This window comes from Panicum virgatum, chromosome 6K, assembly GCF_016808335.1.
Source record: "Panicum virgatum strain AP13 chromosome 6K, P.virgatum_v5, whole genome shotgun sequence".
NCBI classification, from domain to species: Eukaryota; Viridiplantae; Streptophyta; class Magnoliopsida; order Poales; family Poaceae; genus Panicum; species Panicum virgatum.
Window position 1 is genome coordinate 16659618 of NC_053141.1, and position 72089 is coordinate 16731706.

Here is a 72089-nt window from a genome sequence, read left to right on the forward strand (position 1 = left end):
CTTTGTGCGGGGTATGCTTGTTCGATCCGAGAACCGGTGGTTGTATCGGGACGTTACCCGACAGACCAAGAATTGTTCTGTTTGAAGTGCATTTGAGCTGGTGTTGCCTTTATGGTGATGGCCTGCGCACTTGAGCCGGGATAATTCAGGTGGTTCTGCCACACCAGCAACGGCACTCTACTCTGATTTGTACCTCTACAAGAGTTAGGAAGATAGTCGGGGGATGTGCCGGGCTTGTCGGCGCTCTTCTCCGCTTGTGCCTCGACGGATGCTTATTCGGTTGTAAGTGTTCGAGACTTTCTTTGCTTATTTAGAATTTGAGTTTAGATCGCAAGTTATCATATCTGCCTTATATTAGATGATGTGTATGCTAGCGAGTAGCATTTGACTCTAGAGTAGGGCCCGGATAGAAAAGGATAACCCTGTACGCCTCTAGAGTTAGTAGGGAAAGGCGTAGACGTGGTGTCTAGGCTAGACTATACCACTTAGTTGTCTAATAGTCCCACAGTTTGTAGAGGTAGCCGGCAGGTGGTGACAGCCCTGTTCGAGCCTTCTCGTAATCCTCCACGTTCGGTATTAGATAGAGCATTATATTGGAGCTATCGGCTTGTATAAGCCGGTCGATACCTTTAGCTCGAAGTATAACGACGACGTGATCTCTTCTTCTAAACATAGATTCTAGATCTTAGAATGTCCTCTCTTTCCTATCCTCCTACACCAGTGTGTGTGTCCTTGGACAGTCTGAACCCGTAGGTAGTGTACTCACATTCCCTAGTGGATACGATACCCTGGAATACTCTTGGGTGAAAGCTATAGCGGTATCCGTGCGCTTGCGGATTTATTCGTGACGTTACAAAATACCAACAGAAGCCGACCTACACGAGACGCTGATAGCGGCATCACAGTCGTAGGTCAGTGTCCTCCGGGGCTGGCTTCACACCACGACCGAGGAGCTCTACGCCCTGCTGCAGCGGTATCGGAAGGCATGGGAGGGTACCGACCTTGGCAGCTCCGACTTCCCGGCCCAGGCCATCGCCGACGGATCGAGCCAGTACAAGCCCCATCTGGCCGCCTTGGCGAAATAGCTGGATGAGCTGGGCGGCCACCTCTAGGAGGCTGTCGTGGCAATGTCCTGGGACCTGGCTACAGACATCGTGGAGCATGTCCAGGTGAGCCTAAGGAGTCCACACCCAAATTTGTCATTGGAGGTGGTGCTCGAGGGTATCGTCGTGGGTGATGAGGAGATGGCCCGGGAATAGGTTCGGGGCCTGGCTGCGGACGTGGTGGCCATGTTTGTCCCCGCCGCCGAGGATGTCCCCTCGGCCGATGGAGGAGGTGAGCCGGCGGGCTCCGACCCGCCCGTGGAGAAGGAGCCAGACGCCTCTTCGAACGCCGACTAGTAGGGCCGTGTTGGCTCCTCTTTCTTTTTTTGTTGCTTTTGGAATGTGGCGCCTGTGCATGCCATGTAATGAACTCACGGGGAAGGCCTAGCCTCTCCCCATTTTCTTGCTTAACTTGATCGCCTTCGATTGCTATCTTTGTGCTACGCTCAGTGCCGCTCTTGCTTCCCCTTACGTGTGGGCAATCTTGCCAGAGCGCTATAGCATGCGTCAGCGATGAGTCGGACGACACACCAACACTACGGCAGAACCTGGTCAGGTACCCTTGGTGGCTTGGTGCCCATGCCCCACCCCTTTCCCTATTGGTACGGTCACATGTGGGGCGGGGGTTGCCTCTGCGTCCGCCACGTCCTTTTGCCAAAACTGGGCTAAGCAGGGGTGGAGCCAGGAGATCCGGGACTTGGTTTGAACGGCGGATGCTTTGATGGTCCATGAGTTTTGGTGAATTGTGATCTGCAGGCACCCACAGTTGAAATACGAAAGAAAACACAAGTGAACACAAGGAAAATGCACAGAAGATCCTAACATGTGTCTCACTTACAAGAAGGGCCCACAAATCTGAGCAAACGGTCGCGCCAAACCACGAGCACCCAAAGGATAAGACAATGGCCCACCTGTTAGCTACCTAGAGCAAGGCACACCTAGGGGAGTGCTGCCTGGGGTCGGCCGAACCTGGACATCCTCCCGTCCAGGTGCACTTCGAGGAGGAGTATCCCCTAAGCAATCTTCAAGCCGTGGCTAAGGTTTCCATAGAGAATGAGAGAATATTTCTAGCATCTCCACTCTCCTAAGGAACCTCCAACACTATATATGGAGGCCTCCCCCCCTCATTATCCAAAGAAAAAAACACAAGACACACTACATTTGGAGGAGAAGATGTAGAGGAGCTTTCCCAATTGTATCATTAGGATAGGGAGTGTGTGAGGAGGAAGTGTGGAGGAGAGCCGGACTTGTCGACCTCTCTCCGACCTTGTACCTCGATGGACACAATCCATTTGAGTAAGTATCTGGGTTCATCTATTGGTAAGCTCTTGGCTAAGTTATCCTTTCGTTGTTATTCGTTTATGGGTTCATCATCCGTTCTTGTAGCGGATACTCTAGTAGAGGACCCCTGATAAACACGGGATAACCCTGATTGACACTAAAGTAGTAGTCGACGGCATAGGTGTGGTGTCTAGGCCCTAGATTACCTTTATTTGCTGCGAGCTCCACGGATAAACTGGGGTAGACCACACGAGGTGACAGCCCCGTTGGTCCGCTATGAAGCTACTTCGTGGTTAGTGAAGTCCCCGACGTTCGGGTTCGGAGTAGAGTAATAGCCGGAGGTCCCTGATAGTACTAGGGTCAAACCGGCGCCCGAAGTAAATGAATAGTAGCCAAAGTTTACTTTACCCTGATCCTTATCTTTAGAAAAACCACACTACCCAAGGCCATCCTACCTCTTGTTCTTCAAGGGTAAACTAGTTAGAAGATTGTTACACCTCCATTCCTTAAGAAAATACGATACCCTGAATACTCTCCAGGTGAAGTGCTACAATAGTATCTTCCGTGCGCTTGCGGATCTTATCTGTGAATGTTAAGAAATACAAACAAGCATTTCTAGCGCCGTTGCCGGGGAATGGTTGCTGTATCTTTCTTTGAACCTAGTTTGCCCTTGTGTGTTAAAAAGAAAAATCATACCTTTTGTTTTTTCTTACCTCTACCTTCTACCCCGCTACCCAGTTCAACCTCATATCCTTTTGTTTTTCTTTATCTCTACCTTTGTCCCTGCTATCCAAGAAAGGTTATCCTCGTACATACCTTTCAACCTTTCAGGGTGAGTCTTTAGAGCCATCCTTTCTAGAATCTTCTTCCGGCTACAAGATTCAGCCCTCACTATAGCTCTAGTTCTGAAAAAATTCCTTCTCAGGGTTAAGTTACGAGAACCCAACCATCACCTCAAGAGGAGGAATCGCTAGGCATAGCATAAGCTTGATGACATTGGGCCTACAGCTTGATGCCCTCTCTGAAGACTCATTTTTGCTTAAGGATCCGACTGAAGGGAAGAAAATCTTGGATCTTATCCAAGAAACTACTCCCCTCATCGACCTACATAACGATGTCCCGTTAGGAGGAGAGCGCATTGAGCAACCGAGACTATTGTCTGCAGGATTCGAGCTTTCGTCTCGATTATATCTAAATTCTGTTGAGGGTACCTCTCCTGAACAGCAGGAATCTTGGGGAAAGAGCGTTTCATGCAAATACTACCACCTAGATTCCCTTACGGTGATTTCTTCTTAAACTTTCCTCGAGACCATGTCTCAAGGGAGGTTAAGGAAGGAGTGGTTGAAATAAGAGGGTCATTCTTTATGACTTGTCTGTTTCAATTACAATTTCATGGAAGATGCACTGTATGAAAGCCCATCATGTTCCCATGTCAAGGTACCATCCGAGGTATTTTCACCAAGGAATATGTCTGGACAATTGACCACCGTATCATAGTCCATAGGACTCATCCTGTTGGTCAAGGGATCATAGAGGCCAAGCCGATCAAATCAAGTGAAACAAACTTACATTCGTGTTCTCGATTATCGATCGATGCCAATCTAATCAAGTGATTTGAGACTCACATCTTATCCCTTGATTTTGATTGATGCCTAATAGAAGTTACAATCAAACTTCGTATCATTTGTACTTCTATTGGAAGCTTAGAATGGATTGCTTTGCCACCACATTCATCTTTGATGAAATGTGAGGCTTTCCACCTAACGAGGGGATGAGTTGAAAGAAACTCATTTTCCCCGTGATTCGAACTTAGAATTGTTTCTATGGCACATAGAGTTACACATCCTCTTTCATTATAGGGCCATGAACGTACTTGAGTTCGTCTATCTGGGGTTCCCTCTTTGAATTTCGAGGATGATTCTCTTCAAAAATTCAGAAAATACCTCGAATTATCCTTGCCAAAAGAACCCACCAGTTCCAGAAATCCCTCTTGACCCTATCAAAGAGCGCTTTCTAAAGAAAACCTTGAGGAAATTAACGACCATCTTGCACAACGAAAGGTCAAAAGAGGTTGAGTTTTTCTAAAGAAATGGACAACCTTGAGGAAGATATCAAAGAGATGGGTAAGTCCTCAAGCTAAGTTCGTGCTAGAGGTAAAACAAGGCGCGGAACATACTTCAACAAAAATTGCGCAACGTACAAAGGAGGCAAATATCACCTTTCAAGGTACATCGCGAGTATATTGTCAAAATACCCCTTTGCTATATTCATGCGATTTTATCTTAGCCTAGTTTACATTATGCTGAAAAGATAAAAAAAATTGGTGAACAATAAATAAAAAAACTTTTCGAAAAAAAGAATCTCTCTCAAAAAAATAAAAAGATGGCAAACATTTTGGGGTCTGTGCTTTTTGAATCCTTGAATTGGTTTCTCCTTAAAAAGCATGGATGTGAACAACTAATCTCAAGGCAATAATAAAATCCTTCCAAAACTCTTTTATGCTTTCTTCGAGTATTTGTTGTCCACTAACCTCTCGCAGGGAATAAAGAGAAACAATCAAGAAGCAGCGTAATGTTGATGGACCTCCAGTCAGAAATAGAACCGTCAACTCCTGCATCGTTTCACAACTTTTGATCACCAAACATAGCTATAGGTCTTAACTCTAACGAATTCCATAAGTTTTGGTGAATCTTGATTTGCAGGCACCCATACATGAAACAAGAAGAAAACGAACACAAGACGCAATACAAGTACACATAAAATCGCACCCTGCGTCACACTTACAAGAAGGGCCCATTTGTTATAACAAACCGACGTACAAAGCCCGGGCACACATGCACCTGAGAAGAGGACCCACCTGTCAGTCACCCAGGCAAAGGCGGTGGCGAGAGGCGGTGCTAGGGGGTCGGCCGAACCAGGACTGAATCCAGTCCAGGTGCCCCTTGGCAGGTGATTCTACCTTATCCTCTCCAACGCAGTTATCCATGTTTCGACATGGAGAGATGGCGGGAACCGACCCTTCAAGCTATAAAAGAAGCTCCACTCACCCCTCTCAAAACAACTAAGGAGATACACAACACACTTTGGAGAAGAAGGAGTAGAGGGACTTACACTTGTATCATTAGAATAGGGAGTGTGCGAGGAGAAGGAGGAGAGAAGAGCTGGGCTTGTCGGTCTCTCTTCATCTTTGTACCTCAACGGATACGATTCGTTTGAGTAAGTATCCGGAGTTCGTCTACTGGTGAGTTCTTGGTTAAATTATTCTTAAGTTATCATTCATTTACGAGTTCATCGTCCATTCTTGTAGCAGATACTCTGGCAGAGGGCCCCTGATAAAGACAGGTAACCCTGTGCAACGCTAGGGTAGTAGTTGAAAGCATAAACGTGGTGTTTAGCCCTTAGATTACCTTTGTTTGCCTTGTGCTCCATAGAATTGCGGGGTAGTCGTGGGAGGTGACAGCCCCGTTGGTCCGCCACTAAGCTGCTTCGTGGTTAGTGTAGTCCCCCCTGTCTGAGTACGGCGTAGAGCTAATAGTTGGAGGTCCCTAACAGTACCTGGGTCAGACCGGTGCCCGAAGTGAGCGAGTGATAGTCTAAGTTTATCTTGCTTTGACCCTTACCTTTAGATAAACCACACTACCCAAAAGCTCTCCTACCTCTTGTTCTTCAAGGGTACACTAGTTAGAAGGTCGTTACACCTCCGTTCCCTGAGAAAATATGATACCCTGAATACTCTCCGGGTGAAGTGCTATAACGGTATCTTCTGTGCACTTGCGGATCTTATCTGTAATCGTTAAGAAATACCAACAAGCATTTCTGGCGCCATTGCCAGTGAACGGTTGCTGTAGTTATTTCAAACCTAGTTTGCCTGTGTACCCTTTCTTTTACCTTTCTCTTCTTTTATCCTTTATATTACCATGGACCACTTTTCAATCCAAAACCTTTTTGCTCTCAAGGGTGAGTTCGTAGAGCCACCACAATCGTCGAAGCCAATCACAGCTTCCAGCTTTGAGCTCCGCCCTGGCTTCATAACCATGGCTCGGGAACAAACCTTCTCGGGTTACAATAGCAAAAATCCTTACCACCACCTACAAGAGTTCGAGCAGCTGTGCTCATGCCTGACAATCGCAGGCATGGCACAAGAAACACTTCGGTGGAAGTTGTTTCCCTTCTCCCTTAATGAGAGGGCAAGACAATGGTACGCCCATAACATAGGAAAAGTAAATGGAGAATGGGAAGAACTATGGGATAGGTTCTATCTCGCATTCTTCCCCATTTTTTGAATCGCTTCCCTACGAAAAGAGATCCTCGACTTTCGTCTGGACGAGAAGGAGTCCATAGGTACAGCCTGGGCTAGGTTCTCACAGCTCACTCACACCGGCCCAGACTTGTCTACTCCCGACCACATGTTGCTTCAACACTTCTAGTTAGGGCTTAGCAAGGAATCTGTCCTACAGCTTGATATCACCGCTGGGGGTCGTTCACACACAAAACCACAGCCGAAGGAGAAGCTCTTCTAGACCGCATTGTAGAGAACACATCCTTTACAGAAACCCTTCCAGCAGCAGGATCCTCAAGCCATGAGGAAGTTCCGTTTGTTGCTTCTACACCACCATCACCTACTCACCCAGAACCAACCACCAAACCTTCCCCTGAACCAGAAACAATGGAGGAAGAAGAAATTCAACCTCCAGAGTTTCCCTTCAATATCGAGGAGGACATTTTTCAAAACTTTGGAAACACCTCGATGTATCCTCATGAGAAGCGACCACCAGTTCCTAAAGACCCACTTGATCCTCTCGATAAGGTTTCCCTTAAAGAGACAATCAAAGGGTTAACAGCTGTCATGAATAGCGAATGGGTACACAAAAGGGGAAATGTCACCCGAAGCAATTCAAATTCGAACACCCTCGTACACCCTTCCCTATTTTATCCAAGGAACTGCTATCTCAGTTCTCTATAGCCCCATGGTTGGAGCAAACATCATGTCTGCATCTTTTGCGCTTAGTTATCTAAGGGAAAACCCTTTGCTCCCAACCTTAAGATCCCTATGGATTGGAACACATTCCACCATTGAAGGGATCAGGATCTTACACAATGTACCAGTTTGGTATGAAAAAGTTGAGATTGCCCTAGACTTTCACGTCTTTGAAGTCCAAGACCTCGACATTTTGATCGGGCACCCCGTCGAGAAGTTGTTCCAAAACATCTCCCCATTCGGAACTCTCGACGTAACCCTTAGGGGTAGAGCTTTGAGCTTGCCAATCCTTCAGTCAAAGGATTCCTTGGCCGAATCTATCCCCCAATAGGAATCAGTTGATGAAGTGCAAGCCATTCTTCCTGCTGAAACTCCTGTGTCTTCTTTAGAAAAAGATGCTGAACTCTTCATTCAAGAAGAAGATGATCAGGAAGAAATTCTTCAGCTACCTACTCATGAACGGCCCACACGTCAACCCATTGAATTTAAGCCCCTTCCTTCTGGCCTCCGCTATGCCTTCCTAAATGGCGACACTGAAACTCCCATCATCATTAGCGACAAGCTATCCGACGACGAGACTACCATGCTAATCGCCATTCTAGAAAGACATAGAGCTGTGTTCGGCTACTCACTCCAGGACCTCAAGGGAATCAGCCTTACCCTCTATACGCATCGCATCCCTATAGATCCTTCCAAAACACCTTCTAGGGAGCCTCAGCGTAGGCTAAACAATGCGATGCGAGAGGTTGTTAAGAAAGAAGTCCTGAAGCTCTTACACGCAGGGATAATATATCCCGTTCCACATAGTGAGTGGGTCAGCCCCATTCAGGTTGTGCCTAAGAAAGGAGGCATGACGGTCGTTGAAAACAACAAAAATGAACTTATCCCTCAATGAACCATCACGGGGTGGAGAATGTGTATTGATTACCGAAAACTCAACACGACCACAAAGAAGGATCACTTTCCTTTTTTGTTCATTGACGAGATGTTAGAACGGCTAGCAAAGCATTCCTTGTTCTGTTTCCTTGATGGGTACTCAGGTTATCACCAAATCCCCATCCATCCCGACAATCAAAGTAAGACCATGTTCACATGCCCCTACGGAACTTATGCTTATCGTAGGATGTCGTTTGGGCTATGTAACGCACCTGCATCATTTCAATGTTGCATGATGTCTATCTTTTCTGACATGATCGAGGAAATCATGGAAGTTTTCATGGACAACTTCTCCGTCTATGGGAAAACTTTCGATCAATGTCTTGAAAATTTAGACAGGGTCTTACAAAGGTGCCAAGAAAAGGACTTGGTACTAAATTGGGAAAAATGCCACTTTATGGTCCGTGAAGGCATCGTCCTCAGACACCTTGTGTTCGAACACCTTGTGTTCGAAAGAGGAATCGAGGTGGACAAAGCTAAGATCGAAGTCATAGAACAGCTTCCACCTCCAGTGAACATTAAGGGCATCCGTAGCTTCTTAGGTCATGCGGGGTTCTATCGCTGTTTCATTAAGGACTTCTCATAGATCGCTAGACTCCTCACAAACCTGCTAGCTAAGGATGCACCCTTCGATTTCACCGATGAGTGATTAAATGCTTTTCACGTTCTTAAGAAAGCACTCATCTCGGCTCCAATCATCCAACCCCCTGATTGGAGTCTCCCGTTTGAGATAATGTGTGATGCTAGTGATTTTGCTGTTGGGGCGATTTTATGCCAAACCAAAGATAAGAAGCATCATGCAATTGCTTACGCTAGCAAGACACTGACTGGAGCTCAGCTTAATTATGCCACCATTGAAAAAGAGCTTCTAGCTGTTGTCTTCGCTATAGATAAGTTTAGATCTTGGTAGGAGCAAAAGTTAATGTCTATACTGACCATGCAGCTCTGAAGTATCTGCTCACCAAGAAAGATGCTGAACCTCAACTAATAAGATGGATTCTCTTACTCCAAGAATTTGACCTTGAGATAAAAGATAAAAAGGGAGTAGAGAACACTATTGCCGATCATCTATCGCCTATGCAGGTCATTAATTTGTAGGAACCGCCGATAAACGACTTCCTATGTGACGACATGCTTCTAAAGGTGACAGACTCCACCCCATGGTACGCAAACATTGTGAACTTTATGGTTTCAGGATACGTGCCACCCGGGGAGAACAAAAAGAACCTCATCTTCGACAGTCACCAACACCTTTGGGATGACCCATACCTGTACAGGGTATGCACAGATGGTTTGCTAAGAAGATGCGTACCAGCAGTGGAAGCCATACAAATCATCGAGAAGTGCCACACTACAGCATATGGGGGCCACTTTGGAGCATTCAGAACACAAGCAAAAATTTGGCAAAGTGGTTTCTTCTGGCCAACAATGTATGAAGACACCAGAGAGTACATTCGAAGGTGTCGAAAATGCTAGATGCAAGGTGGCATAACATCTCGCAATGCGATGCCCCTCACATACAATCTTCAAGTCGACTTGTTCGACGTATGGGGCATTGATTTCATGGGACCATTCCAAAAGTCCCAAGATTGGGAGTACATCTTGGTAGCTGTGGATTATGTAACTAAGTGGGTGGAGGCACAACCCTGCAGAGCTGCTGATGCCAAACATGCCCGGAAGATGTTCCATGAAGTTATCTTCCTCCATTTTGGAACACCACGAATAGTCATAAGTGATGGGGGATCACACTTCATCGACAAGACCTTCCGAAACTTTCTGAAGGAGTTGGGCGCCAAGCACAACATTGCAACCCCATATCACCCACAAACCAGTGGTCAGGCAGAAACATCTAATAAACAAATCAAGAACATTATGCAAAAGACGGTCAATGAGACGGGGAAGGGATGGAAAAACAAGCTGCCTGATGCACTTTGGGCATACTGGACATCGTACAAAACCCCCATCGGCATGTCACCATACCAACTCATTTATGGTAAAACATGTCACCTGCCAGTTGAGTTGGAACACAGGAACCACTGGGTTATCAGGCAATGGAATATGGATCTGAAGCTGCCTAGAAAGAACCGACAAATCCAACTTGCAGAGTTGGAAGAATGGAGGGAGAAAGCCTATCACATTGCAAGATTTACAAGGACAGAACAAAATGATGGCACGACTAGAGGGTCAAGCCCAAAGAGTTTAAAGCTGGAGACAAGGTATTATTATTTAATTCCAGAGTAAATGTAACACCCGGTTTATAAAAGAACATAAACCGAGCAATCATATACGTGCTAGGATCAAGTCACACGTATATACAACAGAATGAACAGTATATCATAGCACATATCACGTAAAAAGATATAATAAAGCGAATATGAATGTTATTTATTACATTAATGACAAAAATGTCTGATACAGCGGAAGCGAAGTACAAAATACGATAAAGACTCTCCGAAGCTGAAGCAGGGCGCCACAGGGACGTCGACTGGGAGACGAACGCCTAGAAGTCCTCGTAGTCCTGGAAGCGCTGAGCGAACTCCCTCGTGTCGGCAGGAACTGAGCAGCAGTAGCGTAGCCAAGAGGAAAAAGTAGAGAAGAGGCAAGGGTGAGTACACAACTTGTACTCAACAAGTATAACACAAACTATGAGGCTCTAAGGTTGGCTGACTCAACTGCATTAGCTTTTAAGTCTTGGCAAAATTTTATTAAAGCTATTTACTACAAGTTGATGAATTACCATTAACCCAGTTACATAGTAATTAATCAAATTTAATTATGTAATTACTGAGAACCATACCAAAACCACCAAGGTAACCCTGAGAGGCACCCCCTCGTCGGAAGGAGCTAACCCCACTAATCAAAAGGAGGATCTGGGCCGCTCATAACCGTGAGCACGGCTAGTATACCAGTTTTACACTCTGCAGAGGTTGCACATCTTTACCCACAAGTCGTGAGCTACGCCAGTTGTTCATCACACTTCCTTAGGTGAGATGGCTAGCGACTCACTACGAGGCCTTTACAAAGAATCTCGTTGGTAAGGAGTAACCGCGAGGGTTGGATCGGCGACTATGGAGCAGGTCTAGTGGGCGTCATCGATGAGGCCACTCAGTACGAGGGACATAGAAGCTTACCACCCTTGCCCCGTCGGTAAGTTACTCCAAACCAAAAAGACCTAATTATTACGCCAAGACTGTCCCATTCCAGTCTTGTGGTAGCGCTGTTGTCCCAGGTTGTCGCTCTATGAACCGGTCCTTATGGAGAGTGGCCAACCAGGCAGTAAGCACCGTGCTGGCCCCCTAAACCATGTTTCTACAAAAACCATCTTTTAACGAGACGTGGGCCACTCATCCACACAGAGGGCCACTCTCAGAATTAAGTTCAAGTAAACCATTAATCAATTTAATTAAAAAAAGACCATTAAGTGTTATAGCGCAGCAACCTAGCACAACTAACCAAAATGCAACCCAAAGGATATATATAAAGGATATAAAGTGGCTAGGAATGTCCTTATAGGCATACAGTATTAAAATGCAGTATGAAAATGTATTTAAAAGTGATAGGTTGTTCATGTTATACTTGCCTTCCTCGTACCGCTCCTGCTGCTGCTCAAACTGGTCTGAAGATGGATGCTGCTCCGGGTACTGATACTGATGCTCCTCCGGTAGCTCAACGTCTACTCACGCACACGTGGCCAAAAACAAGTCCAGCACAATACATACAAGCAAACAAAGGCAAACACTAAGAAACAGCACAACAATACATAAAAATAGCACACTAAACTAGTCTAAAACTATTCTACGCGTTACAACGATCGCGTGGACATAAAGAACGCCTAAAACGGAGCTAAAACGCATAATCTAGACCAAAAACAAGATCTAGGGACCTATTTGTAAGAAAACTGAAGTCCCAGGGGGTTTTCTGCAAAAACCGAGGGTCTAAATGTAATTAACAGTTAGATCTAGGGTCTAACACGTAAAAACGTCAAGGCTGGACGGCGGGTACTAATTTGGGAAAACTTAGGGGCCAAAATGATAAAAACATGACCTAACTGGAATTAGTTTTGAACACTGATGGACTGCGGATTGATTTCAAAAGAGTTCGCGGACTCTTTAGCAAAAGGGACAGGGCGAAGGGGTACGCGCGGATCTGATCCGTTGGATCAAGATCCGGCGGCTCAGATCAGATTGTTACTCGTTCTAATCACGGGCGTCCGTGCGGGATCGGGTGGCCAGGATGGGTTGAGCGCGGAGTGGCGGCGGTGGTCGCCGGAGCAGCATTTTCCGCGGCGGGGGATCGCCGGCGTAAGCCAAATCCGGCATTCCAGGGGTTATTCGAGCCAGGATTTGGCCGTGGGGCACTGCCGTGGCATGCTTAATCCACTGGTGGGCTCAGGCATGAGGATTTGGGGCTCGGTCGGGGCTCGCGATGATGCAGGGCGGCGCTAGCTCGTCGGCGAAGCCAACTAGGCGCAACAGAAGGAAAAAGGGACGGGTAACGAGCTCGGCGTGTTTCTTACCACCCCGTGAAGCTGTGGCGGCGTGCAGAAGTCGAGGATTGGCGGTGCCGAGGTGGAATCGTGGCGGCGTAGGGGCGGCTCGACGGAGCTCCTCCACGGGAAATCCCGTGCGCAGCGGGGCCTAGGTCGGAGAGGAAGGGCTCGGTGATGTTCCTGTCCCCGAGGCGAAGCCGCGGCGTCGACTTGCGGAGGCAGAGCGGCGGCGGAACAGCAGGAACTCGGCGGTGCAAGGGCCTCTTCGCGGCGGAGCTGTGCGGCGTGGCGGCCTAGGGTTTGGGGGCGGCGCTGGCGAGCTGTAAAAGGGTAGGGGGTCGTGGGGGAGTTTAAAGAGGGGGCCCGAGATCTCGGCGTGCGGGCCGTTGGGCACGCGGGCGAGCGTCACGGCGAGAACTGCGGCTCTGTTAGCGCGCTGGGGAAGGAAGGGAGGAGGAAGATGACCGGTAGGGACAGACTGTCGGTGGGAGCGCGGGAAAGAGCGCAATGTGGCGCTGGCAGGTGGGACCGGGGAAGCTCGGTCGGAGGCGCGCGCGCGGCTGCGGAGGGAGACGCCGACATGCGGGCCCGGTGTGGCAGCGGGACGGAGGAGAGGAAGCTGGCAACGCGCGTGGCGTGCGGGTGGAGCGGGCCGAGCGGAGGTGGGCGAGCGCGGGGCGATGCTCCGGTCGCGTGGCACGGGGCAGGCCGGGGAAAAAGGACGCTGGGCCCGAGCGCTGGGCTGGACCACGCGTGGAGAGGCAGCGGGCTACGCAGCGCCGGCTGGGCCAGGGGGGTGTGGGCCGCGCTGGGGGAGGGCCGGGTGTGGAGAGGAAAGGGTTGGAACCGGCTGGGCTGCTTCCTGGTTTGGGCCGGCGGCTTGGGTTGAGCCGCTGGGCTGGAATGGGGTGGGCTCTGGTTTGAGCGTGGGAGCTGGGCTGAGTGAGAGAAGAGATGGGTTGGGCTGAGGTTTGGCAGCTTGGGCCGGGTTGATTTGGAGTTTTGGGCCAGATTTGCTTTAAGGGGTTTTGGACTCCTTTTCCTCTTCTATTTCTTTTCCTTTCTAACTCTAATTCTAATTCCTATTCAAACTCAACCAAACTAGTTGAATTCAAAGTTGACTTTGAATTCAACTCAAACACTCAAACACTCAAACAGGTAAAATAAATGCACCAGCATGAATGCAACATTAAAAGTAGACCTATGATAAAATTTTAATTACTTAAGGAACAAAAATTAGATTAAATGCAAGACTAACACAATAATCCTTAGAAAATTTAAATAAACCTATTAAATTTATTATTAACTAGGAAAATTAAGTTAGGGTGTTACAGTAAAGCTCTTTGGTGAGGAAAGCTTCGTAGCAAGTGGAAAGGGCGGCACACTGTCATCGACACATCTTCACACGTGGCAATCACACTCCAGGACGATGCGGTAAGATCTTCAAGGTAAACAGTCAACGCTTAAAGGTTTTTCATACGCCTTACGATTCAAATGAAGAGTTCGATGTCAAAAAATTAGTAAATTTTGATACTTTTTGACCTCTTCACTATAGCTTTGAAAACCAAAACCACTTGCACTTAGGCCACCCTCTGGCCCTTGACCCATGAGAGAAAGGTAGAGCCCAGCAAAGCCCAAGGGGGTCCGCCGAACCCCTGGGTCGGCCGACCCCACCTGTCAGCACGAGGTCCCCAACTTTTGAATTTAAACTCCTTCAAACGACCTCTTTTGCTTACCTTATGAGCTAGGCTGAGGAAAGGAAGGTTTCCCTCGAGATTGGCCTTTGTTCTCATTAAAATGACCCTCTCCATCCTCCTTTCTCCCTCCCCTCCATTCTTGATCCTCTTTCTCTCATCCCCTCCACATTCCTGCAAAGAACCCATGGCCGGCAAGGCACTTGTCCCCTTCAGTGAAACCATGTCCACCTTCGCCCTCGAGGGTGAACTCTCGCCGGCAAATCAAGTGCCGGTGAACATGGTCATCGAGCAGGTGGCCGAGCACATCACCACGACACCACTGGCGATCCTACTAGCACTGGCATCTGAGGGGACGCCGAAAGGAGCCAAGAAGGGGTCGGCCTACCCCCTGGTTCGGCCGACCCCTCAGGGAGGCCCCTCGGTCCCCCGTTCGACTCCGCTCTCCGTCAAGAAGATCCCCGCCGGGAGAGACAGTGGCCGAAGCACAGAAGGATCCAGAAGGACAACTATGGGGGCGTTGGTGCTCAAGGACATCGCCGTACACCTCTTCACCGACCCGCTTCCGCCGAAGCCTTTAGAAGAGGGGCAGGAATATGTGTACTCACTGAAAACAAAGAGTGGTGATGTAGTTAGCCATAACTATGTAACCACACCTACACGCACATCCAAGACCCCTTCACCACCACAACATTTTCACGTTGTGGGCATCCGTACCCCAGGCATCTGTGGCAGAACCACCTGAATTATCCCGGCTCAAGTGCGCAGGCCATCACCATAAAGGCAACACCGGCTCAAACGCACTTCAAACGGAACAATTCTTGGTCTGTCGGGTAACGTCCTGATACAACCACCGCTTTTTGGATCGAACAAGCATACCCCGCACGAAGGCGAGTCCAGAGATATTACAACCACAATTTTACAACACAGGCAAAGTAGCAATTACAAACTAGTTCAAACCATTATTACAAAACCAAATTTAGTAAAACAGTTATACAAGCCATAAGTGTAAAGATTCAGAGTTTAAACAGCGGAAGATAACACACGACGGCTACAACACGTCGCAAAAGTATACCAGGCTAGCCCAAGCATGGTATCACTCGTCAGGGTCATTGCCGGCCGAAGACGTATCCCACTCTACGGACCAGCCAGGAGGTAAAGAGCAGGGCCAAGACAAACTAGCGACCTGGTCCTCAAAACTCATACCTGAAAAAGGGTTTCAACAGCAAGGCTGAGTATTCTAATACTCAGCAAGACTTAACCGTCAACGGGTATACGTAGCCCACTTAACTAGACTATGCAGGGTTTTGTGAGGCTCTGGTTTTCCTTTTGCTGAAAAGCAATAAAGAGTAGGTCCTTACTTTCAAATTTTAGCTTCCAAGATTCTAGTTGATTAACCATTCTATGTAAGCAACTACTATTCAACCATGGTGGAACTTTAAGCAATCATCAAGATTGATCATAATAATGTTGCTCTTATTACTCTGTGTGGCAAAGAGATCAAGCAGTCCCAAACTGTGGGAAGCAGACGATTCGAATCGAATTTGTTAACCTGTCCAGGCAGACCTAACACACACGTTTGGAACACCGTCGGGTCGTTCCCAAACAACCGTTGACCTTTCTTTCCGGCTTGTGGATAGGGTCACTCTCCCCGACTACAGGGCTCCAAGGTCCAACCTTGTCCCTCGAAGTCGAAGTGTTGATCAACAATAAAATTTAAAAGCCTATCTCTAAAGAGAGAGTGATAGGTATATCCACTCCCCGGTCCAATCGGCTACTAGGCTTACCGCATACCATATTTACGGCATGTGGCTAGTACGTTCAAAAACTTAACCAGCACTACCACACACCGCGACCTTAGCAAGTTCATCAACACAGACGGGTCTCACGCAAGGTCATGATATCGAACACAACCCCGTCCGTCGTCCTTATATTGATAACAGAAAGTAAACAAGCAGTTCCTATAGAGCTCGCGAGTGACAGGCAATCACTCGACTTTTACCGGTCCTATAAGCTTAACAATTATTCGAACTCAGGTCTAGTGTTCAGTACATAGGTTCCTAGGATCATGCATCTAGGGTTTCAATTCAAATCCTAAGAACTGTAAATGCACAAGTAAGTTATAATAGTAAATGGTAATAATTTGAAATATAGGTTATGTCCGGGCCTTGCCTTCTTGGTAGTTACTAACTATTTCAGCCCTGGGCACTTCCGAACTTTGGTCCGGGGCTTCAGTTAGTACAGCAGTGTTCACTTGAGCTTCGAGATCACCTTCTTCTGAATCCGGGATCAACTCGTATGTCCCGTCCAATAAAGCAGTCGTATCTATATGTAATGCAAGAACAGTATTATAAACACACTCACGATGTGGTGAAGCTAAGCAAACAAAATTAATACACACAAGGGCAATCGTTTATAGAGTAGTAACTCAACATTTCTAACTACACAAGGCATCATGATCAACAACACAAGAAAGCTATACTAACTTCCTAAACAAGTGGGAGTAGTTTCCTATAGCAATTAAATCATGGTTTGTTAATAAACCAACAACTCAGAGCACAAATAGTAATAAATTTAGCAAAAAATACACTAAAATATAAACAGAGTAAGCTATCCTGTAAATTTCATGCCAAAACATGTAGCCATTTATTCAGAACAATTCATTCATTCAAACAACACCTAGAACAAGATTGAATTATACAGGTTAAACCATAGCAAAACAGAAGCTAAAAATTTAACAATAGGTCGACACAGGGATGAGTTAGCTACTGTGAATTTTTCATGATTTAATTTACAAAGAATTAATTTTGAGTAAATAAACAAAACAGACATCAACTTAACAAGATTCATTTTTAGCTTCTGTTCTATTCATGAACTAGGGCTAAAACTTCATGGAAAATCTAAACTATTAAAAAAGAACACTCACAAATATTTGCATGATTTATCATCAACATAAACTATTTTTCATAATTAAAGTCTACTAAACAAGGATTAAATCAAAGAAATAGCTACACATGCGAACTGACCACGAAATTTTTATAGCAACACTAGTGTCATATGAACAAACCACCATAAAAAGTTTAGAGCAAGACATAGTTTGAAGCAATAATTAAGAAAAAGAATAAACAACTAGCCTTTATTTACCTAGTGACACAAATCACTTTGTACAGCAAAAACTTTCAACAAACATCCATCATATTTTGATTTTACTGCATAGACCTTTACACAAGGATTCCAGAACAACTAGATTTGCTCTTTTACGAATTTTCGACGAATTTCTATTGAATTTCAAAGTTCACTGCAAAACATAGCAAAAAGGTCCTTGCTGCTACTATTCATTTGAGTCACGAGCTATTCAAATAACCCCCCGGGTTTTCGTTTCTTCTCAACCCGAAGTCCCTGGCCGGTGGTCAGAGAGGGGGCGCGACGTTGACCGGCCAAATCCCGGTGAGGGGGTCACCGGCGGCAAGGGGAAAGAGGAGTGGGAGCTTCACTGGGTCAAGGCGCACCTCTGGGTGGTCTTTTTGGGGTGCGGGGAGGGGCTCGGAGGCGGCGGCTCGACGGAGCAGGGCGGCGGCGGCAGAGGTTCAACGGCAACTAGGGTGCTTCGGTGAGGGAAAGAGGTGCAATCCGGGTCGGAGAGCTTCGCGGGCCCACGGTGGAGCTCTCTAGGGGGTCAGAGCGGGCGGAGGAGGGCTGCAGTGGTGGCTCCGCGGCGGCATCAAGCTTGCTGGGGTTGCGGGTGGAGCGGCGGCGATGTTCTGGAGTCTGTGGGCTATGAGATGGCAAAAGGGCGAAAGGAAAGGAGCGAGCTCGCCACTGCGGCGGCGAGGTGGCGGCCACGCGGGAGGATCTGGGCGGCGTGGCGAGGGGAGAGAGCGCCAGCGCGAGGCAACGGGCGGTGGAGGAGGTTGGGAGCGATGCGTGGGTGCCAGTGCGAAGCAGGAGGTGGCCGGCTGGCTCTCCACGGCGCGCGGCGGCACTGCACAGCGGCGGCGGGCGGCGCTGAAAAACAGAGCAGGCATGCAGGCTAGAGGGAGGGGAAAAGGGACCTAAATGCAATTTCCAAAAATTCCAGGGACCCAATTGTAAACTAGCGATAACTTTTAAAATAGGGCTCAAATGAAAAAGTGCCCAACATGAAAGTTGTTCAACTTTTCAAGATCTACAACTTTGATGTTGTGCAAAAATTTATTTGATCAAAGATTCAAGAGCTATTTTTGAAAACATAGGAGGGATTTTGAATTCCAAGGAATTTTGTCTTTTTCAAGGTAAATTCACTTTAAACTTAGGCTGAATTGAAAATTTTCCTGCCATGCAATGATTACATTACATTTTGCAAAAACAACGTCCACAAAAGCTATAATTACCCATCCTATTCAAATAAAACTATAAAAAGGACCTTGCATAAAATCATAATTACACATATAACCTTTTATATTTACAAAAAGATCCTTTTTCAGGCAATCAAGCACATGATGCATAAAATAGATACACAACTAAAGTGCAGACACCTAGGGTGTCACAGCAGCGGGTATGGAAAGAGGTTGATGCCGGGGCTCTCTCCTAAGAATAAAGGAGAAGCCGAGTCGGTGGCATCATCCCCTAAGGGCGTCAAGCGCGTTAAGAGGCACATCCTCCCTCCTCCGATCTCACGCCCTGGCAAGCAATATGAGCGTGAGGATGAGCAAGTCCCCAAGGGACCCATGGTCATTCAGCTTCTTCGCACAGTCATCAAACTGCGCGAGGAGCATAAGAAGCTTAGCGATGAAGTGGCGGAGCTCACTTTAGAGCTCAAGTCCGTCAAAGAGAATGCCTAGAGAAATGTATTGAGAAGGGAAACCACTAGCTTGCACATCACCCTTCACAGTTATCCTCGGGCACATTACCACATTTCCCTTTCAGTCTTTATTTTTTAGAATTTCCCTTCAATTGTAATGCGCCCCCATTTGATAATTCAATAAAATTCAACTCCCCGGTTTCCAAACCGACAGAGTTTCATTCAATAAAGTGTGGGGGAGCAGCACGTACCCAACACAATAGACAATACCAAGACGAAGCACACGCAAAAAGATTAGGACCGGTAGGGCCACCCCTGTGTCGGTCGACCCTGTCGGTCGGCCGAACCCCAATGGGGGCTGCTGCGTCCCTGCTTCCTCCAGAAACTTGGTTTGCACCTTCACTCCTGTTACCTCCCTGTTCCAATCAAAATCCTGCGCTAAAACTTCATGAATAAAAATTTAAAAAGAACTCTTCACTCCATGCGCTTCCCTGAACAAATTTGCATACTCTTTATTCCTTGCACTTTTCTAGGTTCTTGTGAACAATATTCTCTATAGAAAACCCTTGCTATCTAGGCAATTGATTAATGTGATATGACTAGACTAATGGAACCATGCTCTTCTTTGCAATGAACTTGGGATTTCTTTTAAATCTAAAAAGCAAAAAACTTGCTCCTCAATTTGAAATACCCACCAAAGCCAAAGTTCAATTTGATAGAAACACCTTTCATGCAGCTTGTCTTTACTTTGAGCTTTGTCAAACTTAGTGACCCATGTTAGAAACTCTTCATGCTCTCATGATCAAGATCACGTACACTCCACATATGTTTGCCGACTCCACACTGGAAGTTGCGCACATCATGCCATCCATCCACAAAATCAAACTCCATGTCTTGTCATGACCTTTCTCCCCAAAATAGAGAAAGACATGGGTTATGCAAAAACAAATATGCTCATGAAAGCATTATGAAAAAGAAATAAAAGATGCATGCCCAAAGAAGGTATGCCACATGCCTGCAAAAGCATGTAAAAAAAGAGAGACATAACCCATGTCACAATAAGAAAGTGGGAGAAGAGGTTTGAGAAAAAGGGAGTTCATTCAAAAAAAATATAGAAATATATATATATATATATATATATATATATATATATATATATATATATTCACACACTTGCACATCTTGATCAGACTCTATGACTTGTTTCTTCTTGGATCCCGCTTTTGACTCAGCAACATAAGTAGAGCAAGCTGTCCTCTTCACTCCTACACTGAGCTCCACAGAAACCTGAGTAGAAAATAGGAGAAAAAGAAGGCACAACTTTGCCTTGGTGAGAACCGTGAAAATGTAAAGAGTGATTCGAGAGATAAAGTTGAGGAGCATAGCTATCTTCTTTTTTTCAAAACATAAAAACCCCAAGTTTCTAAGCAGGGTGAGCACGGAACCTGAAGTCTATCTCATTCCATTCTTCAATTACCAAAGAGAGTATGGTAGACACTCGCAAAAAGTTCACAGGGATGAAGAAATGCTTGGAATAACTTGTATGTAGATTACAATCAAGGAGCAACAACCACTTTAGCCCTCGCACCTTTACTCGAGGACGAGCAAAGGGCTAAGTGTGGGGGTGTTGTTGATGGTCAGAAATAGAACCGTCAACTCCTGCATCATTTCACAACTTTTGATCACCAAACATAGCTACAGGGCTTAACTCTAACGAATTCCACAAGTTTTGGTGAATCTTGATTTGCAAGCACCCATACGTGAAACAAGAAGAAAATGAACACAAGATGTAACACATGTACACAGAAACTCGCACCCTGCATCACACTTACAAGAAGGGCCCATTTGTCAGAACAAACCGACGTACAAAGCCCGGGCACACATGCACCTAAGAAGAGGACCCACCTGTCGGTCACCCAGGCAAAGGCGGTGGCGAGAGGCGAAGCCAGGGGGTTGGCCGATCCCAGGGGTTGGCCGAACCTAGATTGAATCCAGTCTAGGTGCCCCTTGGCAGGTGATTCCCCTTTATCCTCTCCAAGGCAGTTATCCATGTTTCCATACGGAGAGATGGCGGGAACCGACCCTTCAACCTATAAAAGAAGCTCCACTCCCCCTCTCAAAACAACTAAGGAGATACACAACACACTTTGCAGAAGGAGTAGAGGGACTTACACTTGTATCATTAGAGTAGGGAGTGTGTGAGGAGACGGAGCGGAGAAGAGCTGGGCTTGTCGGTCTCTCTTCATATTTGTACCTCGACGGATATGATTCGTTTGAGTAAGTATCCGGAGTTCGTCTAGTGGTGAGTTCTTGGTTAAGTTATTCTTAAGTTATCATTCGTTTACAGGTTCATCGTCTGTTCTTATAGCAGATACTCTGGCAGAGGGCCCCTGATAAAGATGGGTTACCCTGCGCAATGCTAGAGTAGTAGTTCAAGGCATAAACATGGTGTTTAGGCCTTAGATTGCCTTTGTTTGCCTCGTGATCCACAGAATTGCGGGTAGTCCATGGGAGACGACAGCCCCGTTGGTATGCCACAAAGCTGCTTTGTGGTTAGTGTAGTCCCCCCCTGTCCGAGTACGGCATAGAGCTAATAGCCAGAAGTCCCTAACAGTACCTGGGTCAGACCGGTGCCCGAAGTGAACGAGTGATAGTCTAAGTTTATCTTGCTTTGACCCTTACCTTTAGATAAACCACACTACCCAAAAGTTCTCCTACCTCTTGTTCTTCAAGGGTACACTAGTTAGAAGGTCGTTACACCTCCGTTCCCTGAGAAAATACGATACCTTGAATACTCTCTGGGTGAAGTGCTACAACAGTATCTTCCGTGCGCTTGCGGATCTTATCTGCAATCGTTAAGAAATACCAACACGTACAACAACCCCGACACTCAATGCTCCTTGGTCCCACTGGGAGACAAGATGCACGAGGAACCTATCAAAACAAATGCAAAGTTTTGCTTTATGAATATAAAGATCAACTCTTGCATTTTTGTTCAATGGTTGGTAAGATCTGTCACGTAAGTATCCCACAAACCTCGTACATCCTTTTCCTTGTCTCCACCCTGCTAAGTTATCCATCATGCCATATTGCCATGATAAAAAGAAAAAATATATATAGATAATAACAATAATAAAAAAATAATAAATGAAGTTGAGGTGTTTCAAACACTTCATGCATCTTGCTTCAATAAAAATTTAGACTCTTCGATGTTCAAAACCGGCAGAGTCTTTTTCTTGTTTCCACCTTTGTTTTTGTTTTGAATAAAGGCAGGTACAAGAATAAGTGTGGGGGAGATCTCTCCCCCAACACATTTCACGACCTCGAGGTTCAGCACGCTGAAGAATAGGAAAGATGGAATCCAGGGAGGGATGGTCAAACCTTTGGTTTGACTAAACCACCTCTGAGTTCCCTCAGTTCCCTCTCCTTTCTCTTCAAATGATGGTTCGTGCAACCACATCTCTCAAACTCCCTAAGTTACTGAGTTTAAATAAATTTATGTTGATCATAAAAATTAAACTCTATGAACCTTGCCAATCCTCCTATGCACTCCATGAACTTCTTAATAAACATGCATACTCTTTATTCCTTGTCTTTCACCTTGCACTTGTGAACAAAAATTTTATAGGGAACCCATGCTATCTAATAATTGACCTTTGTGATATGGTTGGATGAATGGAACCTAGTTCTTTCTTGCAAAGTACTTGGGATTTCTTTTATAAAATTATCAAAAATTCAATAGCATGGCTCCTCAATTGTTTATGAAATTCCTATCCAAGGCCATATGTTGATCAAATTGAAAAACCTTCCACATATGCATCTTGTTATCTCATTGAGCTTTGTCAAATTGTTGTGACCCTTTGAGAGAAACATTTCATATTCCTATGATCAAGATCACGTACACATCCCCACCATCTGCTATGCTTCTACACTAGAAGTTAGCAAAAACTTCATCCATCTATCCACAAAATAAAACTCCATGTCTTGCCATGACCACACTCTCCCATAGTACCCATCGTGAGAAAAAAGATATGGGCTATGCAAAAAGAAATAAACATGCTCAAGAAGCATGATGAAAAAAAAGAAGAAAAGAAAAGATGCGTACCCAAAGAAGGTATGCCACATGCTCACAAGGCATGTCAAAAAAAAATAGAAAAGAGAGAGAGATAGCCCATGTCCCAAAGAAAAAGAGAGAGTTGGTTCATAAAAAGGAGTTCATACACCATCCACCAAAAATATCGACACACATGCATATCTTGATCAAGGTTCATGACTTGCTTCTTCTTTGGATCTGGTTTTTGACTTAGAAAAATATGAGAAACAAGTATGCCTTCAGTTTTTCCTACCCTGAGCTACACAAAAGCCTTATTGGAGGTAGGTGAAAAAGGAGGCATAACTTTGCCTGGGTGAGAAATTCAAATAACAAAGAGTGATCTGAGAGAACAATTTGAGGAGCTAAGTTATACTTGATTTTGAAAGTAAACAAAACCCAAGTTTATAAGCAAGGAAGGCTAAGGGACCTAAAGTTTAAACCGTTCCAAGCTTCAATTATCAAGATTAGTTTGGTAGACACTCATAAAGTTCTCAGGTACAGGAAAAGCTTGCAATAACTTGTATGCAGGTTACATTCAAAGGAGTTGCATCCACCATAGTCCTTCAACCTTTACTCGAGGATGAGCAAAGGGCTAAGTGTGGGGGTGTTGTTGACGGTCCTTATGTCGGAAATTCAACCGTCAACTCCTGCAGCTTTTCATGTCATTTAATCACCAAACTTAGCTATAGGTCTTAAAACTAACTGGTTCTACAAGTTTTGGTGAATCCTGGTCTGCAGGCACCCACAGCTGAAATACGAAAGAAAACACAAGTGAACACAAGGATAATGCATATAAGATCCTAACCTGTGTCTCACTTACAAGGAGGGCCCACAAATCAGAGCAAAGGGGCACGCCAAGAAACGAGCACCCAAAGGATAAGACAAGGGCCCACCTGTCAGCTACCCAGAGAAAGGCACACCTAGGGAGTAGCCCAGGTGCACTTTGAGGAGGAGTAGCCCCTAAGCAATCTTTAAGCCATGGCTAAGGTTTCCATAGAGAAGAAGGGAATATTTCTAGCATCTCCACTCTCCCAAGGCACCTCCAACACTATATAAGGAGGCCTCCCCCCTCATTCTCCAAACAAAACACAAGACACACCACATTTGGAGGAGGAGAAGATGTAGAGGAGCTCTCCCACTTGTATCATTAGGATAGGGAGTGTGTGAGGAGGAAGTGTGGAGGAGAGCCGGACTTGTCGGCCTCTCTTCGACCTTGTACCTCGACGGATACGATCCATTTGAGTAAGTATCCGAGTTTGCCTATTGGTAAGCTCTTGGCTAAGTTACCCTTTCATTGTTATTCATTTATGGGTTCATCGTCCGTTCTTGTAGCAGATACTCTAGTAGATGACCTCTGATAAAGACGGGATAACCCTGATCGACGCTAGAGTAGTAGTCGATGGCATAGACATGGTGTCTAGGCCCTAGAACACCTTTGTTTGCTGCGAGCTCCACAGATTAACTGGGGTAGACCTCGGTAGGTGACAGACCCATTGGTCCGCTACGAAGCCGCTTCGCGATTAGTGAAGTCCCCGATGTTCGGGTTTGGAGTAAAATAATAGCCGGAGGTCCCTGACAGTACTAGGGTCAGACCGGTGCCCGAATTAAATGAATAGTAGCCTAAGTTTACCTTATCTTGATTCTTATCTTTAGAAAAACCACACTACCCAAGGCCATCCTACCTCTTGTTTTTGAAGGGTAAACTAGTTAGAAGATCATTACACCTCCGTTCCCTGAGAAAATACGATACCCTGAATACTCTCGGAGTGAAGTGCTACAATAGTATCTTCCGTGCACTTGCGGATCTTATCTGTGAACATTAATAAATACCAATAGCGGCTAGGGCTCTTCTTCCTCAATGAGCCACGGCCAGCCCCCTCTTATCATCGTAGTGGAGTTGGATCGAAGATGCGCCGCGGCCCTAGGGAGCCGCGGCATGTCCGGAGCATGGAGGAGGCAGCTCCTCGATGCCTTCAGCTTCAGCCCAGGGGCCTAGTCCTTCTTCTTTTCCCTCGCTTTCTCCAACATAGTGGAGAGGGATCGAAGGAGGGCTGGTTCCTCAGGAGGTCCCGGCAGCAGTCCATCAAGGGATTTCTTCAGAGCCCCCGTCAGATCTGCTGCTGCTGGGACTGGAGTGCGCTCTACCAGTGCCGCTACTCTGCTGCTTTGCCGACTCGATGTTCTTATTTGCCTTCGCGCAGACGGGGCGAGCCGGGCTGGATGCACTGCCCGAGTAGCTTTGGAGGCTCCGATGCTTTTGTTCCTGTTCTTGAGGGGGGCGGGCGGATGCTCCTCCAGCTGAGAGCTAGATGGCACCTGGCCCAGCAAGGCAAGATTTGCCTCATGCTGGCCAACGCCGGTGTCGTCGAGCTCTGGCATCCTGGGGTGTCCTGGTGCGATTTGTGGTACCCCGAGATGTTGTAGCTACTGCTGTTGGAGGGGGAGGGGCTTGCAACTCCTCTTGCTCATCCTCCCTAGTAGCTACTGCTTCTCCAGGTGTTGCCCTGGATGCTCAGACAGCGCCTTGCTCCTTCACTGTGTTGAGGTTGTCGGATCTAGTTCCGACACCCCCGCGCAGGTATGTCGAGGTCCCTCTTGTTGCTCTGAGAAGTTGGGGTAGTCGAAGCTGCAGGAGGCTGGAGCTTCCTAGCTTTCATTCCACCCATCCTACCCTGAGCTACAGAGTGATCTCGCCTTCCCCCCGCTCGTGGCCTACACGCCCAGCCTCCGAAGATCTGGCACTTTGTTGTACGCCGCGAACGTGATGCAGGGGCCGGACTAACATTCGTGCCGAGCCATGGCATGGAGCCCCTCCAGGCGTACGAAGGGGCACTCGGATCATTCGCCTACGATGCCGGAATGGTGCCCGTCTCCTTCATCCCTGGCGCATCGGGAGATTCCTCGCGGCAACTTCATGAGTCCCTTTCACAGTGGTCTACCATCTGTGTAGGGAATGCCTTTCCTATAAACTGCACATCTTTGCAAGGAAATATATAAAGTTCCCTTTTTTGGGATCCAAGGGATCCTAGCCTTTGCTGGCCTTTGTGTAAGTGGAAGTAAATTCCTTTAATCAAGCCGATCTATTTTCCCAAGGTGGGTTGTTGTTCATTAGTTGAGGGCACTTGTCTTGGAAGCGTGTGGTGGTAAGCATTAGGGTTCCTGGAGACAACTGACGCCGGGGTCCAGAGACCGAGCTGAGAATCGAAGTTGGCCAAGAAGAGCCTGTTAGCCCCGAGCTAACGTGTCGCTTTAGACAAGCCTGCTTTTCCATGACCCAAGCCAGGCGCCCCCATTTAGCAACTTTTGCTTGAAGAAAAACTTTAAAAATTGCATAAAGAGACTGCAAACTACTTAATGCTGAAAAAGGAAAGCACGAAGTAGGTGTACAAAGGTGGGAGCCCCCGGCCAAGTATCCCGGGGAGGCTGTCCGCAGGGTACTTGGACTTCATGCCGGGACACTGGGACCCCCTCTATCTACAGGTAAAACATATGGAGATGCTCGATGTTCCAGACGTTGGGCACGGGCACCCTATCTTTGTCGGAGAGCCGGAACGCTTCGGGCCGGTGTTCTTCTGTGACACAGAAGGGTCCCTCCCACATGGGGGAGAGTTTGTTCTTCCCTTCTCTTGATTGGAACTAGTGGAGAACCAGGTCTCCGACTTGGAGGGTTCATGGTCGTACATGGTGCTGGTGGTAGCATCGGAGGGCTTGTTGGTAACGAGCCGCCCTGACCGCCGCTCTGCATCATACCTCATCAAGGTAGAGGACATCTTGCTACCGCAAATGGTCTTGATCCTCCTCCTTGTACACCCGGACCCGCGAGCTTCCTAGTGTCACTTCAGCCAGGAGCACGGCTTCGGCTCCATAGACGAGGAAGAATGGTGTCTCGCCTGTTGCACGGCTCGGGGTGGTTCGGTTTGCCCAAACCACCACTGGGAGCTCATCTATGCAGCCTTTGCCATGCTTTTTGAGCTTGTTGTAGGTTCTGGTCTTCAACCACTTGAAGACTTCTGCATTGGCTCTCTCAGCTTGCCCATTGCTGCGCGGATGCGCTATGGAGGCAAAGAAAAGTTTGATGCCCATGTCCTCGTAGCAATCCCCGAAGAGATCGCTCGTGAACTGGATTCCATTATCGGTGATGATCTGACTAGGAAACCCGAACCGGACCACCAGATCTTTGATGAACTTGAGCACTGAACCTTTGTTGATCTTGATGACCCCGATTACCTCCGGCCACTTTGTGAACATGTCGATCCCCATGTACAACAACTCGTACCCCCGACCAACTTAGGGAAAGGTCCCAAGACGTCGAGCCCCCAAACCATGAAAGCCATGATAGGGGGATGGTGTTGAGCGCCAGTGCTGGCTAGTGAATCTGCTTTGCGTGGAATTGACACGCCCTGCAGTGCCGAGCCAGTTCGACTGCATCCTTGAGGGCTGTTGGCTAGTAGAAACTTTGCCGGAAGGCTTTCCCGACCATCGTGCGGGAGGATGAGTGACTCCTGCACTCGCCTTCGTGGATGTCGGCAAGTAGTTCGGGGCCTTCCTCCCGAGAGATGCACCGGAGAAGGACCCCGTCCGTGACATGCCGATATAGATCTCCATCTACCATGGCATAGTGCTTGGACTGTCGTGCGATCTGTTCCGCAGTCGCATCATCCTCGGGAAGGATGTTTTCTTTCAGGAAGCCGAAGATGTCGTCCATCCACGAGGGTTCTTGAGGACTAGCTGAGAGCACGGTGTTCTCGATGGGTGGCATGGCCTGGTTTCTCTCACTCGGAAGCGAGGTTCCCCCTTCGCCACAGTCGGCAGCCGTGACGGTAGGTCGGCTAAGCTTTTCTTCGAACACCCTGTGGGGTAATGGAGCTAGTGAGGACGCGAGCCGGGATAGCTCGTTGGCCTTAGTGTTCTCCTTGTAGGAAATGTGTCACAGCTCCAGTCCGTCAAAATGCTGCTCCATACATCGAACCTCGGCCATGTAGGCGGCCATTTGGGGATCGGCGCACTGGTACTCCTTGGAGACCTAGTTGACGACTAGCTAGGAGTCCCCTTTTACCAGGAGGCAATGAACTCCCAGCCCGATGGCAGCTCGTAGCCCTGCTAGGAGGCCCTCGTATTCTGCCATGTTGTTCGTGGCTCGAAAGCCAAGTTGAACGGCGTACTTGAGGATCTGTCCGTCCGGGGAAGTTAGGACCACCCTAGCTCTGGCCCCCTAAAGGGTGAGAGACCCGTCGAAGTTCATGCACCAGTACTCCATGGTCCATGGTTTGTCCTCGTCGATTGCCGGATAAGCGGTTTCTTCTAGTCGCTCGATGTCGGGGACCGGGGTCCATTCGGCGATGAAGTTGGCGAGAACCTGGCTCTTGATGGCATGCCAGGGCGTGAACTGTAGACCAAACTCAACCAATTCGATTGCTCACTTCACCATGCGTCCCGTTCCTTCTCGGTTTCTGAGGATGTGGCTGAGGGGGTACGAGGTGACCACGATGAACTAATGCGCCTAAAAGTAATGTCGCAGCTTGTGGGATGCCATCAGGATGGCGTACAACATCTTCTGTGCCTGCGGGTAACGCTCCTTCGCGTCTCGGAGTACCTTGCTTACAAAGAACACCGGGCATTGTACATGTCGGGACCGCCTTGCAGGCCTGTCCGGGGTGATCCCGGGGTCCGAGATTGACGGCCCCTCCATGGCTTCTTGTGGCTCCCTCCTCCCGGTGTCCGGGCTTCCGCCCTCAGGGTCTTCCTCTTCCCTCTCGATGACCAACACCGCACTCACGACCTGTGGGGTGGCCGATCTTTAAAGGAGGAGTTCCTCCTTATCATGAGATGCCACCAGCACCGGGGGAGAGGAAAGGTACTCCTTCAGACCCCAGAATGCCTGGTCCGCCTCTGCGGTCCACTTGAACTAGCCGGTCTACTTTAGGAGCTTGAACAGGGGGAGGCCTCTCTCCCCAAACTTGGAGATGAACCGCCCGAGGGCCGCCATGCACCCCGTGAGGCATTGGGCCTCCTTCAAGTGGGTCGGGGGTCGCATGCGGTCGATTGCTTCCACCTTCTCAGGATTCACTTCAATGCTGCGGCTCAATATGAGGAAGCCCAGGAACTTTCCCGCTGGCACCCCGAACCGCACTTCTTGGGGTTGAGCTTGAGCCTGGTGGTACGCAGGCTATCGAAGGCTTCTGACAGATCTCACAGGAGGGTCTCTTGCTGCCGGGTCTTCACCACAATGTCGTCGACGTAAGCTTCGAAGTTGTGGCTCTGCAAGTCCTTCAAGGTGATACGCATGGTCCGTTGGAATGTTGGGCCAGCGTTCTTGAGCCCAAAGGGCATACGTGATAAGGACACACCGAGAATGTCCGAGAGTGTGTCCGATCTTTCACGGTACTTACAAATAGTTTCACTGAATATTTCTTTTAATCCAGTTCACTCAAGAAAGACCAAAGAATAATGTATGAGATAATCTAGTACTGTTGTCAAGCAATGTATATGACTCAAACTGCTGCAATAGAACCTCGATCCAGGAACTAACGAGGCTAGTACTATATATCTCGAGACAAGCAAAGAACAATAGTGTGATCTGTCTCAAGTCTGACCAAATAATAAAAGAGCTGAAAATAGTAATAGCACTCCTCGGCAGGGTAAACCAACTCCGTTCGGTAGCTAATAATCACCAGCGCAGGAACACAGATAAATATAGGATCGGCTTCCTCTTGATCAAAGTCAACCCGACCAGAGTAATAGAGATAATATCCAAATATTCCTTTGACAAATCAAAGATGAGCTGGAGCAATATAATCTATAGAGGGATCAGCTTATAATGAGGGATGCAATCCAAACCCTAGATAATTCTTCCACCCGCGGCCACGACGAACCACGATCAGAAGATAGGGATCCACTGAAGAATCCGGAGCAGCGCACCCAGGAAACAATCCTGATCACGCTCCAAATCACGATCCAGAAGAATCAGCAAGGTAGATGAGATCGGACGGCATCTCGCTATTCGTAGGAGGAACCCTAGACGAGAGACACAAATAAAATCCAATCTAATCTCTCTACATGCCTACCCTAGGATTTTTATTAATGTGCACGCGGGCACCCTGGACTCCACGGCCCATTAACATGCTTGGCTAAAACAAGTGCACGCAGGCACCACACTAGGACTCCAAAACCACTCGACCATGCCTAACTCACGTGTAGAAGTCTATCTCAAACCTAAGTACGTGACAGAATAACATTAAAATAATCGTAACATGCAACTAGTAATCTAATAATATAAAAATGTGGCCATATGCAAATCACGCATCTCCCGGCATCATGCTTCTAGCTGCTTGTATATAAGGAAATTACCACTCTTCCCCATGTATTTCTCCAAGGCAATAGAAATTCAAGTGATGTCAACATGCATGGAGCCGATGTATATATATTTCCTTGGCTTCTTATTTTCTTCTTCCTTGAAACATATTTAAAGTTGAAGAAGAATATTCCATAGATATATTTTGAGGAGCCATGGGTTCATCAATACGGACATAGCAGTAGGTTCCCACTGGGGTGGTGAACAAAGTTTTCTCCTCGTCCTCCCTTGCCATGCTAACCTTGTGGTACCCAGAGTATGCATCAAAAAAGCAAAGGAGGTCGCATCCCGCCGTGGAATCGACTACTTGGTCGATGTGGGGTAGCGAAAAAGGATCCTTGGGGCAGACTTTGTTGATATCGGTGTAGTCCACGCACATGCGGGGCTTGCCATTGGCCTTTGGGATGATGATCGGGTTGGCTAGTCACTCGGGATGAAAAACTTCGAGGATGAAGCCCGCATCCAACATCTTCAGCACTTGCTCGCGGATGAAGTCTTGCCCCTCCGATGCCTAGAGCCGGATCTGCTGCTGGACGGGTCGTGCGTCGGGGTGCACGGCCAATCGGTGCTCGATCACCTCCCTGGGGATACCGGGCACATCCAATGGCTTCCACGCGAGCACGTCGGCATTAACCCAGAGGAAGGAGATGAGCGTGCTTTCCTATTTTTCACCCAGTTGGGCCCCGATCGTGACCATCTTCTCGGGATCATCCCCGAGATGAACCACCTTAGTGAGGGCCGTGTCATCGGGGGCGATCCACTGCTTAGCCGGAGGGTGTGACGATAACTCGGGGCGCTCGCCGTCATCCGGGGATGCGGCTGCCATAGCCTCGTAGAGCTTCTCGGCGCAGTGCACTGACCCCTTGACGTCAGCCTTGACGGTGCTTATCCTGGAGGGTCCCGAGATCTTCAGGGTGCTGTATGCATACTGCACCGCCGCCATGAACTTGGTGAACACCGGGCGCTCGAGGATGGCGTTGTAGGGGAGGTCGAAGTGCGTCAAGTCGAAGACGACATTCTCCATGCAAAAATTGTCGCGTCCACCAAATGTGACGGGCAGCTCAATCTGCCCCAATGGGAGCATTTTCCCATCTGTGACACCATAGAAAGCCATCAACAGGAGTAGCTTGTGTTCCACGATTTGCATCTTGTGCAACACTTCCAGGGATAGGAGGTTTAGACCTGCTCCCCCATCGACAAGGACTCTTCCCACCCTGAGGTTGCAGATCATGGGCGTCACAACCACGAAGAGCAAGATGACGCCCGCCGTGTTGTCCGGGTGGTCGCTCCGGACGAAAGTGATCGGTGTACCCGACCACTTCAGGAGCTAGGAACTTGCCGATGCCGGGGAGGCGGCGCAGACCTCCTTCCAGAGGAGCTCGGCCCTCCTCCGGGAAGGAGGAGCGCTTGCTCCACCGAAGACAGTGGCCATCGCTTACTGGGGTTCCTAGAAGCCTAGGCCCGTGCCCCCTGGGGCGTTCCCATCACCATCGTTGCTGTGGCGGTCCCCCCATTCTTTCTGGTGATTCTCCGCGAGGTCCTTGACCAGCCGACACTCGGTCAGGTCGTGCCGATCAGTCTTGTGGATCTCGCACCACTTGCCAGCCCCCTACCTTGCTGGAGCCGGCTTCTGGAGGCCTCCTCCGTGGTTTCTCCCTAGGGTGGATTGTTGAGGCCATCTGTCGCCAAAGCGGCGACAGCCTTCCACTTGTTCTTCTTGTTGCCAGGCCGGTTGCGCTCCAAGGAGGCAGCCTCCTCGGGCGCGTTGCGCCGTTCAGTGCGGCTTTGGGCCTCTGCCTCCTTGGAACACTTATCCGACAAGGAGAACAGCTCGGCAACGGTCTTAACATTGTGCGTCTCGAGCTTTCCCACCAAGCTGAAACGCTGGATGTATTGCCGTAGCATTTCGCTTTTGCGCTGTCTGACCACAAGGAGATCCCCCCGGGTCCTAGGTCGGTTAAACGACCCTGAAAAGTTGGTAATGAACTGTTGGCACAATTCACTCCATGAGTCGACAGATCCTGGCGGTAAGTTCATCAGCCAAGACCTCATGGTGCCACGGAGGGCCATGTGGAAGTAGTTGACCATGACCTGAGGTCCCCCACCCACAGCCTGAATGGCCATATTGTAGATCTGGAGGAACTCCTAAGGGTCGATGGTACCATCCTACTTCTTTAGGATGTTTGGCTGGAAATTGGTGGGCCAGTCGACCCTCTACAAATCTGCGGTGAAGGCACGACACTCGGCTCCATATGGTCTAATGTCATCGTCACCAGCGGAACCGCACCGCCCAAGGCCAGTCGACCCTCTACAAATCTGCGGAGAAGGCATGGTACTCCCTAGCCTTTCGACGCCGCTCACGCGTGCGCTCGAGGGTAATGCGGGCATCTTCACCGGTTCTCTTCATGTCGAGCCACAAGCGCAGGTCTCGCGACCCGCTGGTGCGTGACTGGCACGGGATGGGCTGCCGCGATGGCTGCCAGGAGCCCCAATGGGAGGGGCCTCTAGTGATGGTGTGGGAGGCCTGAGCCCCCGGCCTGGGGCACGCCTTCCTGACGAGACTGGCTAGCTCGTCAAGCCATTTCCCCTCAGGCGTCTCGGCTTCGGCTCAAACCGGGGGGGGGGGGGTGGTGCAGGAGCGCGCGGTCTGCCGCCAGTGCTTCCCTAGGAGGGATGCTGCCAAGGCCGAGTCGTCTCCGCGCCGGGGATGCCTGCAGGATTGCTCGCTTTTGGGCCTCGACCCAGAACTGAGCGAACCGCACGTTGGCGGACGTAGTGCCTCCGGAGGCAATCTTATGAGCATCAAGTCGGGATGGCACCGTGATGGCTGACGCCGGTCGGTGCCTGCCCGGCGCAGGGGGTGACGATTCCACCGCCCTTGCATCAAGCGATGCACTAGTTAGCCCCCGTCGGGGGGAGTGTTCGCTGCTGCTCTTGCCGGTGGAACGGCCAAAGCAGTCCGTCATTGTTCCTCTTGAGGATTCTTCGTCGGGAACAGAGATCCTACGCGCCAACACCTCCTACCCATGCCAGCTGACGGTGGGTGAGTACCTTAAGCAGGGATTCGTGGGAACCCCCATTTAGAGATTTGGCCAGGGGTGTAACACGCAGCAGGATTCTGATCGTGTGATGATCGAGAGAGGCAAGGCAGTTTAGACAGGTTCGGGCCGCTGGGAGTGTAACACCCTACATCCTGTGTGGCTGGTGGTTAAATTCAGTTGGGTCTGATCCCAAAAGTCTGAGTGTCGGGACCAGAGTGGAGTCCCTTTACATGTTGCCCATCTATTCTATTTATAGCCTCCCCGTGGGCCTGGGGAGAGGCCAACTGCCTTAACTATGAATGCAGTGCCTCATGGGGGCGCTGCCTGCAAGTGGCGCCTGCCTGTCAGGCGGGGTCCTGCGCCATGGGTCAGGACGGTCGTTGCCCGGGGTCCCACCCAAAAGACCCCGGGATGCTCTAGGGTCTTTTCCCGGGATCTGCTTATCACTCGAGGTCTTCCCTGTGCGCCGCCCGGGTCGGGGGCGCCCTTCTCCACGCTTGCCCGACGTGATGGGAGGCGTATGTGGTGGGGTCCGTCCCACCATCTGTCGTCAAGTGATGCGACGTGACCTGGGAGGGGGCACCCTCTAACAGGGTTACTGCACCGTCTGTGAGAACGCTTCCCTCTTAATCTTGCCGTTTTATAGGGAGGGCACGCCCGCGCCGCTTAAGTAGGGCAGGCGCGTTGAATGCATCGCCAGGGCAGTTTCTTCTCCACGAAGGGACCGTTCCGGTGGGGAGGAGCGCTTGGCCTCCCCCAGTCTTGGGCCTTCTAGAAGAGGCCTTGATCCTGGCCCATTATTGTTAATGGGCCAGGATGATCTCCTTGTTTGTTTTATCCCTAATTTGTCCAGGGTTAGGGGGACCCCATTCCTGTAGCGCTGACACATACCTTAACCCATTGTAATGTACTCAAATTCGAGTAAGACTAGTTGGAACAGAAGGAAACTACCCGAATAGTGTTCGGGTAGGACTCCTAAGCTCATATCAGGCTTGGATACTTGTAACCCTGTCCCCCAGACTATATAAGGGCGGGCAGGAACCCCCCTCAAAAGCATAACAATTCTCAGGCAATACAAACCACCAAACAGAATGTAGGGTATTACGCAACTCGCGGCCCGAACTTGTCTAAACCTTGTGTTGCTTGCACCTTCGAGTTCCTGATCTTGGCAACACCCTACCTACAAATCAACCACCTCAGGATATCCCTCGGTGGACTTGACGGTAAAACATCGACAGTACATGATCTGATACCTGCCCTAATAGTGTATCGGTTCATCCATCGGTGCTACTACATTTTTCATAGCCATTGGAGCAACAACTCTATGTTGTTGTTAAGCTATTTATACCTTCTCTACTCGCTCATTTGGGGTTGCTGGAGTCTAGTGGAAACTCATACACACTAAGGAAGACATCCAAGACACCATAGTGCAAAGTGATCATATCAAGGCTCGGCACATGGTTAGAGAGTGTTAGTACTACATTAGGCCTAGAGAAAAAGAGTGAACATGATCAGGGCAGCTTTTTGTTTGGTTCTTGGAGTGAACCAACCCTATAAATTTGGTTTGCCGTCCCCTTAGAGGCTTAGTGGATTGCCAGCAAGTCATCGACCCTCTGGCTGGTGTGGAGTGGTGAGGACGACCGTATATGAGGGATGAGGAGATCCCTTCCTTGGTAGAGAAGTTTCGTAGTAAAGATAGCATCAAGGTAACTGGTAGAAGGAGTGGTGACCCTTGCCATTGTAGCAAGCTTATCATCCGACTTGGCGATAGTCTTAGTGGTGAGCCCAAGATCTTTGACCGGGAGAGACTTGGTGATCGGTAGCATATCCTTGGTGGAGCTCCAATGTGGATTAGGGGTGTCATTTACCTACTGATACTATAGGATAAAGTCGCCATGCCGAGTTTGCATCTCTCTAACCCGCTCCTTTATGTTTATGTATTTCATTCTTGCAACTTATGTGTCTTTATTTTCTTAGAGTAGTTCATGCTAGGATTGGCTCCAGGTTGCAAAACTCTTTTGGGTGATGGGTTACACACTAGATGAATCATAGTTGCACATCTAGATAGCATGATCTAGTTTATATTTTGTGCAATTTAGTGGAAGCCATATGTTAAGGTTTTTAGATTGCCTATTTTTTCGCTCCCCTTCTTGTACTACGAGCACCGATTTCTTTCACAAACAATAGTTTTAGGCGTGCTATGTAGCTTATAAATGTTGGCCATGAATGTTTAGTACAACTGAAGGCGTTGTATATGGATGAGACATACCAATGAAATGACAATACTCGGAAAATGAATTGCATCTACAGTCATAGCGGGAGTGTCATGGACAATGGTGAGGTTATGGACGCATATATCTATCCACAGACGATCGTTTATTTGCATTCCCGTCAAAAAATCAGAATCTTACAGGTAACTCAGGTGTTCTACACTCGAGTAACTCACATACAGCTCTCCAAGAGCAAAAACGAAGAAACAAACACAAGACATGATCCTATACTGACAGAAGAAATTACATGTAAATATGTTCTTCTTGCTGAGCGGCATCAGACGGCACAAATGGGCCCCAATGGACAATTGCATCAGACATGCAGGCAGGCTACAATATTGACATGAGTCACCTCCTTGATGTGAGGTTCACCAGGCCTTGGTTCTCTCTTGGATCAAAGTTCTCGTTCCGTAACTCCCTCATCCATGAATGACAGCGTCATCATCAACGCCACCACCACTGATCTCATAGTGGGTCTAGACTCAGGGTCTTCCTGCGTGCACGCCCTCGCGAGGACCGTCATCTGCGCAAGGCAAACCATGTGTTAGGCTGCCGTATTTTTTGAAACATAGCAAAGTGGGTAAAGGTAATTCTGCAGCTGCATTTCTCAGTCCACGAGCGATTCTTGCCTTGAGGATGGAATCCATGGGGTAATGCTCTCCTAGGGCCGGATCAATCAGCCTCCGAAGGCCTTCTTTTGGATCCTGTGCATTGAGAGCCTCCTGAAACTGCAGTTTTTAGGGTTGATTATTGCCTTATTGGTGAGTCAGCCGAAACATGTATTATTGCAGGCAGGAAATGGTTGTACTACTTCGAGCATCCAGTGTTTGTACTGTGGCTTTGAAAGCTCTCACACATATAATTGCGACAACAAAAAAGAAACAGTGTGTTCTCTGTTATCTATTGCCTGAACATCCATGAGCATGACAACAGTGAGAAATGGAAGATCAATACGCCTCATATAAAACAACAGCGAGAAATTACAGATGATAGTCAAAATAATCATTCAAACTAAAGCTGGAATTACTAAGAGCTAGTGCAAGTCAATTAGTACCTACCCTCATAGTAATGATGCAAAAGAGCAGAAAGTTTTTCTGGCCTAAAGAAATTGGCGGAAGGACTTCTAGCATTGATACATATACTAACGGGCCAAGATTTGGGGAGCTCTTGTGAGCCATCAGCCATGGCCCCATGTGGGGCCCATGTACTGTTCATGAGGGATCCACGTGGGACCCATGTGAGACTCGCGTACTGTTCAGGTGGGACCGCGTGGGACCCATGTGAGACTCGCGTACTGTTCAGTTGAGATCCACACATAAAATATATTTAATTATTTTCTATATATATATAAATAATAACACGACTTTGTATGATACATTCACATGTGGTAGCCCTACTATTTTTTGAACTTTACTTTCACTTCGTAAACTCGCATCATCCATTCATTGCTAACATTATCTTTTTCTTTACCAATACCAATAATCAATATAAACCAATCCACCAACTATACCTACTAACAAAAAAAATAGTAAAAGGCTTGAGATTGACGCACTCTCAGACTCTGTAACTTTTAGATTTCATTCAATACATAGATACGATGTTGCTTTCAACATAGTAAGGAATAATATTTTTTATTATTACTTTATGTCAAACTTTTTCATATAGACGGGCATAGTGTGCCAACCTGACTAGTTTCACTAAATGAGAGTGGCAGGTGAACATATACTAACGGGCCAAGATTTGGAGAGCTCTCATGAACCATGGCCCCACGTGGGACACATGTACTGTTCATGACGGGTCCACATGGGACCCACATACTGTTCAGGTGCGACCCACATGGGACTCGCGTACTGTTCAGGTGGGACCGCATGGGACCTGCATAGTATTCATGTGGGATCCACATACTATTCAATTGGGACCCGCGCATAAAATATATTTAATTATTTTTTATATATAAATAATAACACGACTTTGTATACTACATTCACATGTGGTAGCCCTACTATTTTTTAAACTTTACTTTCACTTCGTTAACTCGCAAAATATAATTGAATCATCTATTCATTGCTAACATTATCTTTTTCTCTACCAAAACCAATAATCAATATAAACAAATCCACCAACTATACCTACTAACAAAAAAAATACTAAAAGGCTTGGGATTGACGCACTCTCTCTGTAACTTTTAGATTCCATTCAATACATAGATACGATGTTGCTTTGAACATAGTAAGGGATAATATTTTTCCATTATTACTTTAGGTCAAACTTTTTCATATATACGCGCATAGCGCACGAACCTGACTAGTTTGACTAAATGAGAGTGGCAGGTGAACCACTAAAAACTAGAACACTAAAAGCATAACATAAACAAGTTGATTTAGCATAACAGTTACCAGATAAACCAATCCCATTGAGCTACCAGACTCAGTTGATCTCACGATAGCTTCTTTGGCTGAAATAAGTTCATAAAGAACTACTCCAAAGGCAAAGACATCAACCTTTCGAGAAACATCACCATATTGAGCATATCTGCAAACGTTGTGTACCATAGGTGTCAATGCAATATTCATCACAGGAAATGTTACACTGCAGTTTGAATACGGGAGGCGTGGCACATACTCTGGAGGCATGTAACCAAATGTACCAACAATTCCACGCGTGGGCAGTGATGAATTACCAGCTTCTATAAGTTTTGTGAGACCAAAATCTGCAACCTGGATTATAGACATAATTATTACATGAGGTGTAGGGGTACCATCTCACTAGTACAGAACAGCCTATATATCCGCCCCACATTTAGTCCCGATTGGCATTGGGCCCGGGACTAATGGAAGTTTTAGTCCTGGGTCCAACGGCTAGGGGCCTGGGGTGGTCGGAAGGAGGCCATTAGTCCCTGTTGGAACCACCAAGCGGGACTGAAGACCTCCCTTTAATCCTGGTTGGTGGCTGGCTCCAACCGAGACTAAATCCCCTAGGTCTTTATAGGCCCATCTTCCTTCCCCAGCCCGAGCCATTCTTTCTGCAGTGTGTTCTTTTTTGATTGCCCGTTCCATCCAACGGTTCTAAAGGTTAGAAACTTGATCCTCTCAACTTTCATTGCTAGTTTTACTCATTTCATGGTTTAGAAATAGAGATTTTGAGGCATTTTATATTGGGTTAAATGTTGGATATTTTTCGATTTATACACCATTTGGGATCAAAATTACTTAAGATTTCCATTCGTAGATGTGGTTTACCTGCATTAGTTTATGAAAATAAGTATATAGAGTAGAATGTTATTTTATAGTGGTGAAATTATGTGATTTTATTCATTTTTTATATTTATTTAAATATGAGAATTTTAATGGTGAAATTAGTTCTGTTATTTTATGAAAGAGAAATAAAGAGTAGAATGTTATTTTTTGGAATGGGAGTATATATAGATAGGGAGGGGGGAAGACTATTTAGGGAAAAAATATGAATATGATAATGAGTATGTGAATGGGAGTATATAAAGATAGTGAGGGGGGTTATATTTAGAAAAAAATAAATAAGTATAGTGAAATAACTGTGAATATGGTTCCGTAGAAATGGCTTTGCAACATGATGCATTGGAGCGCCGTGCGTCCGCTCGGGATTTGGTACGCAACCATCTGAAGCGCACAGGACATTCCCTTGAGTTCTGCCCTGAAGAGCGCCTTGGACTAGTTAGCGGTCGTATTCGTCATTGGATTAAGAAAGCATTTCATTGCCTTGCGCTTGGAAATGCAAGCAAATTTGAGCGTGACTTTGATGTCGAGTTGCATGGTACATTAATGCAAGGCGTCAAGCGTCGGGGATGGCAGAAATTGACCATTCGGCGTCGAGAGTTCATGCTGCGGTTCACGAGGCATCCGTCAATAGGTCTCATGAGTAGGTTGTAATATCATGTAGATTATTCGGTATTTTAGTATTTCATTAATCATGTTATGTAATGGATAATTTAGACCTTTTAATTAATCATAGTGTGTGATGAATATGATACTTCGTAAGACTAATATTGTTTTGCCTATTTTAAAACATAAAATTGTTTTTCAAATAATATGGCTTCTACTGCCAGAGGGAGTGGGAGCGTTGGGGGTGATCGTCGTTTGTCTCGAGGGAAGGGCAAGAATCCAGTAGGCCCTCATGAGAAGCCAAAGAAACTGGGTGCTTCGCAGATAGCAATGCTCCATTATATGGAAAAAGAACATGAAAAATATGTTGCTAGGGGCGAGGAACCTCCTTTTGATATTGAGGAACTTAGGCGGCCTTATGCTCTATCACCACCAAACCCTGAGGTTCCAGCTCCTCAGTCCTCTTCCGCGATAGGGAAAAATCCGTCAGAGCATTCAACTTTGACACCTAAGGATGGTTGAAGACCTTTGTGTTGCCTGAATTTTCAAGTTGTTGGGGTATTTGTATTTGTTTGAATGGAATTTATGTTCTGTTGGATGATGGGAAAACGGGCATATTGTAAGAAATCATTAATCATGTTATGTAATGGACAATTTATATCTTTTAATTAGTTCATGTTGTGTGATCGATACGTGGACCTTGTAATTCTAGACCTCTTAATCGATTATTCTAGTTGTGAAATGGATACCTTGCATGTGGCAAGTCAACAGTGTTTTTTTCAATTATTTTCAAGTGATATGTGTGTATATCATATGCTAATATTGTACGATACGGCATTACGCTCCATCACCACCAAACCCGAAGTTTCTTGATTTGGACTTTTTTAATTCTGTTCATCTTAATTTATTATATATATTTCGTGATGCCTATTTTCTAAAATACTATTAAAATACTATTAATGATAATTTATATAATACAGTGCAGATGGACCGGCAATGGATGTACAATACTGACCGACATTCCCAAGAGTTCATTGATGGCCACCATTATTTTTTGGATGTGACCGAGGCAAACAAGCGGAATGGTTTCATGTGTTGCCCATGCAAATATTGCCAAAACAAGAAAGATTGCTCCTCTTCAAGGATCCTTCATAGCCATATTTTTGCCCACGGTTTCATGCCCAATTACATTTGTTGGACAAAACATGGAGAAAAGGGGGTTATAATGATGGAAAAAGAAGAACAAGATTGCGAAGCCAACTTTCCTGCAGGATTCGGTGCCTTTGATGATGCTGCTACAATGGAAGATGCGCCTGAAAGAGAGGCGGCAGAAGATGATCCAACTGACGATCTTGGGCAGGTGTTGCGCAATGCTCGTGAAGATTGTGAAAGTGAGAATGAGAGGATGAAGTTTCAGCAAAAGTTAGAGGATCACCACAAACTGTTGTACCCAGGATGCCAAGGTGGATTAAAGAAGCTTGGCAGCACTCTGGAGTTGCTACAATAGAAGGCAAAGCATGGCATATCCAATAAGGGATTTAGTGATCTACTGAAACATATTGAAAATATGCTTCCTAGGGATAACGAGTTGCCTACCACAACATACGAAGCAAAACAACTTGTTTGCCCTCTGGGATTGGAGGTACAAAAGAGATGTGCATGTCCCAATGACTGCATCCTCTACCGCGGTCAGTACGAGAATTTGGATGCATGCCCCCTGTGCGAAGCATTGCGGTATAAGATCAGGAGAGATGACCCTGGGAAAGTCGAGGGGGACCGACGTCCCAAGAAGAGAGTTCATGCCAAGGTCACGTGGTACTCTCCTATAATTTGTAACATCCCAAAGGAATCGGCCCGACGAGCTAAGTGGGCTGGGCCACTTTTGCGTGGGCTGTAGGCCCATTACTGTATTGCAGTAGTATTGTAGCACCAAACGGGTTGGGCCGCGCGGTGAGCTGAGGTTGCGGGCTACTGTAGCATAGGTACTGATCACGCGAAAGCATTGTAGCACTCCGGGAACAGTGGGTTTAGTACCGCCTTGCTTTCCGATCGGTGGGAGAGCCAGCTTAAATAGCTGGTCTGGGAAGGCTGTTAACTCCGAATCAATCCTTTTGCGCAAAGCAAGGACGAAAATGCAAGAGAGTTAATTCGCAGGTGTAATCCATTCAACGTGTAAAGTGGACTTTAACCATTTTCCTAGGCCAGGTCATTACATAATTCCCCGTTTGAAGCATCTATTTAGAAACAAAGAGCATGCTAAGCTAATGCGATGGCATAAGGAAGAACGCAAGCAAGACGCGATGTTGAGACATCCAGCTGATGGTTCCCAGTGGAGAAAAATAGACAAAACTTGCAAAGACTTTGCACTGGATGCGAGGAACATAAGGTTTGCTTTGAGTACAGATGGCATGAATCCTTTCAGTGAAATGAGCAGTAAACACATCACTTGTCCTGTGACTCTATGTATGTACAATCTCCCACCATGGCTCTGCTTGAAGTGGAAATTCATTGTGATGCCGGTGCTTATCTCGGGCCCAAAGCAACCAGGTAATGATATTGACATGTACCAAAGGCCATTGGTCGAAGAACTATCATTGCTTTGGTGCGAAGAAGGTGTACGGATGTGGGATGAATACCGACAGGAGAACTTTAACCTACGAGCATTGTTGTTCGTAACCATCAATGATTGGCCTGCTCTTAGTAATCTGTCGGGACAAACGAACAAGGGATATAGTGCCTGCACACACTGCTTAGATGAAACAGATAGTATGTACTTGACTCACTGCAGCAAGGTTGTATACATGGGTCATCGTCGGTTTCTCCCAATCAAACATCAGGTACGAAAGAAAGGCAAGCATTTCAAAGGGCAAGAAGACCACCGCACAAAGCCGATGCACCGTAGTGGTAGGGAAGTCTTTGATATGGTAAAGGATATAGAAGTAGTGTTTGGCAAGGGACCTATTAGCCAACCTGTTCCAAGCGAACATGGAATGACGCCCAACTGGAAGAAGAAGTCTATTTTTTGAGAGCTACCATATTGGAAAGTCTTAGATGTTCGCAATGCAATTGACATGATGCACGTGATGAAGAATCTTTGCATCAACCTGATTGGATTTCTTGGAGTCTACGGGAAGACAAAAGATACATTTGAAGCACGGCAAGAATTGCAACGTATGGAAGAGCGAGATGGCCTACATCCAGAAATAAGAGCAAATGGATGGCACTACTTAAGTCCTGCAAGTTATACTCTTAGCAAAGAAGAGAAGAAAAATATGTTTGAATGCTTGAGCAGAGTCAAGTCCCATCTGGATACTCCTCGAATATAAAAGGAATTCTAAATATGCCAAAGAAGAAATTCACAAATCTAAAGTCTCATGACTGTCACGTGCTTTTGACTCAACTTCTTCTGGTTGCGTTGCGGGAGATTCTGCCTAAGAACGTTCGATTAACCATCGTAAAACTATGTGCTTTCCTCAACATAATTTCTCAGAAGGTAATCGATCCAGATAACCTCATAAAGATGTAGAACGACGTGGTACAATGTCTAGTTGCCTTTGAGTTGATATTTTCACCATCATTCTTCAATATTATGACACATCTTCTTGTTCATCTTGTCAAAGAGAATGATATTATCAGACCTATATTTCTACATAATATATTCTCTTTTGAGAGGTTCATGGCGGTACTAAAGAAATATGTTCGTAATCATGCTTGTCCCGAAGAAAGCATCTCCAGTGGATATGGAACAGAGGAGGTCATTGAGTTTTGCGTTGACTTTATTGATGACCTTAAACCGATTGGGGTTCCTAAATCGAGGTATGAGGGGAGACTACGTGGAAAGGGCACACTAGGAAAGAAATCGTATGTATGTCCAGATGACTCGTTGAAAAAAGCTCATTACATGGTTCTTCAACAATCCTCCTTGGTGGATTCGTACATCGAGGAACATAAGCTGATTCTGCGCTCTGAATTCCCAAAAAAGTCTGAGGCCTGGCTGACATATCGGCACATGGATTTTTTCGTCAATTGGTTGCGGAAGCATCTAATGCATAACATGGATATACCGGAACAACAGACGTGGTTGGCTAGGGGACCATCTTGGAATGTCATAATATTCCAAGGGTACGAGATAAATGGAAACACATATTATACCATAGCCTAAGATAAGAAGAGCACCAATCAAAATAGCGTTGTCCGTATGGATGCCACAGACAACAACGGTAAAAAGGAGATATGGGAACTGGATTATGAACCCATTTTGAAGGTTTCCTCTATTTCGGTGCCAATGGGTGAAGCTGACTGAAGGAGGAGTAACAAAAGATCAATACAGAATGACAATAGTGGACCTCAACAATCTTGGGTATAGGGACGAGCCATTCGTCCTAGCCCAGAATGTCGCTCAGGTATGCCACATGAAGGACATGTCTAGCAAGCAAAAGAAGAGAAATAACAAGCAAATGGATGAACCCAAGAGACACATAGTTCTTTCAGGAAAAAGAAACATTATTGGAGTCGAGGATAAAATAGACGTGTCAGAGGATTGTAATAAGTTTGTTGAGATTCCGCCGTTCGCCGTGAATGCTGATCCATGCATCCTATTAGCCAATGAGGACTATCCATACTTGCGGCACGATCATAATCAAGGGTCATATGTTAAGAGGAAGTCTATTACCGTACCAGTAGTAGATGCTGATCTTATGTATTACAATCATTATTCATTATTTATTAAATTTGTGGTGAATAATTTTTATATTTTGATTATATGTTCTTGATCATGGTTCATTGTCTGTTGTATTTTATATAATTTTAGATAACTCACACAAACACAAACACACACACACACCCCAATTCCATAGAAAGACTCTCTCTCACACACACAGACACACCACACACACTCACATACACAACACAAAGACACACTCACACTCACACTCACTAATTAACACACACACACATAAATTTATACAATATTCTCATGCCATAACTGATTTTTATCGTCAATATGGTGTAAAAACTCATTTCTTGTCGAAAAGCAACAATTACAAATAATTCATTTAGATAATACATATTTGTGTGGCCAAAATGAAAACTATAATGTGTAGCAAGTTACATATTTCATGGATGAAATCCTATGAATATAAATTAAAAAAATTTCTTGTGTATATCAAATCTAAACAAAGCCCAAAACATTGTTTAAAACTTTTTTTGAACGTATAAATTATTTATTACGCAATTAACAAATATCTGCCCTTTTATAAAATAAATAAATGAAACAGCCCAAAGAAATGGAAGGTAAATGAAAAAGTGGCGGGAGGGCCCCTTTTATCCCGAGTGGTAGATCCACCTGGACTAATGGTGGGCTCGAAATTTGGCCCTGGCCCGCCAAAACACCTTTAGTCCTGGGTGGAGCCACAACCCGGGACTAAAGGACCTTTAGTCCCGGTTCATGACTCCACCCGGGATTATAGAGCCACCCTCTATATATTGCCGGCCGCTCCTCTCCTCTTCTTCCTCCTCCAATACTTCGTTTCTTGATCTCCTCCGCCGCCAGCTCTTCACCGCCGCAGCCTCCTCCAGGTCCACTACGTCGCCGTCTTCGCCTCCTCCGGCGGCATCTCCCGGCCCGCCCGGCCATCGTCACCGTCGCTCTGCCTCTATGCCGCTCCGCCTCCGCGGTGTCATCGCTCTCCGTCCTGCTTCCTACGTCGCCGCCATGCCCGCCGACGACGAGATCGACGCCGCACCGCTCGTCCTCCCTGTCCCTGTGCTGCTACGCCGGCCCAGGCTCGACCTCATCGAGCACCGCCGCGCCTCGGACCTCCCCGCCGCCGTGTCCCGACAAACCTCGCGCGTCCGCCGCCCCGGCCCGAACGTTGATGTACAGATCCACCTCGCCCTCAAGCCGGCCGCTGCCTCGACGCCCGCTGCGCGTGATCCTCGGTGGTCTGGCCTCTCCTCGCTAGCGCCACCACCACTCGCCGGTCACGCCGGCGCCCCGCCGCCTAGCCCCCTGCGCGTGCGTGACGTAAGCCCTGCGCTAACATCAGCACATCTATGTGATGACATCAGCTTTTTTATTTTTATTTTTTATTTTTTGTAAGTATGATATGAAATTGTTGAAAGTTATGAAAAAATGTAGGAAATTTCCATGGCACATTGTACAAATTATATTTTTCCATGGATATTTTTCCAAAGCTTTCATGTATGAAATATTGTAGAAAAAATATAAAACATGACTTAATTAAGTTTTTGTTTTATGTTTGTATTACATTCTGAATGCTTTTGTGAACATTGCATATGGGAAATTTTACTTGATTAATTTCGTAAAGATTGCATATGAAAAAATTGACTTGATTAATTTCGTAAACATTGCATATGAAAATTTTGACTTGATTAATTTCGTAAACATTGCATATGGAAAATTGTAGGAAATATGTTCAAATACGTAGAAATTTGCAGAAATTGATGGAAATTTATAGGAATTTGCACACTCACACTCACACTCACACACACACACACACTCACTCACTCACACTCACACTCTCTCTCTCACACACGCGCGCGCCGACATTGACGTCCGATCCTCGCTATCACCGCCGCCTTGCCCCCCATCCTCGTCCCCACACGCCGACATCCGATCCGCACCGGCAACGCCGCCATCGCCCCCCGGTTGGACTCTTGCGCCGACGTCTACGCAAATGTACATTTCTAGATATTTGTATATTGAAAATTTTGTGACTTTAGTGACTAGACATAGTGACTTTACTGATTTGAAAAAATTTAGTGACCGATAAAGTTGAAGAACGATGTATATTGTAGAATGATTTTACTGACTAGTTTAAATTCTTGAGAATTTCATGTATAAGTCCTTATCGTTATTTTACATAGCTAACCCTGAAGTTTATTATAAATTACATATAAGTCCCTAGAAATTGTATAGAGCTACTATACTTAGCGTTGTTTATTAACCTAAGAAACAATTTTGGAATACTACTTAGTGTAATTTATTAATTGTGTTATTTGCATTGTATTATTACACACACACACACACACTCACACACACACACACACACTCACACACACACACACTCACTCACTCACACACACACACTCACATATTTTGTTATTTTTATTACATTAGTTAGTATTTTACTAAAATTAGTTTTGATGTATATTTTAATTAGTGGTACTCCATATTAGTGTCTTAATTTATTTTATTCTTTAGTTATTTACTTTAAACACATATTTTTTAGTCATTAGTTATTTAACTTAATTAGTGGTACTCCATATTACAAACACACTCATAAACACACACACACACACACACACACACACACACACTTGGGAATTGGAAGTAAGTAAAAAACTTTTGTCAAGGTTTCAACTCATTCTGTTAATTGACATAATTAATATTTTCACATTTTTATAGGTCAATAGGATGCGGGATCAGCTCGTTCCACAGGAAAGAGTTATGGCAATCCAAGAAGCCCTGGCGGGATTTATCAATGAGGAGGTCGTCAACGAACTGGGTGAATTCCACTATGGCGGAGAAATTCTAGATCAAAGGAGCAAATATAGCAATATTGTTATATAAAACTTTATTGCACTTTGTATGTATGTATACATGCATGTATATATCAATATGTCTTAGTGGAGTTCACTTTTTATATAATTAAGTATATATATATATATATTATCTATATATGTGCATGTAATATAGATAATACATATTTGCATGGCCAAAATGAAAAATATAATGTGTAGCAAGTTACATATTTCATGGATCAAATCCTATGAATATAAATTAAATTTTTTTCTTGTGTATATCAAATCTAAACAAAGCCCAAAACTTTGTATATAATTAAGTATATGTATATATATATATATAATCTATATATGTGTATGTAAATATAGAACTCCACTAACATGTATATAGAGATTCATTTATATAACAATATTATATAAATGAATCTCTATAAATATATATTAATCCAGTACTTTTCGTAAATAACAATACAATAGTATATTAGAAATGAAAAATAAATGGATAAAAAGAAAAATAGGGAATAGATTAAAAAAAAGACATTTAGTCCAGATTGGTAACGGTTGGTGTTACCAACCGGGACGGCCTGAATTGGTCCCAGTTGGCTGACCCGGATTAGTAGTCCCGGTTGGGAAACCGGGACTAAAAGGAGTTTCCCAATCAGGACTAATGAGTGCTTGTGTACTAGTGTCTATTAAGCATTTAAGCAAAATCCATTAACTGTTCTAACCTTTGCCCGGTTGTTCTTGTCTATCAAGATGTTTGCTGATTTGATATCCCGATGTATGTACACTGGAACAGTATGCTCGTGAATGTACTCCAGACCTCTTGCAGAATCTAGCGCAATTTGAACCCTGGCAGCCCAAGACAGGGGCTCATAACCTATACGAATGTGCACGGAGATTAATTTGCAGGAAACATCAGAACAGGTACAGACAACCAATCTATGGGGCGACATATTACCCACCAGTTCCACACAAGTGCTGCCGTAAGTTTCCATTCTCGATATACTCGTAAATAATGAACAGAGACCTCTCAATGCAATAACCAATTAAGCGCACCTGTGACAAATAAACATTGACAATGACAGAAGAATGAATAAAGAAAAGGTTTAACCTGAACCAAGATAACAAGGAAACTAAATTATATGACTGTTCCTACTTACTGAAAATCCATACTAATTCAGTTATACAAGGATAAATAAAAAGGCCAGACCCATACATATTCTAAGCTTGATTTAAATTATATGAAACATACTGATGCACACAGTACAAGGGTGAAACTCGTTGCACTCTTTCTAGTAAAATTTTGAATTGTAAAAGTTAGCAATGCGAAAAGGCTGTTTATCTAATCATACAGTCCTCATGGTTGTGCTCCTGAAAGTTCTACTTCCTAAAATAAGGGACACCTAACACGCATTGAGGTAAAATGTTAATGTATTTGGCTACCTGACATTCAGCTAAAAGTTAATATTTCTAACCTAGGATGTTAATTGTTTTTAAGTAACCTCACAGACAATGTCAATAAATTTGTTTAGTCTGTCAGAACCTTTTCTGGTCTGGAACAGATGCACGAATAGATAATTATGCACAAGATAAAAAAAATATCTATAATTAGAATAATTGGTGTGTACTTTGTCAAAATAATGTGCATTTGAAGTTAAAACTTCCACTAAAAAGTTTTCTAAGACAGTAACTTCTCCAAACAAAAATGTATGCTGATTAACTATTGTGGGAAAGTAAAAGGAAACCTAGGAGCAAAATCTAATATCTAATATTCCATTTTTAGCAAAAAATAATATAAACTAAGGAATCACTAACCAGATTCAGATGATAAACATGTGTCAAAACCTTTAACTCAGCAAGGAACTCATGGGTAGCCTGCACATTCATTTTCTTTATGGCAGCTTTCTGGAGACACCCAAAGCAAAAACATGCCAAATGAATAATAGATTGTAATGTTTGCATGATTAAGAATGCATGGACCATCACAGATTTATATCATTTTGCAATTTGTATACACAGACCGCTGTAGGAAGGCAGTAACATGTTTATGTGCTTCTAAAATGTACTCCTACTTTGATACGTTTACTATCCATGCAACTGCAAAAAGTTCGAACTAACCTCGCCTCTGATCTCAGCATAATAGACAACACCAAAACCACCTTTCCCGATTTCATTACTAATGCTAAATCCCTCTGTCGCATTAAAAAGTTCTTCATATGAGAACTCAACTGATTTGTCAACAGTAATCCCTGGAACAGCTGAGGGGCTGTCAGCTTGACTGCTTGACAATGCAATTTTATCCACGGATGATGTAGTAGCTGGAGGAAAATAAATAGTTGTAGCTCAGAAGATTGTAGAAACTCCACTCTATTGTACGGAGTAATAGTCAGTAAAAACGACTATTAAAATTAAAGGAGTACACTTCATTGTCCGGAGTACCACAGTGTTCAAGGGTGACTATAACTCTCTGTGCACTAACAAGTACACTTATGGGTGTTTCAAAATTACACTTTGGTTAATTCAGAATATACCAAAGATCCTTGTGCACATAAAAGATACATGTAGGACACAAACGCTAGCTATTTACTAAACAGGATTTTTTATTTCCTAGACATTGAAAACAATTGCTTTGGAAAGTTTAAGTATCTGAGAATCAAAGCACAAGATACTCCAGCAACCAAAACCAACATATGTGCTTGTAAGTTGCTGATAGGAACAAAAAAATCAACTTATTACAAGAGTACAATCAGACTTATAAATGCTTTTCTACAGAAGATGTAAAAAAAATAACTTCTTGCATGGTAATTTACATAAAGAGAAGCCCAAAGTATCATTACCATGTAGGGTAGAATCTTCAGAAAATGGAAGCACGGCAGCCTTTTTCGCCTTTCTTCGCCTATAGAACATGATATATAAAACCACACCCAGGAGGAGTGCAGCAACACCACCACCAACTCCTGCTATAACTCCTACAGAACCTCCATTTCCTGGCCCGAGTGGATGAGATTGACAAATGTGTAAAAAAAATCACACTTTTTCTCGCATGAATAACTGTTTAGTTTCTCTAGCAAAAACCTTAAAGGGGAAAGAATAATTAGTTCGCAAATCTGACAGAAGATGCATGTACTGCATAAGGTGAGGATGCTTATCAGTATTACATGCACAGATTTTTTACCTACTAGTGTATGGTGTTCCTTGCATATGTACTATCTCCCTTTGGAGTCTGATCACAATATATTAGGGGTGTGAATGGGTGACCCTTAGGTGCACCTCCAACCTTCTTTAGTTCAATTATTTGTACTACTTCTTCAAAGTGAAAAAGTAGTACAAATATTTGAACTAAAAAGAGTTTGAGGTGCACCTAAGGGTCAACAATTTGCACCACTACAATAAATGTGTATTATTGTAATTCGGATATGAAAACACAAATGTGTTTGCTCCTTATCTAGGGTTTAGCTAGCCACCGCTATCGCGCATTGAGTCAACCGCTGGCGAGCTCTTCCCGCGAGGGTCCTCCTTTCTTCTTGGATATACATGCCACCTACTTCTACCACCTGATGACCAATACCACCCGCTCCTACTCTAACGCTGGCCACCGCCACCACCACAACTCCAACGCAGATTTTTTTTCCCACCGTCACCGCCCACGCAAGTTTCTTCCAGCCTCTCCATGCAGAGACACAACATTCCACGTGGGCAGTCACCAATACCCACAACACGCATTGCCCCATGTGCCACATGCACCCGACATGGTCTCCACAGTCGTCTTAGAGTTGTTCAAGCCTTTCGGCGCGGCTGGTGGCTCGATCTACACGTGCCTACCAAAAAACAGGGGCACATGTGTCTTTTACTATTTGGGAAGGGATGAGGAATGAGTCAACTTTTTTAACTTCTTGCTCGTGGTGTATTTTGGGAACGGAGCTCGTATATTTAGAACCTATATACTACACGGAGAGACCTTTCGATTTAGGATAAATCGAGAGCCCTCTCTGTTACTTTTATAAATCAAAGAGGAAGTAAGTTTACAAAGGGAAGAAAGTAACAACAGTAACTCCGGTGACCTCTTTTTCTCCAGCGAAGACTCCAACTCCGGCAAACTCTTCTTCTCCGGCGATGACCCAACTTCGGCGAGCCCCGTTCAGGTTAGGGTTTCGGGTTTGGGTTTAGGGCTCCGGGATGGGGAGGGGATTAATGGTTGCCGGCCATAAAAGGAAGATCGGGGAGGCCGCCAGACCGGCGGTGGTGGTGGGCGGAACAGCGGCGCGGCGCCACCCGCTGGGGTGGTGGAGGAGGCCGGTTGGGGAGGGTCGGAGGTGGGGGGAGCTCGTTCAAATAGGGTAGCTAGGGTCGTTGAGGGGGGGGGGGGCGGGGGAGAAGAGGGCAGTCCTCGCTGGCATCGGGAGGTCGGCGGCAAGGGTGGGGGCGGAGGCAGGCAGACCGAGGCTGGATGGAGAGGAGGGGAGGGGTGGGAGGAGGGCGGCGCTAGCCGGTGTGGTAGGCGATGCCGGTGAGGCAGGCGGTGGGAGTAGGGGCGGGGACGGGGCGGGATCGGCGGTGGGATCGGGAGGGGAGGCGGAGGCGGATGAGTGGATAAGGAAGGTGTGGGGCTCTCGATCAGTCCCTATCCCGAGAGCTCCTGAGAGCCCTCTCGGACTAGCAGCCTTCTATTTAGAAATGGAGGTAGTACTTACTTAGGTAACAACATCGTACTTGCGAAACAATTAGAAGATGGGATAAGGTAGCTTACTGTTTCTTTCTCCGACGGTAGGCATGAAGCTCGACGGAGATGGTGCAAGAGGTGGCGTAGCGGGCACCGCACTGAGCGAGAGATTATAGAAGGCGTAAAACTCCAGGCGCAGATAGCAGTTGTAGCCGAGCATGCATCTCCCCTCCCCGGTGCCAAGCGCAGCATGTCCCTAGCTCTAGCTGCACCATCGACTTCCACAAGCACAGGGCGCACTCCGATTCCGTCCGGTCCCTCATGCACTGGACCATCCCGTACATGGTGCCGTTGGGTGCTCCACGGTCGTAAACCGCCTCCCCCGTCGCAAACATCGGCACTGCCGACGCGAACTCCGACCAGACGACGCTGGCGGCGATATCGGAGATGTGGATCATGAGATCTAAGTACGCCTTATTCCTATCGAAGGCGTTATCGGAGACGTCCTGGACGTCCCGGCGGTTGTAAACCCCCTGCCGGAAGCCTTCCTCGTAGGTGGTGGACGTGTCGGTGTCGGCGTAGCTGAGGATGCACTTGCCGTACGAGATCGCCGCGCGGCGGTGGCGGTTACTGCTGCAGCGTCCGTCGATGCGGAGCACGGCCCTCCGAAGGCACCGGGCGCAGACATCCGGCGCGGAGTCACCACGGCAGCGGCCCCGGACGAAGCCGCGGTCGGTTCCCTCGCCGTGGGACAGGGATGCGAACCCTCTGGGAGCGGCGGACGGCAGGGCGTGCAGTAGCGCGAGCACGTTGGAGTGGAAGGTACTGTTGATGGTGGAGGGCGGCGGCGGTGGCGGCAACGGAGAAGGCACCGGCGCCGGCGAGGGGCAGTCGAGCCACGTTAAGTGGCTCGTTGCGTCCGTGGAGGTGGCAACGGTGAGGCTCACCACCGCCGCTGCGAGGAGGACCAGGAGACGGCCGCTGCGGGATAGAGACGAGGGCATGGTGTTTCGAGGAGGTAGCTGACGAACGAATGGCCACCGATCTTGCTTGGATTGGATGTCTGGTGTGTGACCTGCAGCGAGAGGAAGGTGGAAGCTCTGCCACGGCGTAGACCGTAGACTTGGCAAAGACTTTGACTCTCTCTCTTTCTCGGCTCTGCATCATTGTACGTCGTGCAACCGTTTGGTGATTGTAACTGGACTGGCCACAGTTTCGACACGTGCCTTGTTGATCAACTCAGTAAATGATCACAGCCAGACCCTTGGGAACCTCTCGCTTGGGAGAAAATTCTCTGCGGCATGCCGCACGGCACCGGCGGTGGGGCAACGGCTCGCATCCCTTGGAGAGGAGGCGGTGCGGGAGGGTGGCGTTGCGCAGGCACGCGGCGCGCGTCTCGTACGACACAAAGGCTGTGACCAGGGCGAGAGTGGGCGGGGGGCGGCGGAAGCAAGCGCTCGCGACGGAGGGCGGCATGTGGGTGAGCCCTGGGCATACGTTGCGGCCCGACGGGAGTGCGTGCGAGGAGAGGAAGAGGAGCATAATCTCCGCAGGTAGGGCGGCGCGTGTCACTGCTACACAAAGTTTAACTCTGCGAGTAGGACGGCACGGTGTCATTACTACACAAAGTTGAACTGAGACGGGCAAAACAGGTTAACCGAGGTGGGCATGGCAACCGCCTCGGTCGCAAGACCTCGGTTAATCGTGCCTTTACCGAAACGGTCAGCCACCGCCTCAGTTAATAATAGATTAACCAAGGCGGTTTTTTTAAAGCAACCGCCTCGGTTAATATATATTAATAGAGGTGGTTTCTGTAACATAACCGCCTCTGTTAATACATATTAACCGAGGTGGTCGGACGTTACACGCCCGCCTCGGATAAGGTTTTACAAAATAAAAAAACTTATTTCATTTCAAATTTGAATCTGAAAATGAATTTGAAAGCACATACAAATCAGAAAACACGTGTATGAAGGATAAACACATATATATTGCATCCAATGATATCACACACTGAGTGAATATATTAATTAATTGCGGCATTCATGCATGTATCACACATTGAGTTCACAAAATTATCGCATCAAATCATGTTTACTGAGCATCTACTCCGGTAACTTGTAGTCGGTCATGTCGAGGTCGGTTCTCCAATTGCATAGCTTCACGTACTTCTCCTCCGTGGCTAGCTCGCTGTCGGCATTAAAGAATTTTCCATTGATATAACAACATTCGTCGGTGACAACCTTATAGATGTCGGATACTGTTTGATTGATGGTTGAATGGTCCACCCTTGTCCTTTTCTACCATCCTACAGATTTTTTGAGCTGCCGCCAGCTTCGGCTGTAAGCTTCACAGGCCCTAAGGTACGTGCAAGCATAGACCCACACAAGAGACTGCCTTCAGGTTGCTTGGTGTACTGCATGCATGTAATATATAGTCATTAGGACACATATAGATAGCATGCACGATGTATAGTAGGACATACGATTCTTCATACGTACCGGAAAGTCTCGCCTCACGCGCAATTTTGTGGCATATTTCTTTTTCTTAGACTTGGACGTCCGATCATAGCAATCTGGGTCTTCCATGTATTTCTTGTAAGCATTGTATGCCAACCATTAGTGTCAACAATAGATTTGATACATACTTTGAGTGCATAAATGAATGTGTCATCACTTACTATCGTAGACAGTATTCGAAATCCTTGTATCCCTCCTTTTTGTCTTGGGCAAGGAGTTGAATATAACACACTTTCCATCCTGAGGATATATGCAAAATACAATCCAGTGGCCCATGATGCCCAAGCTACACAATTGAAACAATATGGATCTCAAATCTTGAATCATTAAAAACAGTGACCAGCTATTGTAAGTATCCTTTTAACTTACCCGAATTGGTGCGCGGCAAGGATACATCCATTTCCCTCGATCTTCTTCATGGCTCGTAAGATGTACTGTCCTTTTCTATACATGATCTCGCTACACATTCTATACTGGACTTCTTGTCGCTGCGTCGGGTTCAAATTCACCAGATCTGGGTGCGTGTCTGGTACATCGTACCCAATGATGGCCCTTTGGGTAATGTGCATAGGAGATAGGTAGATAACATCATCACCTATTTCATTGCTTGCATATGATTGCATCCTGCAAGCACAAGTGGTCATGACATTATTAGTTTGATCATAATGAGCATAAATTAAGCGATGCAGAGGTATAATAACTTACAAGGCAAAAAAGGTGACTTGTGCGATGTCGAGGTCCTTGCGCCGCAGCAACCTATGCATGTCATAGAAGTCCACGGTGAAAGAACAGCCATCTTCCAAGTGGACGTACTCCTTGGGGGCCTTCACAATGATGTCCCTTATTCCTAACTTCGCAGCATGGATATACCATAGATGGAACGTTCGGACTTCCCATGGCTCCTCGACGAGCTGTCCCAAGGTCAACATGAACTTGCCATGCTCGTAGTTCTCGGGGCAATCATCAGAACGGGGCCAGGCTAGTGGTGTTGGCAGCCTATAATTAAGACAAGAATTATAAGAAGATAGTTTTCAATAAATTTGAATGCAATAATTAGAATCATGAATTCGAATAGAAACATATATGAATACACTTGAACACACAAGTTTGTCGTTGTGTACCTGTCGAATACCATTGTGTACTTCAAGTCCTCCTCCATGTTGGACGCGACCCATTGCTCTGTAGTTGTGTGGGCGGGCTTGTCGGGGTATATGTCAGTCTGCTTCTTTGGCGTAGGAGGACATTGCCCTGTGCCCTATGGGCTACTTGGAGGCGGTGTTTCGTTGCCTGGTGCACCCCCGTACCTCTTTCAGGGTTGCTCGTGTTGGGGGGCGGGCTACATCGACGACTGCTACCTTGGCCGCTAGCATTGTCGTTGCCGCCGCCGCCATTGTCATGGTCACTGTTGCCGTCGTCGCCGTCATCACTTGGGCCACTCGGAGGAGACGACGACGGTTGCGAGGTTTTCGATGCCGGCTTCGGCCCTTCGAAGACAATATTTGCCTTGTTCCATAGGACGCGAGAGCCGAAGGCATGGTCGAGGGTTGTGGCTCCGTCTTCAGTTGGAAAATCAAGTTCATCTCTGTCGTAGTCATCGGCCGTCCACGCCACTTCCACCATGGCATATTCGGGCGGGATAGGCTTCCCCTGGTACCTAGCTTCTGGGTCGGCCGGCTGAACGATTCCCTACGCCACATTCTTCTTCCTCCCCATCCTACCCCAGGGCACCTGGAGATTGCCAAGTGTTGGCTCCATGATCTCATCAGCTAGGTACCTTTGGGGTTGTGAGGTACCCGACGGCATCTGCCCTTGTGGCAGCACGCCAGCTTGGACGAACAACTGCGCCCTTAGCTCCACCATCTTGGGGTCAGTGCTCGTGAAAGCTTATTGTATTGTCCCCATGATTACTTCTTTCATTGCCTCATCTCTGCCTTGCTGGATGAGCCTTTGCTTGTATATCTGCCTCATGTTATGGGAGGTGGCGTGGGTTGCCATGAGTCCAGTTTCTTCTAGCTATGTCGCGAGGATACGCCCCGAACGCGGCCCCGGTGCTCAGGGTTTCCTAGTGCCTCGGTCAGCATGTCATGCTCCCTGCGAGGTGAGAACAACCCGCATTCCTTGGCCGCCTTGGTCGCGAGCAAAGCCTTCTCAACCTCTTCGACCCGCAGCTCGTTGTATTTCTTCTTGCCCTCCTTTAACTTCTTTGGCTGACGGGCATTCAAGAAGTCGCGTCCCCTCTCGTTGATGCCTTCGAACGGATCCTCCAGCCCGACTGCAGCTAACGCCCTTTCCTTCTCCCGCCACTTCTTCCTCTTAGTAAGATCTTGACGTGACTTCAGACCATCCTTTGTCTTAGTGTTCATGTCTAGCAGGATTCCGGCACTGCTTTCAAAGACATTCTTCTCAAGGTGCATGCAGTCGACGGCATGAGGCGTATCTAGCTCTTTCCAATACGACAGGTACATGAAGAAACACGACTGCTTCTTGAAAGGAACTGGGGTGACAGGTGGTTGTTCCTCCTCCATCTGATGCCGCTTCCTCTTCTTCTTCTTCTTTTCTGTGGTCCTGTCTTCCTTAGCTTTCTTATTCTTCCCGAACTCTACGTTTATGCCATTCACCATTTCAAATACCATTTGCCCATAACTCACCTTCTCTGGCTCATCAGTTTAAGGCTCGGCCTCTTTGTCAAAGAACTGATTCATCGAAGGAAGCTGGTACCAGTGCTTACTACTGAGGAATCGCCTATGCCCTGATTCATCGAAGGAAGCCGATACCTGTGCTTACTACTGAGGAATCGCCTATGCCTCACGTAGACCAATTTCTTCGATCTAGTAAGATAAGTGCAGCAGGTACCGTCAATGCAAACTACACAACCTGACGTGTCTTTGTTCTATGTTGACACTCCTTAGAGCCCCAATTTACGTACTGCAAGCGCACGGATCGTGGTAGCTTTTCCCTTAGAGTACTCCAACAAGGTTTATCAATCCATGGATCGGAAGCGAACCGACTAGGGTTTACCATCTAATCTATCAAACCTATCCTAAACATGAAGCGAAGATTGCATATAAACTGAACACTTGATAGATATGAATGAAGCATAAGTGTTCATCACACCCACAACCGTAGATGAGATAACACAACCAAGGAGCTAGGGCCTATCGTCTCTAGGTACAGTTCTAGTCAAAAAGGTGATCAAAACGTAGATTGAATCTCAACTAAAGGTACACGAAATCATCTCTCAGAAAGGCAGCTCGCAAGCGGCCTACTTTCCAAGGTCGCCATCGATCCTATTCCACATCATGTCATCGCTAGATTTTTTCCCTCCGCCATGCTGTCACCACACCGGAGTAATCAACCAACTAGCTAAAACACGCTACCTCAATGTATCCGCAAGATATAGACTAATCACCACGAATAGATCTAATCTTACTATGAACATATGGATGCATCACATATGAGAAAGAAAGCATGCATTGAAGTAGACCAAAGTCGAGACAACTAGAATAAAGAGTAGATTAATATCACCATCGTGTGTGTACATACCCCGACGAATGTTGGGGGTGACTCCCGTACTCCACCATGGCACAACCTCGCAGGGAGGCCATGGCGGATAGGGGTGGCCTAAGCCATCTCCTAGGTACCCTCGAAGACTTGCGGCGGCCGTCAGCCTCCTCCGGTCTTGGCCCTAGGTTTTCGTCGAGTTCTGGGTGGATTTATCCTACGAGTTGAATAAGGTGCGAGCTATTTATAAGCCGAGGAATCCACCAGTCGAAGGAGAGGCCAAACCGCCTCAGAAACGGGCTAGGCCGGCCGGCCCCCATGGGCCTAGGCCGGCCGGCCTACCCCCTTTCAGGCTCGCCTCGGTCTCATCTTTTGCGTGTAGACTCCTTGCATCTTCTAGAGTTCATGTCCTTCACGATTGCACCCCTTTGGACGTCGTTATCTTGGAGATATCTTTGAGGAAAGGATAGGATAGGGAATCCTTCCTTAAATCTTCATTTGCTTTGCTTAATCCCGAAGTATCTTGATCTCATCTTCGTGGGCTCGGTCCTTTGGGCTCTCTTGGAGGATGGATGTGCGTGAATGGGCTTTGAATTAACATGGGCTTTGGTCCTCCCTTTGGGCTTTGGCCTTCGTCTTTCCCCGTGTCAGCGCTCGATCACGGGCCTCGTCATTTCATGCTCCAAAATAGGCCAAAAACCTGCAAAAACGAAGTTCCTCCAAAATATATGTGCAAGTGTGAAAATGACCAATAATTAGGCCGGGGTTCGGACGGTTAGTGATTTTGATATTAAATTTATGCCATTATCAAAGATAAACAAGGGATAAAAGCAGTACTTAAAGAGCGCCAACATTCCCCCCATGCTTAAACCTTGCTCGTCCTCGAGTAAGTCCAGGAGCTTTGCTTATAAAGAAATCAGCGTTGCCCCTCAATGTCCTCTCTGCACTTAGTCATACATAACAAGACATATTGCTCTCTCAAGTATTTAGTATTTAAGTTCATGTTGTGACCGGCTACTTTTTCATTATGGGAGATAGACTAGCAATTAAAGAACAAGCCACAATAATAGATAAATGCAATGCTCTCAAACTTAAGCGAACTTCAAACCTTTACCTTGTTTCATCGTTAAGAGTTTTCAAAAGAATGCATATCAAACATAAGTGATGTTCTCTTGCAAAAAATCATGGAAATACTCATCTCATCAAGTCTCTCAAGCCTACATTAGATTGTCTTCAACCTATTCTACTCATATATAAAAGTGGAAGGCTTATGTGGAGCTTGGTAGGTAAAAACAATCCTAGCAAAACATTATATCTGAAATATTGTCAAACTAAGAGAGAGATCTATTGGATTTACTGAGACTTGTCAAAAAGGCCATTGGAAAATAATGTTGGAGAGGGAGAAAGATGAAACACACACATTTAGATAGGTGAACATGTGCAAGTGGCAAATGGATGATCCCGAGACACAAATGAAGTTCTCGTTATCGGATTGCACATGGTTGGAAGATTTGAGTATGGAATAGTTCTTCAAAGTAACTTGGAAAATTAATGAAGCCAAAAAGAACTAAGGAGCATTTTATTCTTCTCTTTTTTTCTTTTCTTTTTCTTTTCTTTTCTCCTTTTTTTCATTTTTCTCTTTCTTTCTCTTTTTTTTTCTTTCTTTTTACTCCTTAGAACTTTTGATAATATAGAATACTTACCCAGCCATCCCCCCATGCTTGAACGAATGCTCGTCCTCGAGTATGAATAGTGGGAGAACCAACTAGCTAGGGTAAGTATCTCAAATTTATCTTCTTCTTCATAGAACCTCTTGAATCTCCGGGGAGCCTTGTCTCCCAAAACTTTTCTTTATATGGTGCCCTTGGTTCTTTTGATTCCGTCGAAATGATAATCCATACTCAAATTGGGTTGTGGTCAAGGAGGTAATCACAAAAAGATATTTTTGGTTTAGGGTGGATATCCAGTGAGATTTGCAAAATTTCCGAAGTAGAAACTCACAATGCAAGGATAAATAGGCTAGCAAAAAGAAGGTTACACAAAAAAAATGGAATGACCAGCTTCTTAGTCTCGTACCAAAGAAATCAATCTTAATCCAACTCATCAAAATATAAGTTTGCAATCTAAAGGTTTCATCATGAAAGAATATGTATGTATAGTCTTTGGTAGGTAGAACTTTGCAAGAGATTCACAAATGTAGATAGCATAGGAATTAAGTTTTCAAATTAAACAACACAAGGTGTAAGGTCATTGGTAGACTTAAATCAAAGAGCAACATAGAATATGTGGGTTTAGAATTTAGTCATTTAACCTCCATAAATAAAAGAGCCGGTATTTAATCATTTTAATTCCATTTAATTGAGAGCAAATGGTCAAGTCATATACAACATAGCGTAGGTAAAATAAAGCAGCAACTTTCATCACTTTTCCATAAGCAAGAGCATATAAGAATATCATCGTGGTGAGCTCAAGGTGATGGTGGTTATCATTCATTGAAAACAAAAACAAATCTAGGTTGTACTCCTAGTAGCCATGTTATTATAGGGAGAGATATACAAAGGTTGCATCTATGGTTGAAGGCATATATGTACAAGCATTTAGAAAAAGAGAGAGTTGAGGAAGAATTACCGTCCTTCTCGATGCTCGTAATGAAGTGTAATGCGGCCTCCCCCATACTTAAGCATTGTGCTAAGCATGGAAGAAGAATCATGAGCATCTTGTGGCAACCGTGATTATCTTACTCCATGAGATCTTTCTTCCTTGTCCACAAAATCCTCCCCCATGCTTAGCATGATGCTAGGCGTGGAAAGAGAAGATGGACCATCTTGCAATTCTTGAAGTTCTTCCCTCATGTGTATGAATATCATCTTCAATGTGTCTTCACCTTTGTTGCCTCAATTTCCATCAACTTCTTCTTGTACTAAGTCATGGTCCCAATCCTTGCTTCTCATCGTCGTCGCCTCCTTCAATTCCTCGTTGTCCCATTGCTGCCTCATCTTCACGAATTTTTATTTCAATTTCCAGAACAGGACATATACTGAAACATTGCTCCATTGCGAAGTGCACGAATTTTTCTTTCCAACAAGTCCTTATTCGCCCAAAATTGATTCCGAACAAAAGAGTTATGTCCATTTTATCCCAGCGCTACAATCTGTTCCGAATTTCAGAATGCGCAGCGTCCAAAGTTTTTGCCATATCTCCTTGTATGGGTCTTCAAATTCATTGATATTGGATGCGTTGGAATGGGAATTTCATGGAGCTTCTGAATATCAACTTTTTCTTCCTTGTATGTCTCTGTCCATGCGCAAAATTTGATGAAAACAGCGGGCCTTGCTCTCAAACTTTGGAGATGTTGACGAATTTGATTTCTTCTTTGATCACGAATTCATGGGAACGCTTCTTCATGCCTGCAAAACATTTTAAACACACACTACCCCCAGGGTGACGGTCGGGAGTAGAAACAAATGCCAACAAACCTACCATTCCTAAGATCTCAATTTGTGGCAAAGTTAGCTTAGCGAAACTAGTGAGTGTACGTGTGTGCTAGTGTAAATGCAAATGAGAGGAAGGTATATAAACAAAGACAATGTTTACACCTAGTTCTAAACACCATGTTTACAACTAGGTTGCCGAACTTCTCCATAGCCAAAAAGACTTTTTTAACCAAGGTCAAAACACCATGTCTATCCCAAGATCAATAGGCCTTAATAGCACAAGAAAAAAAATAAAGCGCATTGCGAAGCTTATAAACCAACCAAATGCAACATCATAGCTTGGTAACTAAATGATGATGGTCTTCAATCATGTCTAAACACCATGTTTACACAAGATTGCAAAAAGAAAAATGCTCACGTGAAGCATTAACATGGATATGAAAGCTTTCATCAATAAAGTTGAGACCAAGCTAGCAAAATAAGTGCATGAACAATGGAATGGATGCAAAGTGCAAATGCAAAGTTAGCAAAAACAAGCGTTAGCAAGGTTGAAAGGACCTTTCGATGTTGCTCCGCAACTAGCTTATTCAAAAATAATTGCTAAGAGTGACAAAAAGCCTTCGCGACACTTCATAAGACGTGAGGCTTTTGTCAATAAAAAGGTTATTTATCGAAAAGGACCAAGCAACCGAGCTAACAAGGTTTTAGAAGTAGGTTTATGGGTTTCCTATATTCTTTGGCTTAAAACAAAAATTTTTGAAGAGAGAGTGTTGGGTATAGAAATTCTATCTAAGGTGGTTTTTTTAAAAAAAACTAGAGAGAAACAAAAGTTAGATTTTTTTTGAATGAAAAACATAACCTATGATTTTAGGATTGCTCTATGAGTGGTTTTCCTAAGGGTTTTAGGATCTCAAAAGCGAGGCTAGTCAATGTTTTTAGAAAAGGTTTTTTTTAAATGCAACATGCAATGCAATGCAAGGGTGAGACGAACAACATGGTATGTAATGCAACACGGGGTGGGTGAACAAAATGATATGACATGATGAGGTGGTCTAAAACAAAACAAAAAGTTAGCCTAAGTTAACTAGCCACAAGTTTAGAATCAAAGGGTGGTGCAATGCTTCATAAATCTCTCTAAAAAGACACAAAGAAAAAGACTCAAAATGCTAATAGGCACACAAAAAGGTTACAAGTTTCCCAAGATCAAATAACAAAGTGCTCCCTCAATAACATTTAGAATGAACAACATGAAGTTGTGGTTTTTGTTAGAGCAACGGTACAATGTTACTTGATATTCCGATTAAAGAGTGCAATGTAGACGGTCATATTAATATATATAAATAAAATTAACGGGTTGCCTCCCGCAAAGAGCTTCATTTAAATCATAGAGCTCGACTTTCTCACATACCTTCTCATTGATGTGAAGCCATGGTCCTTCGTGCGAGAATCCGAAGTGTCCATGCAGCTTGATGTCGCCTCTTGTAATCCCTCGTGGTTTGCTTGCAACATCTTCATTTGTCGAAAGTTGACCGCTTGTGTCTTCATTTGCCAATGTCATTGGGGTTCTTCCTCTGCTCCACGCCTCTGAATTTTATCATGTACGCTTGATGAAAGCATCGCCCAAGCTCCCCTTCATTGTTGTCATCATCATCTTCTCTATCTTGTTCTCATTGCGTTGCTCCTGCCTCTTCTTTGTGGATTTTCCCCTGCGTCCATAATAGAACATATACCAAAATATAGCTCTATTGAAAATTTTATGAAATTACCTTTCCAACAAGTGGTCATTCGCTTTAAACGGAGTCCAAACGAGAGAGTTATGACCGTTTTACTTTTGGCGCTGCGTGCTGTCCAGAAATTTTCAGAGTGCACAACCTTCAATGTTTTGGCCATACCTGCTTGTAGGAATCTCTAATTGACTCAGTTCTTGATTCGTTGGAACAAGAACTTTGTGGAGATTTTGAATATCCAAAAATATGCTGCTCTTTGCTTCTGAGGTCGGGCTGGACATTGATGAGAACAATATCTTCTTGTGAATTCGCCCGAAGATGTCAATGATCTTGATCATGTGGTCTTTGGAGCGTAGTGTCGTGCATCCTTGGATTTAAGGTCATCACCATTGATTCACCAGCGAGTATCATGGCTCCAATGGTCTGTCTCCATGGTTCTTGCTTTGCCTAAGGTGTCGGGATCGAAGATGCTCTTGTGCTTCGTGTTGATGATCCGAACGGTTTCCTTCCTTGATAGCATCACTCGATTAGAAGTATATCGAGCATCCCACTGGAGAAGATAAGTGGTGTTGTGGTTCTTCTAATCTTGTTGCCTCCAGCTTTGGTCAACTTCAAATCATCATCTTTTGTGTACACAGCCTTCCAATCATCCTTTGACATCATCATCACCTTCTTCGTCGGTTGCTACTGCCTCTGTCCTCGTTGAATTCCCCTTCATCCAATGCAGAACATGTACCAAACATCTCCTCCATTGCAAGGTGCATCAAATTATATTTCCAACAAGTGGTTATTCACCCCAATTAGACTCCGGATAAAGAAGTTATGCTCGTTTTATTACGGCGCTACAATCTGTCCAGAGGGATTTCAGAACGCGCAGCGTTGAAAGATTTTACCATAACTCTTCACACCGATCTCCAAAGTTGATGGTTCTTGATCCGTTGGAAAGAAGACTTGATGTACCTTCAAAATAATCTATTATTTGCTCATGGTACTTCTCTTATCTTGGACGAAAAACTCATCACAATAGTAACACTTCATAGATGATGATGATCGCACGATTTTCTTCGCGGGCATGCTTCATACCTATTGCTTGAACAAACAATTCTTCCCAAAAACATCAGTCTTTAAAATCAATTGACACGGCGGCGTACCTTATTTATCATCTTTTGCTTTGGGGAGTGGGGACTCGATAGCGGATGCTGGGCCACTAACAAAAGTTAGCACCTACGACTAAAGAGCGAATCTTGATGTTGTTGCCGTCATGTCGATATGGACGTTGTCGATGTTCCATGTCGAGGCTTCTCGATTATCTTGTTGCCGATTGTTGAAATTTGTCGAAGTGGATTATGGACTTCTCGAAGTCCATGTTTGGTGTCTAACTTTTTCCACCTGCTTTCAAGGACACAAACAAGAAAACAAGGGTATATGCAATAATAAAAATTAGGGTTAGTCCAAAAAACTAGATAGATCGCCCTAGGGTTCGAGTTGCCGATCCCCGGCAACGGTGCCAGAAAAGCTTGTTGACACTCCTTAGAGCCCCAATTTACGTACCGCAAGCGCACGGATCGTGGTAGCTTTTCCCTTAGAGTACTCCCCCAAGGTTTATCAATCCGTGGATCGGAAGCGAACCGACTAGGGTTTACCATCTAATCTATCGAACCTATCCTAAACATGAAGCGAAGATTGCATATAAACTGAACACTTGATAGATATGAAAGAAGCATAAGTGTTCATCACACCCACAACCGTAGATGAGATAACACAACCAAGGAGCTAGGGCCTATCGTCTCTAGGTACAGTTCTAGTCAAAAAGGTGATCAAAACGTAGATTGCATCTCAACTAAAGGTACACGAAATCATCTCTCAGAAAGGCAGCTCGCAAGCGGCCTACTTTCCAAGGTCGCCATCGATCCTATTCCCCATGGGCCTAGGCCGGCCTACCCCCTTTCGAGCTCGCCTCGGTCTCTTCTTTTGCGTGTAGACTCCTTGCATCTTCTAGAGTTTATGTCCTTCACGATTGCACCCCTTTGGACGTCGTTATCTTGGAGATATCTTCGAGGAAAGGATAGGATAGGGAATCCTTCCTTAAATCTTCATTTGCTTTGCTTAATCCCAAAGTATCTTGATCTCATCTTCGTGGGCTCGGTCCTTTGGGCTCTCTTGGAGGATGGATGTGCGTGAATGGGCTTCGAATCAACATGGACTTTGGTCCTCCCTTTAGGCTTTGGCCTTCGTCTTTCCCCGTGTCAGCACTCGATCACGGGCCTCGTCATTTCATGCTCCAAAATAGGCCAAAAACCTGCAAAAACGAAGTTCCTCCAAAATATATGTGCAAGTTTGAAAATGACCAATAATTAGGCCGGGGTTAGAACAGTTAGTTATTTTGATATTAAATTCATGTCATTATCAAAGATAAACAAGGGATAAAAGGGGTACTTAAGGAGCGCCAACATTCTGCCTCGACAGTGCAAAAAGGCTAGGGTAATCAGTGATGGTGACAAAATGATGGCTTTTAGAGTGTACTCCTTCTTTACGGACACATCCATCATTTTGACTCCATCTTCCCATAGCATCTTCATGTCCTCCATGAGTACATCTATATCATTGCATGGCTGCTTCGGGCCAGAAATAAGCATGGTTAGTAAAAGATACCTATGCATCAGGCATAGATAGGGAGGTAGGTTGTAGATGGTCAGGATGACCGGCCAAGTGCTGTGGGAGTGTTGTCAGTCAAAACCCACCGGCGAGCAGCGACGGGCAACACGAAGAGCCGGGAGGTTGCTGGGGCGCTGGCAGGCACTGCTCCCTCGTCGACGGCCTGCAATTCCATCACGCGCCTGGAGGTTTTGTGGAAAACCGGGCGTGCCACCTGACCTATACCCGATCAGGAGGGTGCAGACGTACTCCGAACAGTTTCCTGCATACAAAGACACGTGTAATCGTAATTCCGAGCCGTGGTTGACTCCCCGGGACGACTCTTTCATCGGCTTTAAAGAGCCGATCGAGTCCCGGTGTCAGATCGGATCTGTAACCATCCAGATTTCGATGAAATAAGCGAATAACTGTAAAGCTGCTTCAATTAAATCTAACTAATCTAATCCACGATGGTAAAAGCTTCACTACTAGATCGGAACATCCTACACGTGACTAGGCCTAATGAACGTAACAAATAACTAAACCATAACCTAAAACAGAGGCCTAAGAACTAGCAAAAGCCGATTCCCGGAACAATCCCTATCAAGGCTAAGATAAAGCATCTACTACGCCACAAGATCTTCCAATCCGTTTGCAAGGCCTAACCTAGTAGATATTATGCAAACTCTTAAGATAAGAGCAAACCAGAACAGATCAGATCTACTAGATATAAAAGAAGCAGGGTGTTGCCTCTGTGCGACTAATTCTATGCAACAAGAACTAGCATGAGATTGAAACGTGACTGCACAGAGACAACGTGATATTCGTAGATGATAAGCAACAAAGCATGATAGATCTACTAAAAGCCATGCTACGAACATCAAGATAACTAGCATTACTCGCCATAAAAAACGCTTCAGTATGAGTAATACCAAGGTAAAGGCAAGAACAACGCTGCCCTGATCACGAGAAGCGATCAGGGCAGCATGGCGCTTACTTGGATGAAACCCTAGGATTAGGGGTGGCAATGCGCCGAGAGTTGTTGTTTGTGAGTCGTGATGACGCTCTCTTTACGAATAACAAAGGATACATATTTATAGTCCGGAGACTTGGGAAACAATCTAAACTAATCTTGTCCCGATCGGACTCTATCTCTAATCTTAAACTAAATCTAAACGTACATGGCCCATGTGGCCCAGATGCTCACGCAGGAGCCGATTTACAAGTCTTCTTGATCTTCTGCTTTAAGCCCATCTTGCTTTCGGCCCATAAATTAACCCTGTTAATTTATGGCGATAACACATGCCCCCCTGGTTTTGGCAATGATAGTTCCAAAACCAATCCGTCGCTTCATCTTCCCGTTAATGCTCATTAAACATACTGCAACCACCAAGGAAGACGCAATGTCTCTGCAACTGGCTCCTCGTAGAATGTGAAACTGCCGATCCGTCTTCCATCTTTTCACTATTTAATCTCACTCGAATCGGCTCTTCTCCATAGCGAAACTCCTTCTTCCTCCTACAGCCAGTAGCGCAGAAACCCCAACTCTCCACCAGCCATGGCCATCTCCTCTTCCTCCGGCTCCAACTCTTTTGGATATTCCTCTTCTTCCTCCTCCTCTCCTCCTTCTTCTTCCTCCCTCTCGGCCTCCTCCATCGACTCCATCCCAGAGAGCCGAGAGCCGACCCCCGAGTGGGACCCGACAGCAGCCTACGAGGCGCTCGCTCCTCTGCACTGGGATGCAGAGGAGTTCGACTTCGGGGTCGCCTCCGAAGAGGACGAGCCCGAAACTGAAGGAGAAGACCTCCGGCTCCTGTTCCAAGAGGAGTCGGAGAAGGACGAGGAAGAAGACCCCTCTTCGGACGGAGTCGACTCTTCCTCGGAAGAGGAGATCGACTCCCCCTCCGATGACGATGAGCCGATGGGCGGAAAGCCCTTCCGGTTCCTCGGGTCCTCCGAGGAGGACAGCGAGGAGGAGAACAGCGGCGACGGCAATGGCTGGAGCGACTCCTGGTCTGAAGGTGGCAGCAGCGCCTTCAGCAGCGACGATGACGGCGATGACGACGGCAGCGGGGATGTGCCGGCCCGAAGCCCCAAGCGTCGTAGGTACTAGGTACCTACGAACAGTAGTAGTATCGTAGGGGTAGGATCACAAAGCCGAAGGATTAATTCCTTTGTAAAATCGGCTTTTCTTGTAATAAACTTTCCTTTTTAAATGAAATCGAGTTTCCCCAATTTCGCATGTTTTCATTTATTTCTCCAAAAAGCCGATGGCAACGCATCAGGCTTCCATAAATATCCAAGAGCCGACGAAATTCAAACTAGGAGCAACCCGCACAAGAGTAGAATATCGCTTCCAGCTTGAACCGAACTCGACGAACTCTCAAATTCGAGTGTAACTCGAAAACCAAACTCTACAAATCCGAGCAAGAACTCTCCAAGCAGCCGGAATTTGAATCAGAACTCACAGCAATCCAACCCTAAGTCAACAAATCTGAACCATGGCGGATTCTGCAGTTCAGACAATAAGTTCTGATATCCACGATACAGCAATCCACGGCCTGAAGGTAATATCCGGCCTAATCCTTTAGTTTTCTTCAGTTTACCAAGTTTCTGAATCTTGACACCGTACGCATATTTCTGAATTTCCGAACTTCAGGTGTCAGACATCCTTTTGCCGCATCCTTCCAATCCAAAATCTTTCTGTCTTGGCCCACAAACCCATGAAAATCCCATAGATTTGATCTCTTGTGAAGCAAATAGGATCCCTTTTGTGAGCCAAAACATTGATTTGAACCTCTGGGCCGACTGCTTGAGAGCCTGGCCTAATCCTCCTGAGAGCTGGTTCACATGGTACAACAGAGTAGCAAAAGCTCACATGCCCTTGTGGCAAGATTAAAACATAGCCGATGCACTTAGTTTATCACTATCACCTTTTGACAAAGATGAAAATCTTCTGAAAACCATCGGCTATTTCTGGCCTGATGCCCTGAATTGTTTCCTCTTTGGTCATGGACCCATGACTCCTACTCTGCTGGATGTTACCATGATCACTGGACTAGACATTAGCTCTCCCAATCCTGCTGCTCACAAAATGGCAGAAGTCCCCTTTAAACTTTCTTCCAAAGTCAACTGCACAAACTGGGGTACTTACATGAGTCAGCACATGAAAACAAAAGGTCCAGTGACTGAGAAAGAACACACAGCCTTCTTAAATCTTTGGTTAGAGCACTTCATCTTCTGTGGTCCTTCTTTAGCTCCCACTAAGAACTATCTTCCCTTGGCCTATCACCTAGCCCATGGTAATCACACCGGCCTAGGCAAACTCTTCATTGGAGAAACCTTAAGATATCTCCATTTGATGACATCTAACTTACTTAACAAAAAGAAACTGAGAACTGGAGGCCCTTGGTGGTTCATTCAGTTGTGGGCACAACTGTACTTTCAGCACCATATTCCCAACTTCCAAGGCCTGACCAAGAACTCTTTCCCTGATGAGAGTGGCAAACCAATTAGATGTACTAGCTACGGCCAAGCTTTGTTCAGTCTCCCTGGCAGTAAACTGAATTCAACAGATGCAGCAAACTGGTTTAGAGTCTTCTACAAAGGACTAGACAATCCTCTCTACTTCCCGTTTACTGAATCTGAATCCTTTGAGAACCCAACTGCCTTCAGATTAGATAACTTTGCCGATGACGAAAGCACTCGGCATCTACATTCTCTGATGATTCGACCTGGCTTCCTCCCCATTGGTATTAGCACTTCTAACAGAATTATCAAGCCAGGTTATGAATCCTACCAACCAGTTATAGCAGCTCGGCAATTTGGCCTAAGCAGGTCCCTCCCCACTTCCATATTCACCACTTGGTGGAGAGCAGAGCCGATCTGCCTGATGGTCTTACCAGTTCAAGATGCTACAGCATGTGTGATGACCTCCACATTCCAATACCAGCCGATTTGTCTTTCACTTCTTCATCAATCGGCTTTGATACCTGGTGGAAGATGTGGAAAACTCATGTCTTCAGAAAAGCTCTAGTCCTCGACTGCAGCAAATCAATCCTGAATATGTAATCCCCGAGGAAGAGGTACTGATTCTATACATTTATCCTTTTAAATCCTCTATTCCCTTCTCTTGGCTTAACCTGCTCATCCTGTCAGCCGCAACAAGATGGTCCAGAACCCATGACCAGTACTGGGGAGCCATTTCACTTTCTTCCAACTGCTCCTGATGTACTCTTCTGCAAAGGATCACCACCAATGAAGAAAGTGATAATGACTGTTCAGCCAGACTTACTTCAGTCGGCTTCCAAACGAAGACAAACTTCTGCAAGCGTTGCCCCCCGAGACTTGACCAAGAAAAGGAAGATGATCACAAGGCGAGTGATCAAGAAACCAGTACCAACTCCTCCGAGTCCATCAGAGTCTAATACCAACCAGGTAACTCATCATTCAAAACTTCCTTCTTTATTTCATACATATATGCTCTGGTTGACTGTAATTCTATTTCCTGGATGCAGCCGAAAACATCTCCAATGCAGAAAGCCCGGAACAACACGAGATGGCTGCAACTCCTGATGCACTGATGAATACAAGCGAGGAACAAGCCGATACAGCAGATGCTCTTGACGTCAACACCAGCTTTGATAGGACGATTGCTCCTGAACCGTCCAACACTTCTTCTTCAGAACAGGTAACATTACAAAAACCAATTCCGAACCAGCCGATAACTCCATAAATGCATCTTGCACTAACTCCAGATGTGTCCATAGAGTTTTGATATTTCAGGTTTGCTTTCCTTTGACCCTGCATCAATGGGCCTAACTGTCCCTGGAGCAGAAACACCTTCCTTACAGCAATCGGCTAACTTGGCACATCAGCTTCAACTCATCAAAGACCTCCTATCTGCTCCGATCACTGCTCTAGTTGATGATTCCAGCAAGATAAAGAACATCTTCGAACAAATAGAATCCCAACTCCCGGAGCCGTTGCAAATCAAACTCTGGTCAGCCAGCAACCTTCCATTCTTTCGGATAGAAGTCAGTAAAGCGCAAGAAAGGATGAAAGCACGTCGCTCTCAAGCTTCTCTGAAAGCTGATATTACCCAAAAGTGCAAAGCTCTTAACCAAAAGAAGGCAACTCTAGATATCAAAGCTGACGTGTCTGCCAACACGAATCGACTCGACCTCCTGAAGAAAGAACTGGCGGAATTCGAAGAAAAGGTCCGCATTACCAAAGAACTCATCCAGGCCGAGGAAGCTTCCATTGCAAACTCCAAACAAGAAACCCAGGAAATATCCAAGCAGATACAAGCAGAGTTTGCAGAGATCAGCACCTTGAGTCGGCAGATAGTTACAGGCGATGACAAGGATGACGAAGTGATTGTAGCACGAGCAGACGCCGTCCGTACTGAAGCCATCCATGCCATAGAAGAATTCCTGAACCAGTAGATAGGCTCAAGAGACAATCAGTACTGCCTGTTAACCTGAAATTTGTACTTGTTTAAAAACATCTTAAGTCGATGGTTAAACATCGGCTATCTTTCTTTACCGGCCAACTCAACGTGTTGGCCTATCATCATCATTTTTTTTACCGGCCAACTCACCGTGTTGGCCTGTCATCATTTTTTTTTGCGGCCAACTCAACGTGTTGGCCCATTACACCGCAGCCAGATGGATCTCATCGGCTTTTCTTTACTCGCCTTCCCACATGCTCGGGAAATACTTTTTCAGATGCTGTCCATTGACAGCAACAGGAAACTTGACGCCGTCCAATTCCTCGAGCATGTACGCATTCCCAGGCAAAACCTGATCAACCTTGTACGGACCATGCCAAGTTGGAGACCATTTACCAAACTTTTTGTCTTTAGTTCCCAACGGCAATACTGCCTCCCAAACCAAATCTCCCACCTGGAAATCCTTAGGCTTGACCTTTTTGTTGTATGCACGGGCAACTTTGGCTCTGTTCTCTTTGATTTTTTCCAGCGACCAAAGCCTTAGCTCTGTTAGGTCCTCCACATTATTATTCATCAAGGCTGCATACTGTTCAGCAGATAGATCATTCTGAAACTCAACGCGCCTTGATCCAGCCGTGATTTCCCATGGTAGCACAACGTCCTGGCCATAGACTAAATGGTATGGCGACGTCTTGGTGGACCCATGACACGAAATACGATATGCCCACAAAGCTTCTGACA

At 45.9% G+C, this 72089-nt stretch overlaps 2 protein-coding genes across 9 annotated transcripts; both read right to left on the bottom strand.

The window, feature by feature from the left end:
- Window positions 1–27128: 27128 nt before the first annotated feature.
- Window positions 27129–27614, bottom strand: LOC120713305 (uncharacterized protein K02A2.6-like). Its single transcript, XM_039999293.1, has one exon. It carries the CDS (start codon window positions 27612–27614, stop codon window positions 27129–27131), a length of 486 nt encoding a protein of 161 aa, XP_039855227.1.
- Window positions 27615–36105: 8491 nt separating this feature from the next.
- Window positions 36106–53162, bottom strand: LOC120711910 (chitin elicitor receptor kinase 1-like). 8 transcript variants are annotated; one of them, XM_039997589.1, is made up of 11 exons: window positions 52169–53158; window positions 50259–50408; window positions 49694–49739; window positions 49651–49660; window positions 49237–49326; window positions 48384–48477; window positions 48147–48298; window positions 38639–38733; window positions 38413–38548; window positions 36646–36744; window positions 36106–36539 (listed from the first exon to the last, which is right to left on the bottom strand). In XM_039997589.1, the coding sequence occupies exons 1-11, from the start codon at window positions 52299–52301 to the stop codon at window positions 36411–36413; spliced, it is 1134 nt and encodes a 377-aa protein (XP_039853523.1). In that variant the 5' UTR covers window positions 52302–53158; the 3' UTR covers window positions 36106–36410. The 8 variants fall into 8 exon arrangements, with proteins under 8 accessions (XP_039853523.1, XP_039853520.1, XP_039853522.1 ...); XM_039997586.1 differs by having other exon boundaries at window positions 49540–49660; window positions 52169–53157; XM_039997588.1 differs by having other exon boundaries at window positions 49651–49739; window positions 52169–53159.
- Between the last annotated feature and the right edge of the window lie 18927 nt (window positions 53163–72089).

Coding starts and splice junctions, on each gene's coding strand:
- LOC120713305 (XM_039999293.1), bottom strand. CDS start 27,614: ATGGGGATCGACATGTTCACAAAGTGGCCGGAGGTAATCGGGGTCATC.
- LOC120711910 (XM_039997585.1), bottom strand. CDS start 52,301: ATGCTCGGCTACAACTGCTATCTGCGCCTGGAGTTTTACGCCTTCTAT. Junction 49,327..49,539: donor ATGCTGAGATCAGAGGCGAG/GTTAGTTCGAAC, acceptor GGGTGTCTCCAG/AAAGCTGCCATAAAGAAAAT. Junction 38,734..48,146: donor ACAAGAACAACCGGGCAAAG/GTTAGAACAGTT, acceptor TCTATAATCCAG/GTTGCAGATTTTGGTCTCAC.